The sequence below is a fragment of the Euprymna scolopes genome, chromosome 21 (assembly GCF_053919585.1).
Source record: "Euprymna scolopes isolate OS-2025 chromosome 21, ASM5391958v1, whole genome shotgun sequence".
NCBI lineage: Eukaryota > Metazoa > Mollusca > Cephalopoda > Sepiida > Sepiolidae > Euprymna > Euprymna scolopes.
The window spans coordinates 36,837,333-36,909,421 of NC_136502.1; the positions used below are offsets into that span (position 1 = coordinate 36,837,333).

General features: G+C 35.7%; 1 protein-coding gene across 1 annotated transcript; it reads right to left on the reverse strand.

Annotated features, from left to right (window-relative positions):
* Positions 1 to 21,275: 21,275 nt before the first annotated feature.
* LOC145242115 (uncharacterized) lies at positions 21,276 to 42,377 on the reverse strand. Its single transcript, XM_080105030.1, has 2 exons — positions 42,151 to 42,377; positions 21,276 to 23,643 (listed from the first exon to the last, which is right to left on the reverse strand). The coding sequence occupies exon 2, from the start codon at positions 23,548 to 23,550 to the stop codon at positions 21,325 to 21,327; it is 2,226 nt and encodes a 741-aa protein (XP_079961156.1). The 5' UTR covers positions 23,551 to 23,643; positions 42,151 to 42,377; the 3' UTR covers positions 21,276 to 21,324.
* Positions 42,378 to 72,089: the final 29,712 nt, after the last annotated feature.

A 72,089-nucleotide genomic window follows, 5' to 3' on the forward strand; every position in this document is an offset into this window, starting at 1 on the left:
TTCACCTCTTCCCAGCTATGAAGTTGTTTTTGAAAGGAAAGCGTTACCCAGATGATGCAGCCTTGATTTCTGAAGTCATGTCGTGGTTGGAGGATCAACCTGGAGTGTTCTACAAAAACGGTCTGCAGAGCTGCATCAAACGATGGGAGAAATGCATAACTCTGGGCGGTTCTTATGTAGAGAAGACTAATAACTGTGCCAAGTTTCGTTGCTCTACTGCTATGGAGTACTGTCAGGAAGGAAAAGGAGATCTAATAGATTCTATGTCGTCAACTAAGCTCCAACCCCTGTCTTATCACTACAATGTTGTATCTCTGTTCCTGTTTTACAAATATTTCAATGGTATGTGCTCTGATGAACTCGTTACACTTGTGCCCCCTCGACGTACAAATCCCGACAAACTCGCTTAGTAACAAAATATCACCCCTTCACTGTTCAGGTCCCTAAACCCTAATCAGGTGGGTCAGGGGCATTACTTATTGCACGCCCCTTGTATGCAACAACAGGAGCTTTAGGAAGATGTCCGTAGGAACACAAGCTGCAGGGAAGACATCAGCAAGTGTAGAGCTTAGAGATGCCATTGGTAGGTGTAAGGGATGCAAGGAGAACATCAGCTGGAACAGAAGATGCAGGAGAACAAGCTGTAGATATTGATGATGGATGGATCGGTTCACAGCTGCTGTAGTTGTTCTGACGATAGTGATGATGATGGAAGTCAGTGTTCATGTGCTGTAGAATGAGAAGGGAAGGCTGCTGTTGATGCTGTTGATGCTGTTGATGCTGTTGTTGTGATTGTAAAAATAATTTTCCATCCAACGGAGATTTTGTTGCTGAGCATAATTCATTGATTTTAAGTTAGTATTCTTTCTAGAAAAACATTAGATACTTACAGTATGGACCACATGAAGGTTGCCAACATCGTACATGAAAGTGTTTTTGTAGAATGAACTAGATTCGGACTTGGCATACTCAGGTTTTCAGTCTGTATTGTTAAACACTTAGCCACCATCATTTTCTGGCTGCTGCTGTAGAGTGTCATTGTCACAGTGGTAAAATGGTTCCATAATGTCTAGCAAAGATTTGTGGAGAATTCTGTGGTCAGCAAAAGCAGAGTAGACAGTTTCTAATCAGGATTGCGGTAAATGAGTGACTGAATGAAGAGACACATCTGCTATATATTGTTTTGCTATCTGCTGATGGTGCACTGTTTTGATAAAATTTGATTGGTTGATTTGATTGTCGATATGCATAGAAAGAAAGGAAGAAAATGTGTTAATTTCTGTCACACAGGTTAAGGTGTTCAAACATAAAACATAGGGCTTCATTATGAGTGTTGAGTCATAAACAGGGTTGGCATGACAAGATCCTCTTCCAAAATACTTGATCATGTAAATCAATAAAAATTTTGGGGATGAGTAATGAAACAGACGTATAGATGTCTTGAAAATCTGTCAATAAAAAAAAACGTTCAAAGTGAATTGTGTCTTGATAAAATCAGTGATGTAAGTTATTGTTCATTTATGCTCAAAGTTAGTAGCGCAAGTTAGTCTGCATTGTTGGAAAATTTGGAGTACTGTTGATAAAATCTGTGGTGTGAGTCTTCGCTTTGGTCGAAGTCTGTAGTGCACTTGCGTATGCACTGTTAAAAGGGCAAGTGTGCAAGTTAATCTGCACTGTGGTTGCTATGCATTGCATTGTCTGCAAGTCATAAAATAGGTTGTCAAAACAAGCTCCTTTCCCCCCAAAACTTGATCACAAAATAAAAGAAAACGCTCAAATTGAGTAGCAAGTGCTTCTGTACTTAATGAAATCAACGATGCAAGTTAATGTTCCCTGTGCCTGAAGTCAACCGTGCAAATTAGTTTGCACTGCTGGAAAATTTTGAGTGCAAATACATTGTTGATAAAATATGGTTGAAGTCTGTAGTGCACTTAAATATGCATTGTTGAAACTGCAAGTGTGCAGGTAGTTCTGCTGTGTTGTTGGTGTGCATTATCTGCAAGTGTACCTGCAAATTCGAAGGGGTAAGTCTAAATAGGTCTACATAGTGAGTGCAAGTGAGTTGGCACTGTTGTTAGTTGTGACATTTGGTTTAACGATAGAAATTCGATGGTGCACTATAGTAAAAGTCAGATGTGTACGTGGAAACACAAATACAAGTGGACCTGTACTGTTGTCAGAGTATGGGTCCTTACGTTGTGGAGTTAATCAGCAAACGTCCAGTTGTTGAGAAATTTAATAGTGCATATGCAGCTGTACACATTTGAAACTGTTAGTCGGATTTCTGGATACTTTTTGTACTAGATAGATGTGCAGGAATGCCAAGTTATAAACAGGATCATCATAACAAATTTTGCATAAAATGATTCACCCATTTTGAGCAATTCTAGCGTTTACATGTGGTTTTATAAACTTGCTACTCAGATTTAACGACCTTAAAAAGTTAGAATGGCCCAAAAATGTGTTTTTTTTACTTGGGAGTGTGGGATCACTCTTATCATTCTAGAATTAATAAGTGTTAGTTAGATTGTGAGACATGATGTCGATGGATGGCATAAGGAGTTCTCCAAAATAAAGTTCAAATATTCAATAAAAATGTGAGTTCTGGAAAAAGGCTTGTATCGTCTTAATACGTATTTGTTTTTTTTTTCAAGTGAAAAGTAATGATGCTAATCATATTATTTGGATTCATTGGACTACCATACTCATCTTGGATGTGATTTGCACAACATTTCGTTCGATGTAACCTCTGACCTTCTTCAGGTGTATCATGTCGAACTCGGGAATGTTTGTGTCAAACTCAGAAATTTGGACGGAATTTTGAACGGAACTCTTTATTTACTTCACAAGAGGTAGCATGCTCTTATTCCGTCAGCCATAAGTAATTTTCGATTGTATTTTTCAGTCGCCTACACTGAGAATTGAACCTTCAACTTTCAAGAGAATATCACTTTTACAATTGATTTTTCCAAGTAATCTAACCACTGCGCCACAGGTCCTTGCACAAACTAATTTGCACTATTGACTTCAGGCACAGGGAACATTAACTTGCATCATTGATTTCATTAAGTACAGAAGCACTTGCTACTCAATTTGAGCGTTTTTTTTTATAATATGATCAAGTTTTGGGTGAGAGGACCTTGTTATGACAGCCTAGTTTATGACTTGCAGACCATGCATACCAACAACAGTGCAATTTTCCAATCAAATCTTTTTTTTTTTCCCCATACACTATCTTTTCAAGATTGGATGCGATCGTTTTTCTTTCTTTGCTTATTTCAGTGTAATTTTACTTACATTCCCTTCCTTACATCAAGTTGACTACTTAGCTTAGCTTGGAATAGAACTCTTTGTGGATGAGTTAAGAATGAACAAGAGAGTAAATATTAATACAGTTCAAAAAATGAATAAAAGAGTAAATATTAATACAGTTCAAAAAATGAATAAAAGAGTAAATATTAATACAGTTCAAAAAATGATTGCTTTAGTTTATACCATTGCATGTTTTTTTTTTCTAAATCAAATCAGCCAAAAAACAGCCAGGTGCAACAAGCCATGTAGAAGATATCTTCTTTCATATACAATCTAAATGTTTGTCCATCGTCATTTTAATCCTGGCATTGTCATAAGTTCCTCTGGTAGACTGTTCCACAGAGCCAGAACATGATCAGAGAAGGCTGCTTCCTTCCATTGAGACAAAAATGATGATGATATATCTTTTGTGTCATAAAAGAGCCCGCTGTTAATTTCAGAAAGGATCACAGAATCAAGTACCGTACTCAGTGAACTGTATCGCGTGGGTAACCATTTCAAAATAAGGTATGACCGGACCATTTTGATTTGTTTGTAAGACATTGACAGTCAATAAAACTATCAGTGCCGAGACACCCATTTAGAACATGCCTTGTAAAATCTTAATTTTATGACAAGAGAAACTGAATAAGCACTAATCTTACGATCATTTTTTTTAATTTTGGAGATGAGAACAATAGTTCAAAGAATCCAAATAATATGAATAATCATTTCAGCTTTTAGGAAATCCAAAGTTTATCTTGTCTGGTTCATAAATCATCGACATACAGTACTGTTTTGTTGTATCACAACTCATCAGTGCCGCTAGACTAGCACCTCTCCAAAGCTGAGGATTGAATCTAGAACCATCGCGTTGACGGTCGGCAGTTTAGTGATGGGATTATTCCAAATTCCCCGATCCTGATACAATTACCAATTTCAAACTAAATTCCAAATTCCAATACAATTACCAATTCCGATTCTTTATAAATCTCTAAATATTGTAAAATCTTAATTTTATGACAAGAGAAACGGAATAAACACTAAGTTTACTATCATTTTTTTAATTTTGGAGATGAGAACATTAGTTCAAAGAATCCAAAAATCCGAAGTGTATCTTGTCTGATTCATATATATTAGTGATGGGATGATTCCAAATTTTTACCGATTCTGTCACAATTACTGATTCCGTACTAAATTCCCAATTCTGATACATTTACCAGTTCTGATTCTTTATAAATCTCTAAATATTTAACAGTAGTTTTCCTGCTTTCCAGCTGTCTATAATATGGTTGTCTTCAAGTCCAACCTAAACAAGTTTCTGATGAGCCGTTCCACTTACACTAACAAATTTACCGAACTTCCATTACTATCAATTACTATATTGCCCTTTTGACTACTGTTCACTTTTTAACCCTTATCCTTGAGTAGCCTCTCGGCCTTGATAAGTGGTGACGCCTATGTAAAAAAAAAAAGTAGAGTTATTTTCATTCTCGATTACTGTAAAAAACACATTAAATATGCGCACATCTTCTGAAATGTAAAAATACACTTGGGGGATGATCTATGGATTTTAGCTTTACTGGTAATTTAAAATCAATAAATATTCATTATTTTATTATTATTATTAGCAGTGGAAGATTTTGTCTTAAATAAAATCAGATAAAAATAAATAATTAAAGACATCAGAAAATTGCCACACATTTTCTGATTCCAATAACCCAAAAGTTCCTATTTTTCTGATGAATCGTCCCAACATTTATATATATATATATTAAATTTATTTATACAAACATTAATGGCTACATATGTGCATACATGTTTCTGTAATCACCCGCGTTGGGGGATTACGTCTTCAGGCCAAGAATTACCGTTGAGAACTGATATTTCAAACAAAAACATTTTCTTATTTCGTTTACAAAGTTAGAATGTAACCTGGGTGGGAGTTATAAGCGGGGGGGGGGAAAGTGAGGTCTTTGAAGATAATAAACATCTTCTTTTTTATTTCCCTTTCTTTTTATCTATCCCATCTTTTCGTTTTATGGCATAAGGTACTTGAGAATTTAGTATTTTTGTCTTGCAGTCCGTAAATTAAAAACATTTCTTATGGTCACTGAGTACTGACCGGTGTCTTTTAATCTACATCCATCCACACACATACATGTATACACACAAACACACACACACACACACACACAGACACATACACACACATTAATACAGATATTCAGAAGCGGATATATGCTGTTCGTTTTATTTTACTCACACACACGCACTGCAACTAGGCAATAACTATAACTACGCAAGAATAAAATTAAAATAAGGTAAATAAAACAAATAAATAAAACAAAACAAAGCAAAATAAAAACAAAACAAAACCATTTAACAAACAAAATAAAGATAAACATAAAACCTCAAAAGTTATCAAAACTCCACATGTATACATATATATTAATATACGTATAAATACCTACACCTTGCTACACCCGCACATATACACACACACACATACACACATACATAGGCATATAATGGTCATATACAGTTATAACATGTTTACATCTATACCTACATACGTAGTAATATCCATACGTGGAATCTCAAATCCAGACATCCATGTACACACTTGGGTACCATACATCATGACTGTCATTATATCAAAACTAATATTAATCCCACTAATAATCCTAATGATAATAATTCTTGTAATATTGATAATACTAATGACACCACCAATATCAATAATAATAACAATAATAAGACTGTACGATTGGGAACCCCAAAACCCGTGGACCCCAACCGGATACACGTCCCTACAAATCAACCAATATATATATATATATATATATATATATATATATATATATATATGCCTTTTTTACTTCAGTAGTGTGGTAACCCCTTTATATATGAAACAGCATGCCATTACAGTCCACACGGGTGTACATATACATATATAACATACATACATATACACTCAGACACCCATACATTCTTGTAATATATATTGCTACAACTATCATATATGAGACAGCCTATTTCAATAGTTCAGAAATATATATGCATATATATATATATACATATATACATACATACATACATACATATATACATCTACATCCATATACATACACATACATACACATACACACATATATACATACACAAACATTCACGCATACATAAATATACTTATACATACCTATTTACACAAAATACAGACATATATATATGTACACTGCCACCAAATGATACATTTAAAATAGAAATAGACATGAACTCATTTACTACATAATTCTCCTTTTCTATCAAACTCCACATGCATAGTTATATTACCCGCTCCCACCCGCTTGTTACCTTTTCCTAAGTTATACGTTTTTTTTACTACGTAAAAATTTATAGTGAATTCAGCTTGAAGTTCATAGGTCTATCCTCATATTAAGCAAGCACTCTTTCGATGGTTACACAGATATACATAAGATGTATAACGATACAATAATAATATATAATAACATATGACAGAAATTAGAGTATTTAGGTTATACAAACTGAGTATAAAAGCTTATATATTGTAGTACTTACCTTCATCTTTATTCATTTCCCCTTATTTCTTTATTCCCTTTTCCTTCATTCACCCTTCATTCCTTACTTTCTTTTATCTATTTATTCATTCATCCTTTTTTTTTTTTAAATTTTCCTACCCAGGTATATAAAGATCATATATCCATACATGCACACACCCAAAAATATCCACATGCATACATTATTACGAGATTCACCCAAACAATCTATTACTCGTTTGGTTCAAATATAGTTTCATACAGGTATTTATTTAGGTTAGTAATATTATAACTGCTTGATGAAGTAGAATATTAAGCGACTTATGTAATCCATACAGGTAGGATCATAGTTGCGACCTCACTTATCCTCTGGGGGGGGGAGGTTATTTGATGGGGGATAGTTGTACTCATAGTTTTTCTGGACTACTAATTTAGAGTTCTTTAAGTGCGTGTATTCTGGAATGTTTGCAGGATATAGCAGTTTCTTGTTTAATATTTAATAATTTATCCCTATCTTTAAACCTAGTTATCTCAAGTTTTTCTGATAAGCATAATGGACATGGTGAGTTCAATGAGTTGTAAGTATTGGCCCTTCTAATAATCTTCCATTCTATACTAGGTGTTTTATTTTCTCTAACTAATTTCCAGTAATATAACGATAAGGAAGTGTCCTTTTCATATGTTTGATCATTCATTGAGCGTGTATGTCCATAGAATCTATTTTTGAAAATCATTTGGGTACTACCTATGTAGAATCTTTCGTCCCTTGGGTTCTCTACTGGGAATATCCTAGCCTGGTATAACACTGATGAGGTCAGACATTAATTTTTTATTGGGTATTCCTCAGGCTTTTGGCAGTTCATTTATTCACAGCCGTGTTAGCACTAGTATTTACACCTTCTCTATTAGTCATCCTTAAGATTCTTCCATTATGCTTTTTTATAATCCTTTCTAAGTTATCACTACAGCTATAAGTTAATTTTAATGTATTTTTATTAAATATTTTATGTAATATATTATTTGGTGGGAAATGCTTGTTAATAAGTTGTAAAAATTTTGTACCAAGTTTTGTTTTCAACAGAATATTAAGGGGGGTGTGAACCAAATAATTTTCCTACTACGATTTCTAGACCCATTTGTGCTAGCGTTAGTTACTTTATATTTTATCTCTATGTCTTTATACCCACTATTTTTAAGTGCTGTATTATAAATAGCTTTGCAATCATTGAAAGTTACTTCATCAGATGAATTGTTACTTATTCTACTTTCAATAGATAACGGTATATGTTTAATAATGGATGATGGATAGCTAGACTGTGGGTGTATATAAATAGGATTAGCGTTATCCTTCATATATGGTTTATAAGTATTTACATTAAGATCTAAAGTAACGTCAAGGAAGTTAACCTGTTTTAAGTTAGCATTAACTTCTACTTTTAGGCCAAAATCTTTCATGTCCCTATGGATTGCTCTCCTAACCTGATCACATTTAACACTTGTAGCGTTCCTCACTATTATTAGCCCATCATCACGATATAAGCCTATGTCCCTTCCATCAATAATATCATCTTTTGTTAAATTATAAATGATATAAAGTCCAACGAGATCTGTTGCCTCTGCAGAGTCCAGCGATCCCATTGATACCCCGAAAAAGTCGTTTTGCCCATTTTTTGCCCATTGTTCTCCGTTATAGATAAGGACAGTTGTGCGCCATTTCGTAATGATTTCAAAATCCTCATCAGAGACATTGGTATAGATCTTAGCAAATTCAATTGCCTTTCCAAAAAGATCCTTTGTGATTGATGGGTAGTAATCCATTATGTCAAATTGCACGAAGGCATATTTTTTCTTGTAGGCAATGTTAAGAAACCATTCTACAGGATCCGCCGTATTTATCCATAGGTTCAGGTTGAATTGCCGTTTTAATTCTAGATTGATTCTCTTTAATATTCTTTTACTAATCTTTCCAATTTCGGGTCTGGTTGGGTTGATCAATCTTGTTGTTGTTTTTGTGTGGAAGCTAGGTTTATGATCCTTTAAAAGGATATATGCTTCGTTTCCTCTAAGCTTATTTACTCTATCACTGATTTGTAATTCATCAGTGATTTTCTTACTGTCCTTATTTATCAAATCAATTATGTTGCTATTTTTTACCTTGTGATAGTCTTTTTTCAAATTCTTCTGAACTAGGTCATTATATTTCTTCTTGTCTAATTTATAAAAGTTTCTGGTCTTATCCGCCTTAACAAGGATATGCTGTGATTTGTTGATCTCCCTTACAATATTGTCGAGTTTTTTTGGAAATGATTTTTAGTTTTGTGGAATTCTAAATTTCTAATTAGTGGATAGAGATCCTTCTCGAATAGCACTAATTGTGGGATTACTGGTGGTGATTTTATGCTTTTAAATCCATATCTTTCTTTTTTGGTGTTATCATCTTTATCAGTAGACCAGAAAAACTATGAGTACAACTATCCCCCATCAAATAACCCCCCACCCCCAAAGAGGATAAGTGAGGTCGCAAAAATAAATTGTATATATTACTGGAAATTAGTTAGAGAAAATAAAACACCTAGTATAGAATGGAAGATTATTAGAAGGGCCAATACTTACAACTCATTGAACTCACCATGTCCATTATGCTTATCAGAAAAACTTGAGATAACTAGGTTTAAAGATAGGGATAAATTATTAAATATTAAACAAGAAACTGCTATATCCTGCAAACATTCCAGAATACACGCACTTAAAGAACTCTAAATTAGTAGTCCAGAAAAACTATGAGTACAACTATCCCCCATCAAATAACCTCCCCCCCCCAGAGGATAAGTGAGGTCGCAACTATGATCCTACCTGTATGGATTACATAAGTCGCTTAATATTCTACTTCATCAAGCAGTTATATTACTAACCTAAATAAATACCTCTTTGAAACTATATTTGAACCAAACGAGTAATAGATTGTTTGGTTGAACCTCGTAATAATGTATGCATGTGGATATTTTTGGGCGTGTGCATGTATGGATATATGATCTTTATATACCTGGGTAGGAAAATTAAAAAAAAAAAAGGATGAATGAATAAATAGATAAAAGAAAGTAAGGAATGAAGGGTGAATGAAGGAAAAGGGAATAAAGAAATAAGGGGAAATGAATAAAGATGAAGGTAAGTACTACAATATATAAGCTTTTATACTCAGTTTGTATAACCTAAATACTCTAATTTCTGTCATATGTTATTATATATTATTATTGTATCGTTATACATCTTATGTATATCTGCGTGACCATCGAAAGAGTGCTTGCTTAATATGAGGATAGACCTATGAACTTCAAGCTGAATTCACTATAAATTTTTACGTAGTAAAAAAAACGTACAACTTAGGAAAAGGTAACAAGCGGGTGGGAGCGGGTAATATAACTATGCGTGTGGAGTTTGATAGAAAAGGAGAATTATGTAGTAAATGAGTTCATGTCTATTTCTATTTTAAATGTATCATTTGGTGGCAGTGTATACATATATATATGTCTGTATTTTGTGTAAATATGTATGTATAAGTGTATTTATGTATGCATGTATGTTCGTGTATGTATATATGTGTGTGTGTGTATGTATGTATATGGATGTAGATGTATATATGTATGTATGTATATATGTATATATATATATATGCATATATATTGCTGAACTATTGAAATAGGCTGTCTCATATATGATAGTTGTAGCAATATATATTACAAGAATGTATGGGTGTCTGAGTGTATATGTATGTATGTTATATATGTATATGTACACCCGTGTGGACTGTAATCGCATGCTGTTTCATATATAAAGGGGTTACCACACTACTGAAGTAAAAAAGGCACCTTATTATTATTGAAAAAGGTTTTTGCATTTGTGCATGTATTGCTGTGTTTTCCTGCGTTGTGAGTGAATGAGTTTCTGTGTGTCCCTGCGCGTGTGTGTATATGTGGGTGTATGCGTGGGCCTGTGTTCGTATCTATATGTGTCTCGTATACGTCTGTGGATATTTGGAGACACGAAGGGATGGGGATGTTGTCTGCGCCTGCGGATGGTCTTAATGTGTGTATGTATTGTGTGTATGCTGGTGTGCGTGTGCGTGTGGGTATATGTATGTGTGTATGTATGTGTATATACGTGTATATATGTATGTGTGCTTATATATATATAGATGTGTGTACGTGTGTATGTATATGTATGTAAGTATATATATATGTTGTGTGTATGTGTATGTGTGTATGTGTATATGTATGTGTATGTATATGTGTATATCTATATATATCTATATATATATATTGGTTGATTTGTGGGGACGTGTATCCGGTTGGGGTCCACGGGTTTTGGGGTTCCCAATCGTACAGTCTTATTATTGTTATTATTATTGATATTCATGGTGTCATTAGTATTATCAATTACAATTATTATTATTATTATTATTACAAGAATTATTATTATTAGGATTATTAGTGGGATTAATATTAGTTTTGATATAATAACAGTCATGATGTATGGTACCCAAGTGTGTACATGGATGTCTGGGTTTGAGGTTCCGCGTATGGATATTACTACGTATGTAGGTATAGATGTAAACATGTTATAACTGTATATGACCATTATATGTCTATGTATGTGTGTGTGTATATATGTGCGGGTGTAGCAAGGTGTAGGTATTTATACGTATATTAATATATATGTATACATGTGGAGTTTTGATAACTTTTGAGGTTTTATGTTTATCTTTATTTTGTTTGTTTATTGGTTTTGTTTTGTTTTTATTTTGCTTTGTTTTGTTTTATTTATTTGTTTTATTTACCTTATTTTAATTTTATTCTTGCGTAGTTATAGTTATTGCCTAGTTGCAGTGCGTGTGTGTGAGTAAAATAAAACGAACAGCATATATCCGCTTCTGAATATCTGTATTAACGTGTGTGTGTATGTGTGTGTGTGTATATGTCTGTGTATGTGTGTGTGTGTGTATACATGTATGTGTGTGGATGGGTGTAGATTAAAAGACACCGGTCAGTACTCAGTGACCATAAGAAATGTTTTTAATTTACGGACTGCAAGACAAAAATACTAAATTCTCAAGTACCTTATGCCATAAAAAAACCAAAAGATGGCATAGATAAAAAGAAAGGAAATAAAAAGAAGATGTTTATTATCTTCAAAGACCTCACTTTTCCTCCCCGCCCCCGCTTATAACTCCCACCCAGGTTACATTCTAACTTTGTAAACGAAATAAGAAAATGTTTTTGTTTGAAATATCAGTTCTCGACGGTAATTCTTGGCCTGAAGACGTAATCCCCCAATGCGGGTGATTACAGAAACATGTATGCACATATGTAGCCATTAATGTTTGTATAAATAAATTTAATATACCTGCTCTGTTCACTCATTGAGCACTCTTTGGTAGACACATGTTGCATTGGATGTACTTCTAGGAAACTAAACTCTACTGGCTATATATATATATATATATATATATATACATACATACAGTAGAACGCCGGGATACAGCATTAAAGATTAATAACAAAATAGAGTAGAATATATAATAAACATGTACATAATCAAATGACATTATAAATAACACTGTACAGGGCAAATACCATAACCAGGCGCTGGAAAAACATTGTATCCCACATCGTAACCTGAAAACAACGTCTTCTTGGGCCACCATATCCCAGGGTTCTACTATATGTATATATACAGTGTATCACAAAAGTGAGTACACCCCTCACATTTCTTCAAATATTTAAGTATATCTCTTCATGGGACAACACTGAAAAAATGATTTTTTGACACAATGAAAAGTAGTCTGCCTGCAGCATATATAACAGAGTTAATTTATTTTCCCTCAAAATATAGCCATTAAAAGCTAAATCCCTGGCAACAAAATGAGTATACCCCTTATAAAAAGTTGTCAATATTAACATACAACATGTCAACTCTCAATATTTTGTGTGGCCACCATCATTATCCAAAACTGCCTCCACTCTTCTGGGCATGGAGTTTACCAGAGCTTCACGTAGCCACTGGAATGCTCTTCCACTCTTCAATTACGACGTTGCGGAGCTGGCGGATATTTGAAACTTTGTGCACTTCCACCTTCTGCTTGAGGATGCCCCAAAGATGTTCTATTGGATTCAAGTCTGCTTGGCCAGTCCATCACCTTTACCCTCAGTCTCTTCAGTAAAGCAGTGGTTGTCTTGGATGAGTGTTTTGGGTCATTGTCATGCTGGAACATTGCTCCGCAACCCAGTTTCTGGAGGGAGGGCATCATGCTCTGCTGCAGTATTTGACAGTAGTTCATGTTTCTCTCAATGAAATGTAACTCTCCAATACCTGCAGCATTCATGCAACCCCAGACCAAGACATTCCCATCGCCATGCTTGACTGTAGGTATGGCACACTTATCTTTATATTCCTCAAATTGGTGTGTATGGCTGTCACCCTAGTAGGAAGCCTCTTCTGAAGGCAATACACCAGAAAGCTTGCAAACAGTTTGCTGAAGACAACATAGATTACTGGAACCATTCCTATGGTCTGATGAGACAAAGTTTAATTTGTTTGGTTCTGATAGCCTTAAGCTTGTGTGGCGGTGACCAGGTGAGAAGTACAAAGATAAGTGTGTCATGCCTACAGTCAAGCATAGTGCTGGGAATGTCATGGTCTAGGGCTGCATGAGTGCTTCAAAGATGTGAACAGTGATCCAAATACTTTAAAGAGGTGTTTTTTAAAGAACCTTTAAAGAGGTGTTTTTTAAAGAACCTAAAAATTGCTATAAATACATAAAACGATAGATCTGTGGCGACTCCAGTGAACATGTTTCACAGGTTTAATAATCAAATATCTTTCGTTTTTACAAGCTCAAAGCTAATTGGTGCAGGCATGCAACTTTCTTCCCAGCTTGCCCAATCATACGTCATGTCTCAGGTGAGTTGAGCACATGACAAAGTAAAGGAAAAGGTTGAACCCAAACATTTCGCTCTCTCCCGCACTTGAATCCAGAACTGACAGCAACGAGTGCAGCAGTGCCTCATCAGGTGCCTGTTGGCACAAAAAAGGAAACTAAAATCCATCGCAACTTAACACACACACACTCAAACATTCTTTCGATTTCTTTCTAATAATATAAAAAGCAATGAACACTCTTTAATAACTGTTAATTAAAAAAAATATAATTAAGCATAGAAGTTTTGATACAATATTTCAAACCCACGTGATCCCCCCCCCATACCATACTTGAGTCCCTGGAAGGGCATAGGCCATCCACAACTACAAGGGGTCCAGAAGGTACATACAGTACCTAGCCTTCCCAAATGGTCACCCATCTGGTACTGGCCAGGCCCAATGTTGCTTAATTTCAGTGATCTGGTGAGAACCGGTGTGTCAACGTGATTGTGCTATACAGACCCATGTGACACATGGTACTAAAACTGTCGACATCGGAACTCTTCGATATGTCACCTAAAGTCTTTCCTTTGCTCTATAAGAACTCTTAATATTCACGAACATTCTATTGCTGTAATCCTCTATTTCTAAACACACATAAAATATCTCTTGTATGACCATATGTCTCTGAAACCTTTATTTGTTTTGTCTTGTTCTTTTCGTTTAACATGTCTCTCATCTTGGTGGCATTATGAACATCCTAATAAAAATGGAGATTTTACAAATGGTGACCCCCCCCCCGCTCAAAAAAAACAAAAACAACCTCCATAGATCAGAAAAAAAAAAAAAACTGGAAACAACTAAAACAACATTAATATCATTGTGTCCATTCTTTATTTTGAACATGATTTTGAATGAGTTAAATCATCAAATATATATTTTTTAATTATTTTTTTTCAAGTATATACACATGTAATATTATAAGGTGATATGATATATTGCGTATGGATTTTCCAATTTTCCATGTTTACTTCAACAGAATTCAATATATACAAAAATTTTTTTTATGTGATAACTGTTGCTTGTACAGCAGCATTGCTTCCAACAAAGCCCTCATCAAATGATGACTCCCGGTTCAGGCATGGTTTCGGGGCCAAAACATCATTAACACTAGCCCAGAGCAGCCCAGCAGTATCTCAAGATACCACCAGACTTTGTTAGAATGTCATCATTCTGTGGGATTGCCATACCCATGCTGATGTAGATAGAGCCTTGTCTTGTATTTTCTTTATATATTTTTTCTTGTCTGGCAGAGAAAGACCAAGATTATACAAGAATGTGGTGGTTGATTTTGCAATATATCTCGGCATCCAACTTCAATAGGAAATACAATGGTTTTTCAGCCATTTCTGACATATTTTTCTTGTAGATCTTCATATCTTTCCAAGTTACACTGGTGTGTCCAGCAAAAGTAAAAAACCATTGAATTTCAACGAGATTGTTGATAGCGCTCAATTAAAACAGCAAGATATTATTTGATTACATTTAGATGTCTGTTTATCTAAATTGAATATATATATATAAGTTTAATGATTAGAGTTAAATTCTGTAGATTAAAATATATACAAATATATTTAAGTTAAGAATTTATCGTTTGAAACAAGGAATATATGGAGAAAAATTTCCTTGTTTCAAAGAATAAATTCTTAACTTGAATATATTTTTTATATATATTTTAATCTACAGAATTTAACTTTAATCATTAAACTTATATATTGCTCTATTTTCATATATTGAGCTTTACCTTTTTCCTTTTTGGCTAGGATTTTCCTGAAAGTATTACCTCAATATCTGACAGGAAAATTCACTTGATTTCTAATCTGTGACTTATCTCATTTATATATGTGTGTGTGTGTGTGTGTGTTATTTCATGTGCTCACATAAAACGTTATGCGGAGATATATTTTATGTATTGATTTTCAATATCTACTTCAAAAGATGCTCATATGTGAGTAGAGCTAGATAGTAAGTTATGAAAATATATTTATGGCAATTAAGCTACACAAAATCTTCCATACTTCATTCACCAAAGGAATTATAAGGAAATTTAGTCTGATGATTCCTTATGAGGTATGTCACATGGAAGATTCTGTGTAATTTAATTGCCATATATTTTCGTATTTTCATAACATATATATATATATATATATATATATATATATATATATATATATATATATGTATGAATAAAATATCAATACAAAAAATATATAAATGTTTATATCTTTTCTGTATTTATTTCCTGTGTGTTGATGTTAATAACATGGAAAATCACTTTCTTAGAGTCGGAACAAATCCAACCCCTAAGACAGCATATCTTGCACACATAAAGGACTCATTATACTTTCAGATAGAGTTTTATTGCAACAATAAATATTTAAATGATGAGTTCCTCTGAAATATTTATTGTTTATAAATACATATATATATATATATATATATATATATATATATATATATATATATATATATATGTATGTATTTATAAATATATATATATATATATATATATATATATGTATGTATTTATAAATATATATATATATATATATATGTATGTATTTATAAATATATATATATATATATATGTATGTATTTATAAATATATATATATATATATATGTATGTATTTATAAATATATATATATATATATATGTATGTATTTATAAATATATATATATATATATATATATGTATATATATATGTATGTATTTATATATATATATATATATATATATGTATATATTTATATTGAGGAGTAAAAAAAATAAGAATAAGATAGATTCTTTTAGAGAAGACTTATCAGGACAATGCAAAGCTCAACAAATTATTTGTGAGCTTATATAGAGTATCAAAAACATAAGAAAACGACAATATAAAAATATATACTACTGTATGTAGATTTATTTGTTTATTCAATAAGGATGATACATCAATTAAGCGTGTAGGATAAGTAAAACTCTTTATACCATGGTATTTCGAAGGTTAATACTTCTCATCAGAAGAGGAGAGAAGATGCTAGGTAACATAATAGGGTTGCGACATCTAGCGATAGTTTCATTACGAGCAAAATTATTGTGCGGTGAGTGATAAAATAGTGAGACTGTTTGGGGTGGGGAATGCGAGAACTAAATTGATCTCTGTGATATAGGAGGAATATAGCTTTTTTTTTTTTTTTACATGGAAGTCACCACTTATCAAGGCCCAGAGGCCACTCGGGGACAAGGGTTATTGCGTGTACAGTAATCAATGGAACAATATCGTAGTAATCGTTAGTAATGGAGATCTGATAAAGTGTCTTACTTAAGGGGGCGGTTTATCAGGAACTTGTTTATGTTGGACTTGAAGACATCCAAGTTGTAGTCAGGTGGGAAACAGGCAAACGGAAAAGAGTTCCACAGGCGTGCACTTCTAAGAAAGAAGCTTTGTTCATGGAATCTACATTTTGGATTTAGGCACAGATAAAGAGTGGGGAAAATTACTGACATTGGTTTCAGCTAGACGGGTGTTTTTCATGAAAGATTGGAGGGGGGGACCAGAGATTGGGGCTCAGACGAGCACTTCCCATGGAAATAACGATAAAACAATGACAGGCTCGCAACGTCCCTTCTGTGGGAGAGAGGTTGCAGGGAAGAGAAAAGAGCACCCCCCACTAGGCTACAAAGTCTATTTTGTACTCTGTCAAGGCAGGATATGCTGTTTTTAGCAGCTCTTGGCCAGATATGGCAGCAGTATTCCATCCTTGGACGTACTTGGCTTTTATATAGATAATGGAGGTAAGTGTATAGCATACCTGGCATGGTGGGTTTTATATATGTGTGCAATATACACAACTAAACTCTTGGGAAGGATATTGAATAAACATGTAAATCTATATACATTAGTATATATTTTTATATTGATGTTTTCTTATTTTTTTGATACTCTCTCTCTCTCTCTCTATATATATATATATATATATATATATATATATATATATATATATATATGTATATAATATTTTATTTAAAAACTGTACATTACAGTGTCTGTTTGGTGTGCCTGATTTTTACAGGTCTGAAGTAGAAACTGGATAGTAGAAACAGATCGACTCTCCAACACTACTGAGTAAACAAAGATTCAGAAAGGGGAAAAGCACAAATCGAGTTCAGTTCAAGTCAGGCGGTGCTTTCTTTTTGTGTTCCCTTATAACAGATATTTCGCGTTCATAAAAATCTGTCTTTCGTTATTATTTGTTTAAGGGTAGGTTAAAAATTTTTTTATATACTTATTTTATTTAAAAGGTGTCTTTATTAGTGTGCATGGTTTATTTAGATGTTTGCGTATTTAGATGTTGGTTTATTTAGATGTTTGCGTATTTAGATGTTGGTTTATTTAGATGTTTGCGTATTTAGATGTTGGTTTATTTAGATGTTTGCGTATTTAGATGTTGGTTTATTTAGATGTTTGCGTATTTAGATGTTGGTTTATTTAGATGTTTGCGTATTTAGATGTTGGTTTATTTAGATGTTTGCGTATTTAGATGTTGGTTTATTTAGATGTTTGCTTATAAAAGATTTTTTTATGTATTTCTTCTTTTTCTCTCATGATGTCTAATATATCTTGACTAGTTTAGGTATGTGTCGTCTAAACTCGATGTTTTCTGACAATTGGTCCCTTCCAAAATACCGACATGGGCCAAGGGCTTCGTTTTGGGAACAGGTTCAGGTTCTCATGTACTTGTTGTCTCCGTTTCTACTTTCGTTTTTTTTCTTTCTCATGTGCCCTATTCTAAATTTGTAGAAATGGGTTGACATCAGCGGACTTGATCTATTTTTATTTTGACCAAAACGGACAATGTTTTTTTTTTTGAAAGTTTAACCTATTTCATACTGATATAAATTATTGCACAGTAAAAAAAATAATTAAAACAAAAAAATAATTTTTCTTATTTCGAAATATAAGTAAAAGTTTAACGTTTTTACTTGATTACTAAATTTAAAAAATTATTCTAACAAAACTGAAATTTAATAAACAAAAATCTAAAATATAAACGGCTATATGTCTGACTGCCTATCTGTCTGTTGGTCTTTGTGTCTGTTTTCATATTTTCAAACTCTATCTCCTCCAAAACTAAAAGTCGCAGTGTGGCGCTAGGGGCCTCAAATGATTGGATTTTTTGCGGACCGTTCTTTTATGGTTCTTTAGCCGGTTAAAATTGTTTTCAAGGGGTCAAAAATGGGTAAAAACTGAAAGAAAATGGTTATACTTTTTATACATTCATCTTAGTTTATTTTTAATTTTTAATCAGTTCATATGCATGTCACGTTGGTACAGTGGTAACGTCACCAGCTTTGAATGCTGTAGATTCGGTTTCGATTCTAGCTGATGGCACCTAGATACTTTTTTTTACTTCTGAAATCACGATTCTATAATAATATATACGAAATCTGGACAAATTAAAATATCATATTTAAGCATATTTTATGCCCGGGCAAAGCTAGACCCCCCCTCCTCCGCCACTAGTATCATAAAAATTGAATTTAACTTGAAAATACTATGAAAAAAGTGCAGTAACGTTCTCATTTTTCTGATTTCAAATTATTTAATCAAGTAAAAATTCCATGCAATGGTCGATGAGAACCTTCAGATTTGCTAGAATAACCTTTTAAATTTAGTAATCAAGAAATTTTTACTTAAATATTAAATAGGAAAAATCATTTTTGTTTTAATTTAATTGTTTTTATTGTGCAATGATTGATATCAGTTTGAAATAGTTTAAACTTAAAGAAAACATTGTTTATGTCTGTTTTGGTTAAAAAAAAAAAGTCCACCAATACCGGACCACTGCTATGAATTGGGAATGAAAGTAGAAACAGGGAGACAACAAGTACATAAGAACCCAGGTTCAAATAGTGACCCCTATGCTTATCTAGATGGGCAATCCAGAAATTGGATACCTTGTACAGGGTGTCTCAAAAAATGTACTCACACTTTCAATGACAGTAAAACCTTTATTTATGAACGTATTGTGAAATGGAATAGCTTTGAATACAGAAAACAAATGTAACTGAAGAATCATATTTGTAAATTTTCAAATTGATGACCATTATTGTTCAGACAATGCTGATAACATGAATTAAGGGATCTGCAAGTGTCATGAAACAGGTCAGTAGAAGTACCATTATTTTGAGACACCTTACATAATAGGGAAGAGGAATAATAATATGCTCAAATAGATGTTACAAAGTTGTCACTGTGATGGTTGGACGTATGGTGTTTTTTTTTGGGGGGGGGCGGGGTTAGACAATTGGGCGAGAGATTAAAAGGGGAATGCTAAAAAAGGACCGCTGCCTCACTTGAACCAGTGATTTGTGCGTTTCACTTTCTTTTCTCAGAGTTTTCACCTATTGAATAGGGCTGAAGAATTGATCTGTTTCTATCCTAGATGCAGTATAACCCGATCGATGAAACCTTTGTACAGCCAACAGACACTGTAATGTATAGTTTAAAAAAAGATACTGGAGGGTAGCACTTGTAGAACCTGCAATTAAGCAATTTATTGCTTTTTTTTAAATAACTTGTTATGCATATGATATATATGCATATATATGTGATATATATGTATGTATACACACATATATATATTATATAATATATATATATTATATATATAATATACATATGTTATATATATATGATACATGTATATAATATATATATATATTATATAATATATATATTATATATATATAATATACATATGTTATATATATGATACATGTATATAATATATATATATATATATATATAATATAATACATATGTTATATACATACACATGTATATACATATACATATATATATATATATATATATATATATATATATATATATATATATATATATAATTTCAGGTTAATATTTTTCAGAGGTGGAACAATCAATGAATTTAACAAGGTTCATACAAAAATGCTCAATGCCGAAGTAGAGCAAGATATACTTTTACATTTATTTTAGACATATCATTACACATTCATGTTTCAGTCAGCCAGTTACAAGTAACGGACTCTACTTTTGTGTAAGCATTATTGCCTGAAAAGGTCTCTAATAACATTTAACTGGGAGAAACATGCTCATGAATGTGTAGCAACATATTAATGTTTATGTAAAACTAATAAAAAGTATATATATATATATATATATATATATATATATATATATATATATATATATATCACTCCTTGATCCACTGTCGATTCTATAATTATTTACTATAATAATTATTAAATACCTATTGAATATAATATATATATATATATATATATATATAATATATATATATATATATATATATATATATATTATAATATATATTAAATATAATGTATATATATTAAATATAATATAATATATATATATATATATATATATATATATATATATATATTAGAGAGAAAGACAGAAAGAAAGAGAGAGATAGAGAAAGAAAATTCATGAGGTTTTCAATTAAATTGTCATGGTTTGTTCTGTTTCATGCTACAGGAAAGTGGTGCAGTCATATTGTTCCATCCAGCCGCCGACATTGGAGCCATGGGGAACCCTCGGGACCATAGATAGTTGTTTTCCCAACTAGGCGGCATCTCTTGCAGATAGGCTGAATTTAACCACGATGACGAAAGCGCCGAAGAGGGTAGCCGCAAGCTAGGAGTCTGTGAATCACGCAGGCCTCGGTCTTCCCCCAAGTGAGCATGCAATGGATGGGCAGAGTGAGGATGGGAATGAAGCGGGTGGGACGAATGTTGAAAATGAGCCAGCGGCTGCTGGTCATGAGACTGGTGTTGGTGGTGGTGGCTGGCATCGACGTTTCGCAAGCTCGATTTGTGCTGACTGCTATGGTGGGAGGTGTGCGTGAATGCAGAGTCAGGACCACCCCCGCTGGTCATTCCAGAAACATTCCGCATCGACGAAGGCGGTGTCGGCACAATGATATCACAGTTGTACGATCTGTTTGGATTGTGATGATTATGGTTATTACTGCTACTACTACTACTACTATTGTTGATATGACTATTGTTATTATGATGCTGGTGGTGATGATGATGTTGGTGGTTGCTTTGATGATGATTGTTATTGTTGTTTGTAGTTTGGTTATGACTGTTAGCAGCAGATTCCGCAGCAGCAGCAGCTTGCTGTTTTGCAGCTGCTACGCCGTGAGTCCGTCTATGGTTGTCCAACGTTGTCCGCTGCCCGAAAGCCTTACCACAAATCTCACAATTAAATGGCTTCTCGCCAGAATGCGTTCGGAGATGGTTTTTTAGGTTGCCCTGTTGGCTAAACGCTTTAGAGCACACGTTGCAAGCAAAAGGTTTTTCACCAGTATGGATACGTTCGTGGTTGCGCATGTTAACGCGCTGGCTGAACGCCTTGCTGCAATACGAACACCTAAACATGTCGCCCGTATGAATACGCCTGTGGTTGTCAAGATTTGTCCGCTGGCTGAATGCCTTTGAGCAGACATCACACACAAAGGGACGCTCGCCAGTATGGACGCGTGTATGTATCTTGAGGTTGCCTTGCTGGCTGAATGCCTTTGAACACATCGGGCAGATAAATGGCTTTTCACCGGTATGCGTTCTCTCATGGTTCTTCAGCTCCGTCTGCTGGCAGAACGCCTTTGGACAAAACGAACATGCATATGGACGTTCGCCAGTATGGATCCGCTCATGGTTCCGTAAGTTTATCTGCTGTGTGAACTCTTTCGGACAATACGAACACCTAAACATGTTGCCCGTGTGTATACGCTTGTGGTTGTCCAGGTTGGTCCGCTGGGAGAAGGTCTTAGGACAGAACTCGCAATGGTAGGGTTTTAGGCCTGTATGGGTCCGTTCGTGGTTATCGAGATTCGTCTGTTGCGAAAATGATTTCTCGCAGAAGGAGCAATGATAGGGCCTCTCCCCAGTATGAGTTCGTCGATGGTTATCGAAATTTGCCCGTTGCGCAAACGTCTTCCCACAAAAGTTGCATGAAAACGGCTTGATCCCCGTATGAGTCAACTCGTGTGTCTTTAGATGTGCCCGCTGTCCAAACGCCTTCTTGCAATACTCGCAATAAAAATGTGTCTCCCCCGTGGGGGCTTTCTCATGGTTGGTCAGGTTTATGCGCCGAGAAAAACCCTTGCGGCACACCTCGCATTTGAATGGCTTGCGGCCGGCAAGGTTGCGCCTGTGACATTTGGTGTAGTGATCGGCAGGGTAGAGGAGGCCGGTTGATAGGCCTGTAAAACTAGCAGCAGTCATACTGCCACTGTTTCCTGTATTTGGTGACGCCTGCCCCGTATAAAATTCTGGACTGAGAAAATTATTGAAGAACTGATGAGGATGATGACTGCTACTCAAACCAAGTGGCATCCCGATTGGAGGATACATCGACTGGACCGAGTATACAATTTTCGCATCACTGGTATTAGCACCGTCATTGTTGGTATTGCTTCCCCCACGGTTTTGACTAATCGGAGTGCTTGAAGTACTCGATGCTAAAGTGTGATTACTTTCACTAGGTGAAATGGGGCTGGAACTTTGGGTTAAAGGTGCTGAACCACTAACGGAAGCCTGGGATTGAGTGTTGTGGAGATTTGTTCCCGTTGAAGATACAGGATTTTCTTTGTTGATATAATCACTGGGATTGGGAAATATGTTGCTGGTTGGGGGAGCGGGGCACTTTAAGGCTGTTGTAGGTTGCATAGTGCCCGTGATTCAAGACAGGATTGACAAAAAACCCTGAAGTATTTATGCAAGAGTAATTAATCCTGATAGGCCTACGCATTAAGGCAGCATCTGTAATTAGAAAAGGAAAAACATTAAACAAAGAATTCAATCCAGGAATTACATAAAGCCGGTTTTACTATTTAAGCACGACAAAAGGCTTCTGCTGTTTTTTGAATTTTTGGTAAAAGTCTTTGTAAAAAATAAATAAATTGTTTTTCAGACTTAGGAAGAATATTTTTTTAAAAAATCATAGTCAAACACAAAAGAAAAAATATTCCCTTAAATTAAAAAAAAAATATATATATATTTATTTACATTTTTAAAGTAGTAAATGTTTTTTAATAGTAAGTCTTTTTTTAAAAATTGTAACATTTTTTTAATAGTAATTGTTTTTATGGTAAGTGTTTTTTTTTAACAATGTTTTTTTAATAGTAAATGTTCTTTTTATAAAATCACAAATGCTTTTTTAATAGTAAGTGTTTTCTTAATATTAAGTCTCCTTTTTTTTAAATAACAAAATTTATTTAATAGTAAGTGTTATTTTTTAGTAAGTGTTCTTTTTTAAAATCTTAACTGTATTTTTTTAATAGTAAGTACTTTTTTTTAATAGTAAATGTTTTTTTAATGGTAAGTTTTCATTTTTTAATAGTGTTTCTTTCATCGTAGGTATTTTTTAATAGTGTTTCTTTAATCGCAGGTAATTTTTTTTAATTGTGTTATTTTTAATTGTAAATTTTCTTTTTTTAGTAAGAAATGTTAAAAAAAAAATGAAAATGAAAATGGCATGTAAATATGCTATCAAATTATTTAATTCCCCCAAAATCTCAGCCTGTTAGTCTAAAAAAAAAAACCCCCAAAAGCAAACAAAAACAAAACTTGTTTATTTTTTACATTGACAAGCAAACAAACAAACAGGAAATTAAAATCGTTTGCTTTTTGTTGTTTTTGACATAAGAATTCCAGGTTGCTCGAATGATGTGCCTAAATATTACAGGAATAGAAAATCAGCAGGAGCAATTGTTCTGCCTTGTTGTGCTTCAATTTATCATACATATACAGTAAAACCCCCAGTAATAACATTTTGTCACTACTAGCGTGGGGAAGGGGGGGGCTAGCTTTGCCCAGGCATAAAATATGCTTAAATATGGACAAATGTTAATGTCAGAATACCCTGGCTAAATCACCACTAAAAAAATCGTCTGCTCCTATAAAACTTAAAAATCGAATCAGAACTAAAAAAAAACCCAAATTAAATGAACTTGATTGATTTGGCCAGGGTATTCCGACATTGACGTTTGCCTAAAAATGATATTTTAATTTGTCTAGATTTCGTATATATTCTTATATAGTCATGATTTCAAAAGTAAAAAAAAAAAAAGTATTTGGTTGCCATCAACTAGAATCGAAACTGAAACTGTAGCATTCAAAGCTGGTGACGTTACCACTGTACCAACGTGACACGCATATGAACTGATTAAAAATTAAAAATCAAAAATAAACTAAGACGGATGTACAAAATGTATAATGATTTTTTTTGTTTTCAATTTTGACCCATTTTTTGACCTTTTAAAAACAATTTTACCCGGCTAAAGAACCATAAAAGAACGGTCCGTAAAAAATTTAATCATTTGAGGCCCCTAGCGCCACTCTGTGACTTTTAGTTTCGGAGGAGGTAGAATTTGAAAATATGGAGACAGACAGACAGACATATAGTCTTTTATATATAAGATGATCATCAAGATAATATTAAACAATACCATAAATATACAATCCATGGACTCGTTAAGAGAATTCACAATCCTTTTTGCACACACTAATCATATTTGGTAGGAATAAACTTCACTTTATATCTGACTTGTCTTGCAAGTTTAATTCATGAATGTCTAACAGTCTTTCTTTTATCATTGGTCAATGATATTCTCAAAATTGAAAAAAAGCATTGTGACGCAAAAAGCAATGCAATCGGTGACGTGTAATTTCCTTAAGAAACGTATCTGTAATTAAATAGCCCCCCCACCCCACCTTTTCTTCTTCTTTGCACCCACTCTCTCACAGACGTGATGCTGCTAGTCACAGTCTTTTCTATAAATATAATTATGGCGTGTGTTCTTCAGAATTGTCTGATCGATTCCTTGCTACCTTTGTTCCAGTACGTTTCACTTGTTATTCTAGTGGTCTTCCTCAAATCGCTGTCTTGATACCTCATTATGATATGGTTTCCTATTGCAGTAGTTTCTTTCCAAGAACTGCAGGCTTGTGGAATTCTCTTTCTGCTGACTGTTTACCTTTTCAAGACGAAGGCCAATAGGCATTTCCTGTCTTTGCAATAATCATCTTTTATTATTGTTAGCTTCTTACATCAAGTGGCTTCATGCCTTGTCTGAAGCGATTTCTATAAAAAAAGAGAATTTTATGTCTACAAAGCCAATGTAGAACGTTTTTGCATTTAGGAATAAAAGAAATATTTTATGTAATATGAGGAGGAGCAGCTTTGTGAAGATTATCGATCCACAATAAAATATTGCAGTCTGTTTCGCTCTCCACCACTTATAGACAGGAACCTGATCCGCCTCCCAATTATAGTAAACGTACGTAAATACATTCTAAGTGAACTTCCGTAGCGGTGAAATAACTCATCAAATAATTGACAGATCCCGATGTTGCAGGATTTTTGGAATTTATAAAACACTCATTAACTGAACACAGTATGATGACTTTTTTAAAAGTTTGTTTTATGCCATACTAGCCTGGGTGCTCGGCATTGCTCGGCGTTGCCCAGGTGTTTGGAGGTATGTGTTGAGCAAAAAAAAAAAAAGTGGTAGTAGGCAGGCAGGCTCGAACCAGTACTGTGAAGGAGAAAAATAACGTTAAAAAAAAACAAAAAAAATGTGATGCCTTTGCTGTTGCGCCCATCACCAAACTGGAAATAACAAATGCTTAAATTAAGGCTAGTCAATCATAAAGAGGGGGATGACTTTCGAAAATATTGGCAAAAAAAGCGACCCCTTCTCTGTAGAAAAGTGCCCAGTTGAGGGTGAAGGAATTAATGTTTTTAGCCAACTTTTTGATATTTGTTGTCCAAAGGGTCGAGCTTCAAATGACATTGATCTCGTGAAAATATGTTGCCTCTGTCGAAAGATTTAGGCAGAAATACAAACATACTTACATACATTTAAACAGACAGATGAGATTTATATTATAGATTAACTATAAATGGTATTATTTGGATTCATCGAACTACTGTTCTCATCTTGATCGTCATTTTCACAATCTTTTGATTGATGTAACCTCTGACCTTCTTCAAGTGTATCTTGTCAAACTCGGAAATGTTTCTGTCGAACTCAGGAATTTGGACGGAACTTCGAACGGTACCCTTTATTTACTTCAAAGGGGTAGCATGCTCTCGTTCCATCGGCCATGACTGGATAGAAGTCCTAAGTAATTTGCAATTGTATTATTTTTTTTTAAAGTAAACAAAGAGTTCCATTCGAAATTCCGTCCAAATTTCTGAGTGCAACAGAAACATTCCCAAGTTCGACAAGATACACCTGAAGAAGGTTGGAAGTTATATCAACTAAAACGTTGTGAAAATGAAACTCAAGATGAGAACAGTAGTCCAAAGAATCGAAATAATACAAATAACCATTCCTCATCTCAAAAATTCAGAAAAGTAACCATAAATGGGTTATTTAATGTCAAATCAAATTTTCAAATAGAATCCCATAGGTTATTTGTATTATTTGGATTTGTCATCTTGAGTATTATCTTCATGGCGTTTTGGTTGATGTAATCTCCGGCTTTCTTCAAGTGTATCTTGTCAAACTCAGGAATCTGCTTGAAATTTCGAACGGATCGGAATTTCGAATGGAACACTTTATTTAATCTACGAGAGTAGCATGCTTTCAATCTGTCAGCCATGATTAGGTAGAAGTCCTAAATAATTTGCAATTGTATATTTAAAACAGAATCCTATCAGATAAATAATTATTCTAGTTTTGTTTTAAAAATATATTTTTAATATATGTTAATGGGAAAAATATGCTTATTCAATCGTATTTCGCCCTTTATTTATACCAATCCTTAAATTTATGAAGCTCAATGTAACTACAGAGCATATTGGAAGATAGTCGTTTTGTCATTTATTTTTATTGTGGATAGTTAACTTTTATTGAAGAATCTTATTTCTATCAAATTAGTTTCTGGAATTATTTTAGAGATGAGTTATTTGTATGATTTTTAATTAATTATTTGTACTATTTTTTTCATCTTCAGAAGATGAGAATAATAGTCCAAATAATTAATTAAAAAAAAAAAGAATAATTTTATTTCTCTAATAGAGTTTAAGATGTTGCTCAGATTAATGTTTTTTATGCTGTTGTTTTTTTTTAACCAATTTATTTTAGAGTTATTTCATGCTGAATCCAGTCATTTTAATAATTTTTGTTTTTTGTTGGTTTTTATTTTCAAATATTTATTCATGGAATTCCTATTGAAATATTGAAAATTGTCTCATTCTCTGACAGAAGACAGAAAAGACTAAGTGCAACATCAGAACAGATATTACACTTTGCTCATAGTCAAAAATGTAATTTGTTATTATTCATTTAATATGAAAGTTATTTTGCTGATTACAGTTTCATGTTGTTCTTGAGGCAGCATCTATTTAATCCATAGATGGGATTCCGACAGGTATTATAACTCCAGACCAGAGTGGACCTGGGAGTAATCATAAATAAGAAGTAGCTCAACAATATTCAAAGCTACCAAATTGTTCGCAGGAGATATTTTATTTTTACAGTTTATTGTATCTATATTATACTTCCATTTGTCTGTCTGTTCCATTTTTCCGCAGAAACTACTGAGTCGATTTGGCTAAAATTTTGTATGGACCTTTGTTATGGCAAACTAAGTATTATGATATCCGGTTGATGTACAATTAGTGATTAATATGAATTAATAGGAATTAGCCACCACAATAGCACATTTACGTTTGGAATAAAGCACTTTTTCTAAGTCAACAGGCTATAACTTTTCCCCATTTTTAACAAGCTAAAAAGTCTAGTATTTTAATAGTCCTCAAGAATGATAAAATTGTTGTCATATTAAATCTTTCATGCAATCAGTATAAGAAAAAACAGTTGTCTAATGTGAGCGAAATCACCACATGCCAACAGGAAATGCTTAATGGTGTATGGCGTTTGATCGTTGAATATATTTTTTAATGGAAATCACTTGATACAAGGCATGAAGCCACTTGATGTAAGGAGCTAACAAGAACGAAGAATGATTATTGCAAAGATAGGAGATGCCGATTGACCTTAGTCTTGAAAAAAAATCCAACACTGTAGGTAGAAGGAAAACAGTGAGCAGGAAGAGAGTTCCATGACCTTGCATTTCTTAGAAAGAAGCTACTGGAATAGGACGCTGTATTATAATGAGGTATTAAAACGTCGAACTGATGGAGACCACTAGACCAACGAGTTAAATGAGCTAGAACAAAGGAAGCAGGGAATAGATCAGACAATTGTGAAGAACACATGCCATAATAGTATTTATAGAAAAGACTGAGACTAGCAACATCACGTCTTTGAGAGAGAGGTTGCAGTGGAGAAAAACGTGTGGGGCCAATCAAATTACAGATGCATTTCTGCAATTTATCAATAACCTTCAAATGGGACACAGATTCGCCAGCCCAAATATGACGACAGTACAGTAGAACTTCGGGATACGATATTAAAAATTAGTAACCAAATACGGTACAGTATATAATACACATGTATATAATCAAATAACATTATAAATAACACCGTAAGGTGGGGCAAATACCGTAACCAGAGGCTCGGAAAAACATTGTATTTCACATCGTAACCTGAAAAAAATGTATCCTAGGGTCACCGTATCCTGGGGTTCTACAGTAATCTATACATGGTCTAATAAGTCGAGTGTGGCCAATATAATAAATAAAATATCATTACCTGCTGCTTTCTAGATGTACTCAAATCTGGCTTCTATTCTCCTAAGTTTGACTAAATCAAGACTAAATTGGGCTTGCTATTATCATCGTCGCCTGATAATAATGGAGTAATCCTCTTTTCAGCCAGTCTACAGAGCCTTCCTTTATATATTCCTGAGATAGTTCATCCAGAAAATATTTAGCACATTACTGATTGGCCTATTCTTCCATTTTTTTTTTTTTTTTTACTTGGGAGTCACCACTTATCAAGGCCCAAAGGCCACTGGAGGATAAGGGTTAATGAATGTAAGGTGTTAGTGCAGTAATCGTTAATTGTGTAAATTTGATAGAATTTCATTATTTTGGGGGACGGTTCAACAAGAACTTGTTTACAATGGATTTAAAGACTACCATGTTGCATTCAACCAAGAAGCAGGCCAGCAGAACAGTGTTCCACAGACGGGCAAGAAGCTTTGTTCATGGAATCCGTGTTTAGATTTAGGCGCAGATAGAGAGTGAGTGAAATTGTATGTAGTGGTTGTAGCTAGTTGAATGTTTTTTGTGAAAGTTTGGCAAGAGGGAACCATTTATTGGAGTTTTCTGCAATGGAAGTCTTGGAGTATTTCTGGTAGCTCTTATGGGCTATTTCTGTCTGTATCCGTCGTTTTTGTAAGTCAGTCTTGTCTAAAATGTTTGGCCAATTTTGTGAAGGAGGTTGTTTTACTGGCTCTGGTTTCTTGAAGATTAATGTATTTATTGCTGTTTGTATTTATTATTACAGAGCCATTTCTTTTTTAATATTATATATATATATATATATATATATATATATATATATATATATATACTAGCAAAAGTACCCGTCGTTGACTGGGTTCAAAAACCGCCTACAGAAAATGGACTCTGATTTATGAAAGTCTGATAGGTTATGAAACGGAAGGGTTGTAAACAGATAGTTTCGAATTTGGGGGTATCAAAATCAAAGCAAAATATGATGAAAGTAAAAATAAAATAGATAAACTCCATAATTTATTATACCATCCCTATTTAAATTAAAACATACTTATCAAAGTATTATTATTTACATCTATATCAAAAACACTTGTAAACGTTTTTTTTTAATTTTTAAATTTTTTATTTTCATACTTTGTTGACCAGGTGCATACGCAGATCCCACAATTTTAATGAATCATCATTATGCCAGATCAAACATACCCATTTCTGTGTCTCGATACATCTTCTATCATTATATGTGATCAGTTTTCTATAATAGTCAACCATATAGGAGCCTATTCATGACCAGAAACACACACAGACGTTCAGCTTTATATTATAGATATATAGTCATCCACATACAGTACTGTTTCGTTGTATCACAACTCATCAGTGTGACTAGACAAGTACCCTACTCCAGCCGTGGATCGAACCTATAACTATAGAGTTGACAGTCAGCAGCTCTACCCACAAAGCTACGAATTGGTGCCTGCAAATGTCCCTCATCAAATACCTATTAAAGAAGCATTTGCCCATCGCTTCAGTGCTATATATATATATATATATATATATATATATATAATACTGATTTAAAATTTATAAAAAAATGACATAGGTGCTATTGGTTAGAATTGAAACCAAAAGATTTAGCGCTCCAGCTGAATTCCCTACCATTTAAGCTAACCCGACAGAGAGATAAGAAAGATTTAAAATTTAACAACTGCTAACGATGACTACAATTACTTCGGGACAAGATCAAAGTGTAGCATCTGTTCCGGCAGATACTGCAAGCTATGACTAGCTATGACTAGCAAAGACCAGATGTGGGGGCAACCCCACATGTCTGACCTTTAACCAGCTCCCATTTCCCACCTCTCGGGAGCTGGTCCCCTTTTCCCCTTCCCCCTCCCTTCACTCCTCACATTAAAAATCGGCCTTGTGCCTAATTTGCTCGGTGGGGGAGCAAATAAATACCATCTGTTCTTCAGATGCTGCAAGCTATGACTAGCTATGACTAGCAAAGACCAAATGTGGGGGCAACCCCACATCCCTGACCTTTAACCAGCTCCCATTTCCCACCTCTCGGGAGCTGGTCCCCTTTTTCCCTTCCCCCTCCCTTCACTCCTCACATTAAAAATTGGCCTTGTGCCTAATTTGCTCGGTGGGGGAGCAAATAAATACCATCTGTTCTTCAGATGCTGCACTTCTATTTCTTTTTCTCTTTCGGTGGAGGAGAACTCCTTCACGACTGAGACAGTTTTTATTTTTGTACCTTTTCTCCACGTTAAAAAACGACCCTGGTGTCTAACTCTGTCCCGTGGGGAGGTATAGTAAATAGGTACAATTGAATTCATAAAAAAAAATATGTCGGCAAGTTGAAAAGAGCACCTTGCATTTCAAGTTGCCAACATATTTCTGTATATGGTATTCATTCATTCAAACAAACATCTTATTCATTATAAACCATACTTGTGTATGATTACTGTTTTCTGCTAATTTTAGCGTTATGTGACCAGTAGTTTATCATTTAAACACATACATACATCTACTGTTTTATTTATTATACATAGATAATAATACTGAGAGGGCGTCTAACAGTATAATGAACTTTTTTTTTTCAGCTTTATCTTGAATGCCACATCTAAGACACAAGCCTTACCACTAAAGATGGATGTTTTTTGTATGTAAACCCACGTACTCCCCTACTTGATAACAACTGCTGAGCCCAACGCTGTGTGCATGGTTTTCTTCTCCCACACTTTCTCTTCTGGCCATGTCATCATCTCTCACACTGGTGACTGCCGAGGGGGTGCACAGTGCCTAACAATCATAAAAAAATAAAACAACCAAAAACACTGAGAAAACAAACTTCGACACATTTCATAAATATCGGTTGGGCTCTAGGTGCATGCGTGTTACGCCATCGCGGAAAACAACTTTCAATACGCTAACATCAACATCTTAGTTGTCTGTCGAGGCCTCTTTATCGTTAATTGACGTCAACTCATCTCAGCCTCCTAAAGTTCTCCCGATTTGATCCAAGCTGCAACCTGCCTTTAACTGACCCAAACTGGAAACCATCTTCAACTGTTTGTAAACCGTCTTCAACTTAAGACGGTCTGTAAATTATTGCAAATTATTGCAAAACTCACACACCTAAAACTATCCACAAGCTAACTCTAAATATATTAGCCTCTAAGTCTGGTCTTTAAGTCTGCTGCACACTGATTAACTATTCTATTCTATTTCAGACGGCCTTTGCATGCCTCATTGAACAACTCTCTCCCCATTGTCTTCCAACTAAATTCATTTTCTATACTTTTTTTGTTCTGATTATCAAATTATTACCACTTTTGGTGATAGGTTTTCCTCTTTTTATTTTTTTTTAATTTCCTAACACTTTATTATTTTTTATTTTTACAGAGGTATCACCACTTATCAAGGCCCAAAGGCCACTCGAGGATAAGGGTTGAAGAGTGTATAGTAGTCAATTGGACAATATAGTAATTGTTAGTAATGGAAATTCAGACTTAAAGGAAGGATGTTGATAGTATCACGTGTATAGCTGCATAGACAGCTTTATTGTTGTCCTTTGAGCCATCTGTAAAGAAGCTGAAGTGATCCATGGTTTCCTGAAGTTTGTCTTGGTATGTGAAAGGCTGAGTTCTTTCTTTAGGAAGCGCATTCAAGTCCAGGATTACTTCAGGTTATCAGATAATCCAAGAGATGTTGCAGATAGTTTCATGTATAGTTTTTAGTGGGATACTAGCAGGCTGCCCGGTGTTGCCCTGTCATAAAATATGCTTAAATATATTTTCATTTATGCACATTTCATATTTATTATTATAGAGCCAATTCTCTATTGATCATTATATTGTACCCAATATATAGTAGTGATTTCAAAACTTTTAAAAAGAAATATGACCTTGGTGACATCAGCCAAAATCAAAACAAAAACATTAGCTATCAGATAAGTAGTGTAATTAATCACTTATGTATTAGTTATGACATTGAATCCGGCGAGTCTTTACGGTAAAATTGTGCAAGTGTCTTATCTAGATTTAAATGTAATATATATATTATATATATATTATATATATATATAACAAGACAGTTAAATTTGCACATATACACCTATTGCACTCATGAAGGGAAGACTTTTACTATTCATGATTAAAAGTGAAATATGTAAAACATGTTTTAAAAAAAAAAAAAGAGAAGGGGGAAGAAGAAAAATAAAAGAGGGAGTCAACTGACCAGTTTTGCCCTTGCTTTTTCAAAGCTGAATCGAGGAATTTAAGAAGGAAAAATCAAAAATATGTACATTTTTAAAATAAAGTTATGTTGTGTTTTGTTATGGGTGAAGAAGAAAAAAAAACAAAAAAACAGGAAAGCGATTAAAATAAAGCAACGATATATTTTCAAAGATCCTAGAGGTCAATAACGCTCAAATCTAAGAGACATTCCCTCTGTTTACAGAGAAGACCTTCTCAACCAAACGTGAACAGTGTCCAAGATCTTTAAATAGAATATTGAGCAGCCATGACTCAGAATTGCAAATGAGAGTTTGGGCTGAAGTTCACTGCACATGACGGGTTTTTAATGAGATGGTCAGCTATTGAAGACCCATATGTGTTGGCAAGTATGTCCGTTGCTTGGTATGTCCAATTTCTGATTTTGCTAGGTACGTGCTGTTGGACTCTCTCATCCAATCTCAATGTTGTGTAACCCACATAGTTGGCATCGCAACTACATTTCCCTGTTTTTTTTTTTGTTTTTTTTTATACACACTTTTCATGGTAAATTTTTATGACTGCCCCGGCGTATTATAAACACCCCAGCCTCCTCCCCATGTTGAGAATGGTTTTCGGAATAAATAGCCCCAACCTCAAAAGCCGTTCTTAACATAGGGAGGTTGGGGGGGGGGGTATTCCAAAAGCCGTTCTTAACATGGGGTGGTTGGGGTGTTTATATTATGCTGGAGCAGGTCCTAAAAAAATACCCTTTTCACTGAAGATATTCTAAATGATCCTAATACCAGTCTTAGTCATTCATGTATTTTAAACTTCATAAAATTAATGCAAAAAATGTTCTGTTCGGGGAAAAAATTTTTAACCGTCCTAGGACAAGTATTTTTCCAGTTCAGTATATATTCGAGTATTATTATGATGAGAAAGGGTTGGACATTAAGAGTAAGATGCTGCTGATGACCTTCACTTGAACAGGACCAATTTGTTCAGTACATATTCAAGGGATCAATTAGATTTCAAGAACCCCAGAAAATAAGCAAAATGAAAAGAGAGGAATTTGGGTCTACACCAGTTGCTTTTCAATGCACGTGACATCTATAAACAAACAAATAATAAGCTAGAGTATTTTTGTTTTTTTGTCACAAGGTCGATTTTTAATATAGGAGAATTTTTTTTTTTTTTCGAAGTCCTTGAAACCTAATTGATCCCTTGAATATGTACTGAACTAATTGGTCCTATTTAAGTGAAGGTAATCATCATCAGCAGCTTACTCCTAATGTCCAACCCTTCCTCATCATAATACTCGGCTAATAGAACCCCGGGGAAAATCCAGGAGGAGTCAAAATCAGGATCTATCACCCACCAGACATCTCTGCCTTTGCGTGCAATAAGGAAGGCTGTGTTAGTTGTGGCATAGCAAATTCATGGAGTTAGAATAACAATGTTACTTTTGTGCATGTACAACCGTTATTCCTTTTTTTGTGTTCTAAGCCAAACCTTCCTCGACTTTGTATGCAACTGCTGGGCCTAGCTCCTCTGGATGTTGGGAATGAAAACACTCTTGAGAGGACAGAAAATGATGGATTACGTGAACAAAGTATGGAAATGGTTTATGAAAAGTATTAGTTGACACTAGATTTGAAGATGATCATTTGGCAGTCTGCAAGGAAGCATCCCCATAGTAATGTGTTCGATGAACAAGAACTTCTTGGAAAGAAACTGTTCATGGAAACTACAACGGGTGTTAGGTACATAAAGGAAGAAAGGGAAAGCATAGAAATCAAAGGGCCCCCTTCCCGGGGCTAACACTTGATCTCTATATGAGATATGCAAACATTCAAATACTACATTAATGTTTGCCTCTACCTCTCAAACACTAAAGAAATATAATTTTCCTTTTCCCAATTAATCATTTAAATATGTTATAGTATATCTTTCTTGTGATATCTTACTTTTACTGGATCACAGGACAAAATTTATCTAGTCTGGTGGAGTATCCAGCTTCGTGCTGTTACTTGTGGTAACATCACTTGGAGAAGGTGAACCATTCCTCGTTGAAGCTAGTGTGGATTGGCCATTTTTTTTTTTTTTTTTTTACATGGGGGTCACCACTTATCAAGGCCTGAAGGCCACTCAGGGATAAGGGTTATTGTGTGTACAGTAATCAATGAGATAGTATTGTAGTAATCATTAATATTGGAGGTTTGATAGAGTGTCTTACTTAAGAGGGCGGTTTGTCAGGAGTTTGTTTATGTTGGACTTGAAGACATCCAAGTTGTAGTCAGGTGGGAAACAGGCAAGCGGCAGAGAGTTCCACTGGCGTGCAGTTCTAAGAAAGAAGCTTTGCTCATGGAATCTACGTTTGGATTTAGGCACAGATAAAGAGTGGGGAAAATTATTGACAGTAGTTTCAGCCAGATGGGTGTTTCTCATGAAAGATTTGCAAGGGGGGACGAGAGATTGGAGCTCAGATGAGCACCTGCCATGGAAATAATGATAAAACAAAGACAGGCTCGCAACGTCTCTTCTGTGGGAGAGAGATTGCAGGGAAGAGAAAAGGGCATCCCCCACTAAACCACAAAGTCTTATTTTGTACTCTGTCAAGGCAGGATAGGCTGTTTTTAGCAGCTCCTGGCCAGATGTGGCAGCAGTACTCCATCCTTGGACGTACTTGGCTTTTATACAGAAAGAGAATTGCATCTGGAGCGGTAAAAGGATCCCACCATTTTCCCAGCATCCTTGGCAACAGACCTGATGTATGTGGCCATATTGAACAGATCTTATTTGAGCTGCAAATACTATGTGATTTTAAATGCTTGGTCAGGGTTTACTTTCAGAGAAAAGTATTCTTATGCCAGGTTTTCTTGACAAATCCATGTACAGAGAGAAACTCGAGGATAGTGTCTAGTAGGCTGGTCGTTTTGGTTGTTTTTGTTTTATGGCATATCAACCCTTTTCAGGTTATTTAATGCCGAATCCAAAGATTTTGAAGAAAAACTTTTAATAGAATATATTTGTTGTTTTCAAGTCGGTTTCTATTAAACCCATAGTTGGGACCCTAACAGGTACTACCACTCTGGGTCAGAGTGGACCTGGGAGCAGTGGCAATTAAAGGGTGGCTCCACACTCCCCAAAGCCCGCAAGCTGGAGCCTCATCACTGGATATAGTTTAAGGTCATATCCAGGACCGTCTAGTAGACATTCAAGTTTGGGTTATTTAATGCCAAATAAAATTGTCAAATGCAATTCTATAGGTAGAATAATTATTTAAAAGTTTTAGAATACATTGCTCTTAGAATATTTTGCTCTCAGAAATTGTTATTGTTAGAAACAAAATCACACAGAGGGTTACTCAAGAGAAGGCAAACGAAGCACCTCACCAGTGACATTGTTCTTTGAAAACATTACTCTTCGGTAATGATATATTTTTGTTCTCATTATGATTGATCTTCAGCTAATACCTTCTAATAGGTTAAAGGTTCCTTCAGTCTTGACAGACTATAGATACCCACCGTAAAGGTGCCAGTGCATGAAATTTTTGTGGCAAGAGGTGTGTAATCTCCAATCACACCTGTCCTGAGTCGACATTATTAAATATCAGTGGCAAGTGGAGAGTGTTTGAGTGGTCGGGTTTCGAATCTAGCTTGAGGTAGTTGCTTGTCTAGCCGCACTGATGAGCTGTGAAACAGCAAAACAGTATTGTATGTAGATGACTAGAATGCTCCCTATCTTGGGTTGAGCATATTGGGAAGTGATATACAAATTAGCATCAGCATATTAAGCAATGCTCTTTGTGTAAACAAATTGAGCTTAGGTATTTGGACAATGTCAAAACAGTGATAATTCACTGTCCGCATAGCAGCAGCCGAATAGCACAATGGTTAGAACTTGAGGTAGTTGCTTGTCTAACCACACTGATGACGGTGAAACAGCAAAACAGTACTGTATGTGGATGACTATATATATATATATATATATATATATATATATGTTTATTTTTGAAATATAGTTAATTTCAATGTATACCGTTTTCGCTTAATGGGTCCAGATTGTTATGTTAAAAACCTAATCACTGTTAATTTCGAGTTAAGCTTTACAACCCAATCCCCGGCAACTTCATATTGGTATTTTCTGGTAATTTATATAAGCAGGTGGAAGATTCCAAAGCAAAGACTGCCAGACGATTAATTCAGAATGCAGCCCCCCCCCCCCAGTTTCTGTTTAGCTTTTTTAAATAGAAAAACTTTCTTAACATGGGGAAAGGGAGGTATTTTACATTGACATAGTGTGTTATTTGCAGTTTAAAAATTGTTCCTTGATTTAATCAATTTCACACTTTCATTGAGATTTATCAAATTTTGACAGCTGATTGGATAATTGCTTCAGCATTTTCCAGCTGCTAACACAATTAAGTACCCAGGTGTGTTATCGGTAGAGATGACAACAGATAACTGCAAAAGATCGTGAATGGAGATCAAGATGAAGGTTGCGTCTAAAGACACGGTATTACTTATTGAGGCACGATATTACTATTTTTACAGTTGTATTTGAAAGTATTTCAAAGCCTTAAAAATAACAAATAGAAATTAATTTGAGCTTGACTCCATACTATATATACACACATAGTTATGTGAAGAAAAGCGCGCATATACATCAAGTTAAATCAGTATAGCAAAGTGTGACACAAGGTCAGAGATCGGTGGCACTTCGGACATACTTTCTTGGACGGATACAAAAACACATGACACTCGCCCATTTCTAGCGTAGCACCTAGAAACAGTTTAGTTCACTTGTACAATAGTGGCGCCGTCGACAATTACTGTTTTTAGCTATCTCAACTTATTTTAGACACGTTGGGGATATGTCTTCAGCAATCAATGCGACAGTGACTTTGTTGCTGTCAGGCTGAAGTATGGCCCTATTCAGTCTCAAAAGGTTTTTACTTTCTCTTTAAGAAGTTAGTTTATTGCTAATCACCTGAGGCATTCCAACCAGGGAAAACCGATGAGGCTACTCAGGCATTTTTTTTTTTTTTTTGTAAATGCGCTAATCCTAGCACCGGCTTTTCAAAATTAACACCTGACCGTGTGTCTAACCGCTTAGAAAGATAAATAAACTTCAGTTCTAGCCAGAAATTAAATCTGGCGAATTGACAGTTTAAAAGTTTCAAAATCAATTTTGAATTACCATGTAAATCTCTGTGGGCGTTATATATTTTTTAATTCAATGTACGACGGGATTCATTTCATAGTTTGAAACCTTCAATTAGAAATTGACTTTTAACGGTCCCTAACAATGTAACGGTCCCGAATAATCTATTTTGTAGCTAATTTTCCAGATCAAATTTTCGTATAAAAATATTAATGTTAAAAATTATAAAAGAAAACCTATGTCATTCCAGTACTTTTTTTACAATGGCATGTCGTCTTCAGGGTTTCTACAGGACACGTAAGTACATAATGTTTTCAACTGAAATGCGTCGGTTCAAAATATCACCAATCTACACAAGCACAATGAAAAAAAAAATATAAATGTTTATATATTTACGTACACATTCTTTATTTCTTTTAACAATTTAAATGTTCAGTTTGGCTTTTTTGTTTGTGAAAATTTGGCTACAATTATCAATTTGGCATTTTCTGGCCTATTAAAAAAAAAAAAAAGATTTGGCTTCAAATATTTTTATGGTCTGGAAACCCTGAGGACGACACGCTAAAGAAGCACCGCCATTCCTTAACCCTGCTACTAACCCTAGGTCCGGGTGGTAATACAAAAAATAAAATAAAATATACGCAATTTTTTTTTACAGATGTAACAGAGCTGTTAGTAATCAGTTTTGTCGGAAATGTTTGTTTCACGGCATATCAACCGTTTTCGTATTTTCTAATGTTTATTATACGATTTATTGAACAAAAGTTGACATTTTATGCAGATCTGTATTGAGGATAAAGTTAGGTTGATATTTACCTCAACATTATTATTGTGGAAACTTTGCCTTCGAGACAAGATCAAAGTGTAGTATCTGTTCTTCAATTTCTTGTTCTCTGTCAGTGGAGAGGAGAAATACTTCACGACTGAGACAATTTTTATTTTTGTTCCTTTTCTCCACGTTAAAAACGACCCTGGTGTCTAATTCTGTCCCGTGGGGAGGCATTGTTAATAGGAAATTAAAACAAGAGATCCGATATGATTCAATGTTTTTTTTTTTTTTTTTTTTTTTTTTTAATCAGCATGAACGGTCGATTCACATAAACGGGGGTGATCCATTTTGACAATCACGTATCCCAATATTGCATTTACAGCTATCTATACTATTTCCATGGTCCAGTTCTCAATAATAATGTTTGTGCAATTATGTTTGAATTTACTTGCCTCCCCATGAGGGCAGAATTAGACACAAGGTCACTTTAATGTGAGAGGAAAATCTACCCCCCCAATAAATAAAGGGGGTACTCTGAATTGGAACAAAAATAAAATAAAAATTGACTCAGTCTAGAAAGATTTTTCTTTTACTAACCGAGGACAGAACAGGTTATGCATAAAACCAGAACTTTGTTCCTAGCCAAAAAGCATTTGTTTAATTGTCAATTATGTTTTTGCAATGTTCGTAGACTTTTAAAAATATTATTATTTTGAAATATTGCAATTTTGTTGTAATATAAAATTAAAATAAAACTGAGGAGTTAGCACAAAAACAATTTAAATATGTTATAATTTTATTAAGGCGGACTAGCAACATGTCTTTTTAAATTGTAGTGTCAATCATGGCATAAATTGTAATATGATTAATTAAAAAGACTCCATTTCACAGATGCTTAAGTTGCTTAACACACGACCAAAATTTTTTTAAACGTGTTTGTTTTAAATTAAATCGCATTTTGAATTTGTAAATTTGATTTGAAACAAAATGATTTATACCGAGATGTAATCTGATTTTTTAAAATACAGAATTTTATTTTATTTATTTATTATTAAACTATATATAAGAAATGTCTAAAAGATATGGTTTATATTGAAGTTTTAAGCTTTAAGATGGCTGCCACTAAAACAACAACCATAACCAATTATAGTTTTATAATTAATAATCTAACCAAGACAATAGGTGCTTCTGCTTCTGCAGTTTACAGACTGATATGTTTTTAATAGGATTTTCAAGTTAGATTAAATTTGTACGGTATCTCCCGTTGTTATCAACGTTAGATGAAAGTACAGAATAATTAACAAATCTAATTTCTATATGTTAAGAATGTGTTTCTAAATAATAACTGGTCCATAAAATACAGAAGTACCAAGAAAGAAAAGAATAACTAGGTTTTATTATTATGGTATTGTGTGGTCATTCATTCGAACCAAATTGTAATAATATTAAAACTAATTTAATTAAGATAATATTGTTTCCCTGGCAGCCATCTTAAAGCTGGGCAAAGGTGATTAAAAAAGACGCGTCTTCATTTCTAAAATGTATAACAGTATTTTAGGAAGAACTATGTGATCAAGAAATGAAAAAAAAAACTAAACATTTTTTTTTAAAACAATTTCTTTATTTTTTCTTAAATCTTTACATCCATGTAAATCGTTTTATTTTCTAAATAAATAAATAAAATTTTCGTTTCTTTAATTTTTCGTTTAAATGTTTAACAGTAACACAAAATTAAAGTTCAACTGGACATTTTATTTTAAAATTTGTTTTTCAAGATTCATCTTCTCTACAAATTCGTGATAATGGCGGAGGGATGGATGGATCAGTGTCGTCTGTATATCCATCGCTTCACGGCCGACATGAAATTGCGACAACGAAGGAATGGATTCCAAAAATGGATGTTGTATATATTTTTCTTTTTTTTTTTTCAAAGTTTTTTTTTTTCATATTTCCCGGTATAATGGCTCTGCAGTACTTAGTCATAGTAATGGGACGTAACCTACTGTTACTCTTAAACTATTAGACGACATTTTATTTCAATGAATAAATAATAATTAAAACAAAAAAGTACAAGAACGTTATTCTTAACGTATCTTTTAGGAAGAAAAAATTTTTCAAGAAAAATTCCTTGTCAAGTGTAAAAGAATAACTTTCAATGAAATTATTTTTTTAATGTCTAATAAATACGCAAGAATAGCCTCCTCTTAGGAGGTTCGTTTCGCAGAGTGGCCGGAATAGCAGACCATAGGTCGCTGCTGCTGGTAGCAGCACCAAAGTGATAGCAGTTGTTCTTATGAAACAGCCATACACTTGGAAGGCTCTCTCTCTCTCTTCTCTGTCCGAAGGGAGCTTTTTTTTTTTTCCAAAAAAGAAAAACATCATTACAACAAGCAAGTCGGAGTAAAAAACATGTTCTAGCAGACACACAGACACAATTTTTCTTTCAAAATAATACAGACCTCATTATTCGGACATTTTTTTTTTCACGGCGAAAAAAAAAAACGACCGGTCTTCAACTGGATACACGAATGCCATAAAAAAGATGGATGTTTTCCATTTTGACCACATCCAGATTAAAATGTCCGTAAATCAGGTGTAAAAAGGTCCGACTTATATTATGCGCCATCATTCTTTACATTCTTTACTAAAACACAAACCTGACCTGCCGAGCTGGCTTGGTGCAGTTAGCAACGAAAAGGGAAATAATTCTCATGTTAGGCTTCATTTTTTTATTTTACCATTTTTTTTTTATACATTTTTGTGCAGGTTCTTTGGTGTTTTAAAACTGAACACCATTAGAGAGGTTGGCTGGTTTGACGGCATATCAACCTGTTTTGGGTTATGTAATGCCGCTGTAAATCCAGTCATTTTTGGTAAAAAAAAAAAAAAAAGATGGAGTAAATATTTTTAAAATATTATTTGACTTGATTATTTAAATTTGACACTATTTTGTACGTCACATCAACCCCTTTTGGGTTATTTTAAATCGAGTAATTTTTTGGTTCAATGGCCAAAAAATGGCCATGCTACACTTAAATCTACATCATGAATAAATATTTGAAAGATATTGTTTGTTTTTAATTCATTTTTATTTATTTTCTACGCCACATCAACCCTTTTTGGGTTATTGTATGCGGAATTATATTATTCGTCCAAGTTATCATGGTTCAAGTTAGGATCCACAATCTTCTTTTTGAGTGGATATTTGATTAGATTAGCGGTAAATTTATAGATTAATACCCTCAGCTACACCTCCTCCAATAAGATTCTACTTTTTTAGGCGATTACGCGTCAACACCCAAAATAACTTGGCGGAAAGAATTTTTTTTTTTTTTTTTAGTGAGGAATAAATCTTGCATCTAAATTTAATGTCAACTGACACCTTCCTTAACCATTTTCGAGCCATACTAGTGAGGACAGTTAACCAACTTTTTTTTTATGTGCTCGTTTTGTGCGTTTATTTTTGTGAAGGGTTAGTCGGACTTAGGGTTAGTATCCAAAAGAATTTAGTTAACTGCTCTAAAAAGTTACACTGACCCGGAAATGAGGGATCCTTTCACATTAGATTTATATCCGAAACTGATCACTCATTCTAAATTCTAAAATATTTTTTCTTTTCGCCAAGATTTTTAGGCTATTTCACACGTAATACTCTTAAAAAAATGCAGAATCTCAGTTTTTTGGCGGAATGGTATTGACAGTGTTAATCCATAAATTTACATATATAGTTGGTGTTTTTCTTTAAATATAACATCAGCCGTAGTTTAACAACAATAAATAAACAAACAAAACAACAACAGCAGAAGATTCTAATGTTTTTTTGGCGATTAAATATAAACAGTAGGAAAAATACCAGAAAAAAAAAATTAAGGAACTAATTAAAAGTTTTCACTCTCCTACATAAATTACCGTAAAATGAGCACCTGTTCCGTCTGCCTGCCTTCCACCGGACTACAACTTGGATGTCTTCAAGTCCAACGTAAACAAATTCCTAATGAACCGCCCCCTTAAGTAAACACTTCATCAAATCTCCACACTAACGTAATGTACTTGCAATAACCCTTATCCCTGAGTGGCTTCCAGGCCTTGATAAGTGGTGATCACTGTGTAAAAAAAAAAACCTACTTCCGGCCCATTTAGTGATAATATGCAAACATAGAACCACTTTTTTTTTAGATAGAGGTAGCGATGGGTTAACTAAGCTTATATTTTTATTCCATTTTTCCCCCCTACAATAAAATGAAGTGTGGAAACAATATTTAATGTTTTATGATATATATATATATATATATATATATATATATATATATATATATATATATATATATTGGTGCGTAGGGGTAATTTTTAGGTGCATTTTAGGAATAGGTATCGACTGCATACTATCACGGCTACCGAGAGAGAAATTGGGAATTGTGACGTAAGCAGTTTTGACTTTTTGGAGAAAGCTGAATTAAGTTTCAGTGTTTTTAATACAAATCGAAGTAAACCGACTTTGCAAACTTAAACTAAGTTTAGGGTTAGGTTAGGGTTAAAAAAAAAAAAGAAAAGCAGTTTGTATTGTGTAGACTATTTAGTGAAGTGTGGCTAATTTAAGAATAATCCCTCTCCCTCAAAAATCTGAAAGATTAAAAAATATTTAAATTACATCTCTCCCCCATTTATACATAAAACAAAATAACTAAACGGGATGAGTAAAAAAAAAAAAAAAAAGATGATGCCCCCACCCCAATTTTCCCATTCCAAAACTGAGAAATAATTTGGTTATATGTCTTGAGCTACCACTAACTGTGCAGGAAGTGTGTGCTCATTTTATGTTAAATTTATATAAAAAAAAAGCGATCTTCCACTTTAAAAATCATATTTTTTTAAAAAATATCTTTTTGTGGATAATTTTGAGGTTGTTTTCATGTAATCGCAACAAAAAGTTTTCAAGGGAGTAGACTATGCTGGATGGGACAATAAAGATTTAACATATATCCTTTTACAAAAATGTGTAATATAATTTAATGCCTCTCCCCCCCCCCGCGATGATGATGATGCTGCTGCTGGAGGAAGAACAAATTTATCATTCTCTTCATAATCACGGACTACTTCCTGAGGAACAGAAACGATGCCAAAAAGAAAAAAGAACATGACCTGATATACATAGACCAAAGAATCCTGAAGGAAGTAAAAAATTAGAAAAAACTTAGCCATGGCATGGATTGACTACAATAAAACATATGACAGGATCCTGCAAGCATTAATAACAATGCCTGATAATGTACAAAATACTAGGCAAAATTATAAATTTGATAGAAAATGCAATGAGAACATGGAGACTTGTATTGACAACTGATGGACAATACATAACTGAGATTATATCTTTCAAGGTGATTCCCCCTCACCACTACTGTTCATCATAGCCATGATGCCCCTTAACAATATACTAAGAAAATGTCCAGCCGGTTACAAGTTCATTAATGCAGATGAAAGAATGAACCACCTAATGTACATGGATGACCTAAAACTGTTTGCAAAAACCAAATATGAACTAGAGACGCTAACAAACACAACCAGAAGCTTCAGCCAGAATATCTGAATAGAATTTGGTATGGAAAAATGCACACTACTGATTATGAGAGGGAAAAAACTGGAAGCAATGGAGATGAGGGCACTATGTGAACATGATAGTTACATATGTTTGGGACTTCCGGAAGCAGACACCATCAAAACAGCAAAAATGAAAGAGAAAATTGAAAAAAGAATACCTCAGAAGAACAAGAAAGCTCTTTGAAATGAAACTTTATAGTTGAAACCTAATCAAAGGAATAAACATGTGGGAAGTGTCATTAGGAAGATACTCTGAACCGTTTATAGGTTGGATCAAGAAAGAATTGAGGTATCTCGACCAAAAAACAAGGAAACTCATGATTATGCACAATACACTACACCTAAAGGATGATACTGACCGACACTATGTGATGAAGAAAGAGGGCTGGCTTGTATAGAAGATTGTTTAAATAAGACAAAAAAAAAAAAAAAATTAGAAAAATACATAATGCAGAACACTGAAAGAATAATTACTGCAGCAAGAGACACTTAAAAAACGAAAAAGACAGAAAAAGAAGAGACGAGAGATAAAAGAAGAATTGGAAGAGAAACAACTAAACGGACGATTCATAAGGATTACAAAAGATGAGACTAACAAAAACGCTTGGACATGGCTACAAAAAGGAAACCCAGAGAAACTGAATCCCTAATAACAGTTACACAAGATAACAATTAGAACCAACCACATCAAAGCAAGGATCAACAAGACACAAGAAAACAGCAAATGCAGACTTTGTGGACAAAGAGACGAAACAATAAACCACATAATGAGCGAATGCAGTAAACTAGCACAAAAAGAATATAAAAATAGGCACGATTAAGTGGAGAAAGCAGTACACTTGGAATTATGCAGACAATTGCATCTTGAACACACTGACAAATTGTACAAACACAAACCTGTAAAAGTACTTGAAAATGAATGTCACAAAATCCTATGGGACATGATATACAAACAGATAAACCCTTTCAAGCAAGAAGATCGGATGTCATAATAGTTAACAAGAAGGCAAAGTCCTGCTAGATTGTAGATTTTACCATTCTTGCAGGCCACAAAATGAATATCAAGGAGACAGTGAAGTGGAGCAAATACACAAAACTGGCCAGAGAGCTCAAAGGGATCTGGAAGATGAAGAAAGTAAAAATAACACGACTAATAGTAGGAGCACTAGGAACAATACCGAAAAACTTTGAAAAAAGATTGGGAGAGATTGGAATCAGAGGGATGGCTGAGAAGATACAACGTATAACAATGTTTTCATTGGAAAACAGTTGAAATATTAAGGAAAACCCTTGAATGCGGAGACTAAGAAGCATGACCCGCAGGCGTTAGCTGGACATATAGAAACTGCTATAGAGCTAAAACACAAAGAAACACTACATAGAATCATAAAAACTGAAACTGCAGAAACGTAAGCTACCCAACCCAATCCCCCGTTTTTTTTTGTGTCACTATAAACTAGTGCCATACTAACTAAGTGAGAGTCAAAGCACTAGCCAGACCTCTGCTGGATAAAAGGACTGGGACCTTGGGGAGGCTTATTGCCATCCAAATTCTAGTAAAGACCAATGGTTGCTGCTAATGAGAAATCAATGGTAAGTGGCTGTTGTGATAATGCAAATTCATCTGTAAAGGTTATCGAAATGGGTGGAAAGTACTGGAAATCTGGGGAGACTTGTTGTTACTCAGACTCCAGAGTACACCTCAGAAATCTTTGATAGTGGCGTGTGTGAGACCTCCTAGTAATCGAGTAAATAGTAATAATAAACACAGAATAAGTAGAGGCATCAAATAAACATTGACATTGTCGTTTAATTTACCGTGAGAAACCATTTTTCAACATTGTTGCATTTTGCTTGCATATGTATAGATAGTTCCTGTTCGAATATTTCAAATGATTTAAATTGATTGTTAGTCTTAAATTGTATTTTTAATTGCAAATAATAAAAACATGTAATTTAGATTAAATTTCATTTAATCCCACCCTCAATGAAAAACAAAACAAAAAAAAACAATGGAAAAAAAGACGAGTATTCAACCAGAATGCATCAGTATAGGAACTCAAGGTAGGGAGATTACCACTTATAGTAGCTCCAGCTGGGAGTCCTTGATTTATAAGGGTGTGAGTTGGCGTTCACAAATTTATAATCGGGATCTATCAATTTTTAGGACCAAGCTTGCAGGTGCAGGAATCTCTAGAAGTCGAAAGTAGTAGAGTATCCATGGGACCGTTAAAGGTAAATTTAACGAGATGCCGATTAATAGCAAGATGTCACCAGATCACATCCTCACATACATGAAATAAAAATATAGAAATAACTCTGGAAAATAACGACACTTGACAAAGAACTTGAAATCATTGTTTTAGTAGGAAATAACACTTATTGACATGTTAGGAATATCAATTCAAATCATTCCAATGCAAGTGTTTTCTTGTCACGAGTATTCATTATGTAGGATTAGCTAAATGAGGATCTCGTGAGAATATCATGAAGTTTAAAATTACTAATTTTTATGAACAGAGTGTAGTTTTAAATGAATGCGATTACTTTTCTGAGTGAAAAACAGTCATTAAATGATGTAAACGAAATGTGTGTGTGTATGTGTGTGTGTGTGTGTGTTCATCATATAAGAAAACAATAGTTCGAAATAGCATTGTTTAAAAAAAGAATTAAATTCTCGTTCGTGTGGTAATTTTACATGATGAGAATTAAGGTACATGTGCATGACGCGCAAATTCAAGACAGGGGATTTTAACGCCTCCCAGTGGTGTTCTCAAACATTCCAGCTAGTTTGCTATATAACTGTGCATGGAAACGTAATATGGTCCCTTTGTTCCATGTATGCAGGTGGTCAAATTGCAACGTTGTGTGCTTACACGTTCCTGATACTCGCGGACGTTGAAAAGGGTCTTTGCTACAAAAATGCTCTTGCTGAAGATTTGTTCAGGCCATATGTAGCGGTCGCTACATGACTCTCTTCTTAAGCGAAAAGTCGATTTAAGAAGAAGGAATAAAATTATTACAAGCATTTCGCTAAGTGCAGGTAACAAAACGGAGTGGACACTTTATGTGCTGGATTTGGTGAAAGTTGTAGCACCAGGTAACACTGTCGTTAGGCGTGGCAGTAGTCAACGAATCTCCTGAGGTTTGCATCTGTACCACTTTGGTACTACAGTCTGTGTTGTCGAAAAATGTTTTCTTCAGTCGATCAACGCTGATCGAGTCATGTTTGCCATTCTTATCTATCACAAAATGTTCGGATATTTTTTAAGAACCTTGTAAGGACTGGAGTAAGTCGGCTGCAGGCGTGTAGGTACTTTGTCGTTGCTTACAAAGACATGTGTCCATTCGTGAATATCTTGAGAAAGGTGAATCATAGTTTTTTGAAACCTTGATTCGATGTGTAATGGTCTCGGCATGTACTTCTTCAAGCGAGACGTATAGCTAGTTGAGTCTAGTGTGCTTTTAATGGTGGTCGGTGCAATCATTTGTCCTGATAAGGTTAAAGGTGTTCCATACACAATCTCAGCAGCTCTAAGTCTAATGTCCATTTTAATGGTAGATCTGATACTGAGGAGTACCTATTTACTATGCCTCCCCACGGGACAGAGTTAGACACCAGGGTCGTTTTTTAACGTGGAGAAAAGGTACAAAAATAAAAATTGTCTCAGTCGTGAAGGATTTCTCCTCCACCGAAAGAGAACAAGAAATAGAAGTGCAGCGTCTGGAGAACAGATACTACACTTTGATCTGATACTGATACTGAGGAGTAAGAGAGGAAGGAATTCCATCTAATTATTAGGATCGGAATGTGCTTTTGAAGAAGCTTTCAGTTGACGATGGAAGAGTTCGACCAAGCCGTACAGAGACCGAGTGACAAGGTGTGGTCTGTATATGCTTGCATCCAAGTAAACGTGAAAGTCCATTGAAAAGATAGGAATCAAACTGTTTACCTCTGTTAGTGGTAATAATTTCTGGCACACCAAATCTTGATATCCACTGTGAAACAAGCGTTTTGGCAACAGTCTCGGCAGAGATGTCAGTGATGGGTAAGGCTTCAGGCCATCTAGAGAATCTGTCGATGCAAGTGAGCAGATATGTAAAGTTCTTCGAAGGTGGTAATGGATCCACTATGTTGATGTGAACATGTTCAAAACGAGCCTCAGGAATAGGGAACTTCGCTAGGGAGCTCTTGATATGTTGAGTGACTTTGGATTTCTGGCAAGGGATACAACTCTGTGATCAGTCACGTACATCCTTACGGTTCATATTAAACGTGACATAAGTAATTTCTGTGTTGCTTGGACACCTGGGTGTGATAAATTGTGTAGCCTCAAAAAAACTGCTCGTCTGTGTTGGAGAGGTATGTATGAACGTTCATGTCCATAGTGGAGCAGGTTATCTCATTATTCCATAAGAATCTTTCACTTAGTGATACAAGCACCAAGTGAAAGATTGTTTCAGCAATCTGCCCCACTACCAGTCGAAGTATCACACCAAATAGAATCGTTTGAGAAAGACAAGGGAATTTGTTAAAAGTTGAAATTGGGAAATCATTATAAGTTGCTTAATTCTTTGTCGTTATCCTGATCCTTAGCGCTCTGATAAAGATCCATATTGTTAACAGGCCGTGTTTTCGGTGCCTTTGATATATTCAATGTTCGATGTAAATTGTGAAATGTAATCCAAATCAAGGTTTTCCACACGTCTGAATACCCTATATACCAAATTTCAAGTCTGTAGAAAAATTTATTGAGTATATAGGTTGAAATTGTCCTTACACACACATATTCTCACTTTTATAGACATATAGATGATTTCTGCAGTTTGCATTAATTATTGATTTTTTTTTTTTTTTTTTTTTTTTTTTTTTTTTTTACAAAGGCATCACCACATTATCAAGGCCCAGAGGCCACTCAAGGATAAGGGTTAAAGAGTGTACAGTAGAAGTTGGTCAATATAGTAATCATTAGTAATGAAAATTTGGTAAATTTAATAACTTATATGGAACGGCTCATCAAGAACTTATTTACTTTAGACTTGAACAAAACCATATTGTAGTCAGCCGGAAAGCAGGAAAACGGAAGACAATTCCACAGGCGTGCAGTTCTAAGAAAGAAGCTTTGTTCATGGAATCTACGTTTAGGTTTAGGCACAGATAAAGAGTGGGGGAAATTATTGATAGTGTTTACAGCTAGACGAGTGTTTCTTGTGAAAGTTTGGCGAGGGGGGACCATAGATTGAAGCTCAGTTGAACACTTTCCATGAAAATAACGATACATCAGAGACAAACTCGCAACATCTCTTCTGTGAGATAGAGGTTGCAAGGAGGAGAAAAGGACATCTCCTACGAGGCTACGAAGTCTATTTTGAACTCTATCAAGGCAGGACAAGTTCTTTCTAGCAGCTCCTGCCCAGATGTGGCAACAGTATTCCATCCTTGGACGTACCTGGCTCTTATATAGATAGAGAATAGCATCAGCAGTGAGATATCTACTGGATCGATAGAAAGATCCCACCATTTTTCCAGCGGCCTTGGCAACAGATTTGATATACGTGTTCCATTTAAGATCAGGAGTAATGGTCAAGCCCAGAAGCTTGTCAAAACTTGAGGCCTCCTGAAGACGAGAGCCATTCATTTCAATTGATGACAAATGTGGATTAGAATGTTGATGATGTAAAGAGAGAAGCTTGGTTTTAGATGCATTAAAAGTAACCAGCCACTCCTTTCCCCATTGTACTACGTGCTCAAGATCAGAGGAGAGAGAATTGGAGAGAACTTGCTCGTTTACTGTCTTAGATGTGGTACCATAAATGGTAGTGTCGTCAGCATAAATGTCTACAAATGATGTAAGGATATGATTTGGAAGATCATTAATGTAGATCAGGAAAAGAGTTGGGCCCAGGATGGATCCCTGAGGGACACCGGCATTAATATTGTGAGCTTCTGATTTTTGCCCCTCAACTACTACTCTTATGAACCTATCAGAAAGAAATGATTTAATAATTGAGAAGACTTTTCCAGCTATACCATAGCTAGCGATCTTATGAAGTAAACCTTTATGCCATACCCTATCAAAGGCTTTAGATATGTCAAGAGCAATTGCCCTAGAAAGATTGCCACCGTCGAGAGATTTGCTAATCCTATGCGATATAACTGTAAGGACATCTGCTGTAGATCTAGCAGAACGGAAACCATATTGAGTGTCACTAAGAAGGTTATTTTTGTTGAGATGTTTGATTACTTCTGTATTTAATACAGATTCTAGCAACTTACTCATGACGCACAGGAGACTTATTGGCCTGTACTGAGAGGGGGATGAGCGATCACCTGAATTCTTAAATACAGGGCATACTGATGAGATTTTCCAGGGAGATGGGAAACTATTCTCCTTAAGACAACGTTTAAACAGTTTTGTAAGTATGGGCGCTAGTTCAGGTTGAAGTTTTTTGAGTACTATAATTGGAATACCATCAGGGCCAGTTGCTTTACTGGAATCAAGGTTTTTGATTAGCTTGGCAACATCACGTACAGATATACGTATATCACATAGCGTGTTTTCTGATACAAGAGGAAATATTGGGGGTTGGCGGTCTTGGTCGCAAAGGGTAGAATTAGCTGCAAAGTTCTTGACAAAGAGTTTGGCTTTGTCTGATGCTGACGAGATTACCTCAGATCCATTGATAATAGTTGGGATGGAGCACACGCTTCTGTTCAGGATTCTGTTTGCTATTTGCCAAAACTGGTGGGAACCAAGCCGCTGCTCAGCTACTTTGGACTTAACAGATTGAGCATACAACTCTCTTGCGTTCCTTATTACTTTCTTACAATGGTTGCTGGCAGTCCTGAAAACGGCTTTAGTTTCCATACATCTATTACGTTTGAAGCAGTGGAAAAAGTGATTTCTGTGCGCAATGGCAGCAGCACATTCTGGAGAGAACCATGGCTGGCTGTTAGGTTTTTGCTGAAACTTTTTAGAGGGTATGAAATGGTCAATACCTACAATTAACCATTCAGTTAGGTCTAATACTATAGAGGACACATCCTTTTTAAACATGGAATGCAGAGGTAGATCAGATATAAATGTACGGAAGCTATCCCAGTCAGCCTTAGTGTATCGATATACTGTACGATGAAGAGGTACGTCTGGGGACTTATTACATTTCATTTTTATCTTAATTGATACAACAGAGTGGTCGGAAGATCCAAGAGGCGACAGAACAGAAACTGAACATAGTTCAGGGCAAGTTGTGAGAAAAAGGTCTAGTAGGCTCGCATACTGGCCGTCATTATCGGGCACACGGGTAGGTTCCTGAACAATCTGAGTGAGGTCATAGGCAATGGAGAAATCATGACAGAACCTCCCCTCATCATCGGTCTTGTTTGAGTGGGTCAACCATTCGACGTTGTGAACATTGAAGTCTCCACATACGTGAATGTTAGCTGAAGGATAAGTAGAAAGGACTTGGTCAATTTTCTCAGATATGCTTTGAAAGATAGTAACTCCGCTGTTGTGGGGGCGATAGAGAGTAAATATAAATGCAGTAGTGTGAGCTAAAGCAACCCGGAAGCACATATAAGGTAAGTTAGGATCTTCCCTGGAGATGTCCCTCCCACATGGAAAGCTATCTTTAATATAGGCACATATTCCATGCCCATGGCGATCTTGGGGGTCAGATTTAGAAGTTAAGTTAGAGTATCCTGAAATTGCAAACTCATCAAGGGAAATAGCCTGTCCAATGCCAGTTTCACTTAAAAATAAAAGGTCTGGTTTAGTCTCCTGTAATTGGGTTTCAACCTCTGGAAGGTTAGAACGTAGACCCCTGATGTTGGAGAAGGAGACATGGTAGTAGGGGTCTACGTTGGAAGATTGCTTTAATCTGAGAGTAAGACAGTTAATTCTAGAGGTATCCTGAAGCTTAATACCTCAGCTGCAGCTGAGAGAAGCGGCATACTAACTATTCAACAGAGCACATACGAAGGAAGAACTCAACCACAGCATCTGACAACAAATGACCAACCAACAGTGTTAAAGGTATTGCCACCCAGACTTAGGGTCGTGCACGTTTTGTGCACTCTGAACATCAGAGAGGTGGTTTCCAGTGACCAGTGAGTATCTATTTATGTTTTGAAAGGGTCCATCACTAGACGCAGTAAAAGTGTAGCCACTGGGACTTAGGGTTAGTGCCCCTGTGTTTATAAGCTGGTGATGTCATGGTTACATATTTGGTCCTGTGACGCAGTATCGCGTGACGACCCCTGCCAGAGATGGTTACAACTGCAACAGGTATTACTGTAGCTAACCTGCCTGCAAAAATCAAACTTTGCTTTTTTCTATTACGTATGAACACCCTGAAGAATTTGATGGAAAGAAGAAACCAAAAAGGATAGAGTTTAGAATGGGAGATGAATTTCACATATGAACTTCACGTAAAATGATTCCCCATTTTCAGACCATTCTAATATTTCAGGACAGTTAACCCATCCTCATTTTTTTTATATGGGTGATAAATTCTGTGAGTTGTTTGAGAAGGTGGGAATTTACTTATTTTAATCGATTACATTGTAATTTTACGGCCTTGCAACTCAGATTTAATAGTTTGTGTTGCTATTTTGGCTTGATATCTACAAGGAAAAAATGTCTACACTGTACGCTACTCTTCTTTTTTCTTTTTTTTCAATATGTCATCCAATGTTGGAGTCGACAAAATTTTGCTGATGATTTGCTGAAATTGAGTTGGTTTACATTTTTATTTTATATGGAAATCACTCCAGACAAGACATAAAGCCACTTCACTATCTATTGTTACGTTCATGAGTTAATATCAGAATGAAGTTGACACAGAACTAAGTGTAATCGCAGCTTTATTAAGTGGCCATGCGAAGCCCTCCTCTTTTTATAGGACAATTATGTAGAAAGGGGAGAGAGCTGGGGAGGGCAGTGGTGGGGGTTTGGTTATACATAACATCTTTTCCCCGTCAAGGAGGGTGTTTGCTTATTTTGTTTTCTTCTTAGGTGGAAGTGAATAGGGACAGGGTTTTAAATGGCAACATGAGGGAGGGTGGATTGTTCCTTCATAGTAGTGTACAGATTTTCGAATAATATGTCTTGAATGCGTAGTAACTGTTGGCTATCATTCTTTCCATAAATGTTTTCTTCAGCCGACTTGTTTTCCTGTGCAATCCTTTCTCTTTATATTGTGGGTTTGTCAGGCTGTTTTTGGAACTGAGAGTGAGCATCAGCTTTGCATGTAGTCTGACGGTGTTCTGGGAAGGAATGTTTTGACTTAGGTATTTTGCGCAGGAATCGCCTGTTTCAATAATATAGTTGTCCGTCTCTTGTTTCTACATCATTGGTTTTCAGACTTGCTTCCCTTCACTTTCATATGTAGAGACTGGATAGCTGGACTCGAATATTGTCACCGATGTTGATGCCTTTCAGCTCTTTCTCTGTCTCATGGTGTCTAAGCCACCTCTCCGATTTCTCCGTGCTTCAGCAGTTGAGTGTAGGTAGAGGAGCTTAAGTTTTAATTCGACAGCTGGCACTGTTGACCTTGTCTTTCTACCAAAGAGTCTTTGTGCTGGGCTGGTGCATAGTCCTTTGGTTAGTGTGTTGCATAGGTTCAGCAACACTAAGAATGGATCTTTTCCTGACGTTTTGCATTTGCGAAAGAGGCATTTGGTGATTTTTACTGCTGTTTTGACAGCACCATTTGCTTGGCTGTTGCTTGGTGATATTGTTTTGTGTGTGAACAGCCAATTGTCTGAACATATATGATGAAAATTGAGGACCATTGTTAGATGTCAGTACCTCCGGAATTCTATGACGTGCAAAATGCACTTTCATGTATTCAATCATAACTTCTGATGTGGGTGTATCCAGTTTGTCGATTTTGAAGAAATTCCTATGTCTTTCCACTGTGGTCAGATAGCTGTTCCCTCCCCATGATAGGAAGTCTGCTGCAACTTGTTGCCAAGGTCTTTTTGGCACTGGTACTATAATTTGTGGTTCTGTTTGCTGGCGGTCTGCATAGGTTGCATAGGTGTGATAGGCTTCAATGCATTGTCTAATCTCTTTAGACATTCCTGACCAAAATATTAGGCCCCTCACTCTTTGCAGACATGTATTTATGCCTAGGTGGCCGGCATGTGCGTTTTGTTTAATTTCTGTCTGCATAACATCCGGTATGACTATTTTCTGTCCTTGCAGTATTAGTCCATCTTGTACAGTGAGTTCACCTCTGTAATCAAAGAACAGTTTGACCAAATTAGGGGGCTTTCCTTATCATCCGACCACCCTTTAGTGATTACTTCTGCCATATTCCCAAGTTGGAGTTCTCAACTGTCTTCTGGCGAATCTCTGAGAGCCTGTGGTCTTGTATTCGTTGTATTGTCAAATTATTCATTAACTTTATTTCTTCCAACTCTGGCTTGCTTGTTCATGCTTGTGACAGCATATCTGCCAATAGAATATCTTTCCCTGGCTTATATTGGAGTGTATAGTCGTATTGATGGGCCAATAGCACGAGGTTCTGTAACTGTTTTGGTGCCTTTGATAGTGGCTTTTTGCTAATTGAGACAAGGGGCTTGTGGTCAGTCAAAACTACCACTTCTCTTCCGTGGGTATAGTGATGAAATTTTTCTAGGCCATATACAACTGCCAGCATCTCCTTCTCAATTTTTGCATATCTTTGTCCGGCATCTGATAGGGATCTACTTGCAAATGAAACTGGTTTGTCAACCTGTGCTAGTGCTGTTCCTAACCCATACTCACATGCATCATTCTCGAAAGTCAGTTCCTTGTGGGTGGGGGTGGGGGTCATAGTATGTAAGGATTGGTGAGTTTGTGATTGCTTCTTTTACAGTGTTGAAAGGGTGCTTGGGAATCTGGCCATGTCCACACGGAACATCTTTTTTGGTTCTGCAGGGATTCCATCATTGTTGCAAGATTTGGAATAAATTTCCCAATGTAGTTTTTCATGCCTAGGAATCTGCAAAGAGAGCCAATGTTTCCTGGTGCTGGCATATCAGTGATATCCCTCACTTTTCTGGGTCGACTCCAATGCCATCTTTGGTGATGCGATGCCCCATGAAAGTGATCATGTTTAGTCCAGTCTCTAGTTTTTCTGGGTTAAGTTTTATTTCTATTGTTTGGCATTTCTGGAGTAGTTTGTGGAGTCATCTCTCATGTTTTTCTTGGTCTTTCCCGTAAATGACTAGGTCATCTACAGTAATGACAACTCCCTGAATGTCTTGGAATTGTTCATTCAGCTTTCTTTGGAATATCTCTGCTGAGGAGTTCAGGCCAAATAGTAACCAACGCCAATAGTATCGGACAAAGCATGTCTGAAAGATGGTCAGGTCACTAGATGCATCATCGAGTTCAACATGTCAATATCCTGATGAGAGGTTCACTTTTGTGAATATTTTTGCATCCCTCATATCAAGAATTGGTATGGTGTAGTGCTTTCACATGAGTGCTTGTTGAGTTTGTGAGGATCCAGGCATATTTTTTATTGTTCCATTTTTCTTTCTTTCTTGTGATGACAAGTTGGTTAAGCCATGGAGTTGGTTTTTCTACTGATTTAATTACTCCTAATTTGGTTAGTCAACAACTACATTTTCAGTTCAGAATGTATGGCTGTAGGTATTCTCCGATTAGGCATTAGGATTAGACTGGTTTTCCTCTATGTTGACTGCTGCAACACGATAGAAGTTCTGTTTTATCTCCACAATGCCCATTTATATACTCACCCACAGGCCAAGCAGTGGTTGGCAGTCATTTTCATCTTTGGAAATTACAAATTCTACTGAGTAGGTTTGTTGTACTTTGAGTTTTTTTTTTATTTTTCTTTAGCATACATCAAGTGGCTTCATCAGAGATTTGTTCCACATTGATAAGACCCCTTTATAGGGTTTAATCCTCTTGGCAAACTTTTCAGAGAGATGCCCCTGTATCAATCTAGAAAACAAATTCTTTTTTATTCAGAAGAATAAGGCATTTGGCCTCTTTTGTGTGTTTTGTCTTTGGATGTTTTATCTCATTCACCCCGTGGATGTATTCTTCATCCTCCTCTGATGATGGTGTGCCTAGTTGATGCACTCGTGGTGGAAGTGTGACACGCTTCTTGCTTTCTATTTGTTCATGTGTTCTGTCTCTTTTTTCACGTTGTTCTGTCTTTGTTGGGACACCTGGACTTGAAGTGTTCCATCTCGTTGCACAGTTTGCCATGGACTGGGCAGATGCATTTTGGCTTGTTAATTATTGAGCGGCCATCTTACAATGAGAAGTCCTCCTCTTATTATAGGAGAGTTATGTAGAAAAATGAGACGGAAAGGAAGGGCAATATTGGATGTTTTGTTATACATAAGGAGTTTAAAAAAAAACAAAAACAACTACTTTATGTTCAAAAAATAGCCAACGATAAGTGTTATATGGTTAGATTCCAGCCTAAAATTAATGTAAGCTCTCCATTTGTTGGACTCAAAGCGTTCCTTCTCATTGCAGGCATGGCACAGTTTGCCATGGGCTGGGCATATACATTTTGACATTCGTCAGAACAGATTATTTAGCCTTCAGTGACTTCTTGCTGAATAATTGGCTTAAGTGTTATACGGTCTTCTTTGAATGTTAGGGTTCAGGTTAGGTTTAAGGTTCAAGTTCGGGTTAAGGTTCGGGTTCGGGTTAGGGTTCCAGGCTCTCTCATCACATATTCGTTCAAATCCAATTAAAAGAAGTGTTTTCCTTGCTCTTGTATCATATTGGTTGCAACATAAGGGGTAGATTGTATAACAAAGCTGCACCTATATTTTTAGAATTGCCTAGAAATGGAGATCATTTTATGTTAAAAATTGATCTTCTATTCTAAATTCTAAAATAAGTTTATTTTTTTTCTTTCAAGTTTTTCAAGCTTGTAGCATCCGTTATATATGGCTGGAACAAATCTTCGGCAGAGATATTCACCATTTTCAACACGCACGAGTATGAAGTATGCGTAAAGACACAATGTTGTAATTTGCCTATCTGCACACATGCAATAAAGAGATTACGTTACGCTTTGCATGCAGTAATACAACAAATAGTCCGGAATGTTCTAGAACTCTCCTATATAAGCTTTTGTGCATGTAAATCAAACCAGTCTAGGATGGTGTTTTATGAATAACAACATCGCTGCTCGACTCCATCTTGTGGGATGTAAAATCATCAATATGACTGTGCACATCATACATCTAAATTTTCAGCATGGAAAGTATGATATTAAACGAGAATGAATTCGTTTCAACAAGTTATTTTGCACTGTTGTTTGCATACGTATTGAATACACACACACACACACGCACAAACACATGTCACTTTCTTTTCCCTCCAGAAATATGACCGTGTGTACTCTTTCGACATGAAAATCTAGAATCATGAACTTTTTGCCTTTTCTTCAAGACACACATTAGCAAAACCTGTCTCATGAACACTTGTTGCAAAAACCCTTAACATTCTGGTATACGAATTAATGTTTCTCTAACATGATCGTAACTGTTGTTTTATATAAATTCATTATGCGACCTCGGCGCTCCCCATGTGGTTCTCATAAAATTTCTCATTATGAGTTTCGTAAAAGAATAAAGAAAAAAACGTGGATTACTTTATTTAAAAAAAAAATAAATAACACGTGACACATTTCCCACAAAGTGATGACCCTTATGAGTTCGGAATCTGATGGACAACACGATGAAATATGATCTCACATTTCAGCCATGCACAAACTCTCTTCAAATCCGGAAACTGATGACTACTCAGGTGTGACGGAACTGCTCACTTCATTAACTGTTATTGAATAAATAACGATGCTGGAATTCAGCGAATCATAACTCCTGTCGTATATGGACTGTAATCGAAGAATTACCGAATGATATCGGTGGATCAGAACACTCATGCAGCACAAAAATGGAAAACGTCACAATGTCTTTGAATTCGACTATGCTTCCATTGGTTAAAATCCCGCCTTTTTAGATAGAAAACGCTATGCTTTGGTTTCTGAACTCAAAGAAAAAAACGAAAAACAAAGCTAATCTTTCTTTTCCTATCATCTGACACGACATCAGTAAATCAACCATGCATATCTATGGACCTCCTTATGAAATAACAACACTGGTCTCAGTAAAATTGCTGATTTTTGCAAATAATCGCTCAAAAATTGAAAATTAAACAACACAATTTCCCTACAAATCGAACTCCAATGACAGTCAATCAGCGCCAAAATACAGACCTCCTATAGATTATTGTTTCTGCAGCCAGCACGTTGGACAACCCACCAACCAACAGGATTTTACCTACATTGATTATCAATGCCTATTTAACATCAAATTTTCCATGGAGCTCACGATACAATGCAAACAAATGCTCTCCAAAGATACCGCCATTTCCGTGTGTACAGAATTTAATACCCCTCCCCTCCCTGGGCCAACCACGCTTGATGCCTTTGGAACAAGCTCATTATAGGCACATTGGATTTCTAAACAAGCCCGATACATTTACATGCATGCATAAGGGAGTTTCTTACAAGTACATCGCATTCTTACATAATGCCGATACATCACATGCATGCATAATGATGCCATTTAAGCCATCAATAACGCTGATCTCCAGCAAATTGCAGCAGACCACAGGAATGACGAGAAATTATCACCTACGACATTCTGCCTTCGCTCAACTCGACGGTATACTCTAAACAGATACGAACGTCCATAATGCACCTCACGAACACTCGTGGCTCATTTCTTTCGAAATTATGCAATTCATCAAACCCAGGCAACTCAAAATTGATGACGTCACTTTTCTTTCGGACTGCTATCAACTTGCAATATTTTATTCCTTTCTTATATCAACTTCTCGTCTAGGAGGAGAGTAATGTAGCATCCGCTATATACGGCTGGAACAAATCTTCGACAGAGACATTTTGCCTTTTTTTCAAGACACATATCAACAAAAACTGTCTAATGAACACTTGTTGCAAAAACATTTTGACGTTGAAATAATTTTAATTACTTTTTCTTAAATGGGTTAATAAATGTTGTTATTTTATCCCAGTACAGCGATCTCGATTTCTTTATCTTTATCGGATGTTGTTATTTTTCTGAAGTTATTCATGCTTTTTAAATTTAAATTTATATGGATGTGGGTGTGGCTCGATAGGACCCTTCTGTAAATCGAAGATCTCATTAAATTCATCTTTAACGGTCCTAGTGATAATCTACCACTTTCGACTTATAGATATCGCTGCACCTGCAACCATGCTCTCTAATATCGACGGATTACGATTGCAAATTGGTGAATGCTGACTCACAAGCCACAGTCCTATAAGCTGTTCACACATAATTGCCTAAAAACATCAAACAATTTAGGAGTAGCTAAGGGTGTTAATCTACAAATTTACCCATTATTTTTTCTTATTTGTTCTTATTTTTTCATACAAACTTGATTTTAGAGTTTTGTGCTTTTGGGGCAACTTCTTAGAATGTAACAACGACAAAGGTTTTTTTTTGGCAAGCCACTGGTGAATGTCCGCAGGGAAATATTATTCCGGATTAAACCTAGCCTTTGGCCACCTCGTGCTGTCGTGGTAGTTATTCCCTGTCGGAATCGTCGATACCTGCATTAGGGGCAGAGAGAGAGAGAGAGAGAGAGAGAGAGAGAGGGAAAGTCCGATCTGATTGGCGTCTCTTTTGTGGCGTGACAGCCCCAGGGAGCGATACAGCTCCCCATTGGGGTAGATTGAGACCCCCTAAACACTGAGTTAAGCCGGGTAATTATGCTGATAGTGTCTGTTAAGCATTCCTGGGTACCCGGGCAGCAGCGGGTAACCTAGCTGAAAGGATAAATTTATTGTGTTTTTGTAAAGCAGGCATATAATTTTATCGTTTGAGAAAAAATGACAAGAGATATTATTTGGAAAGTGAGAACGAAATATGATTTCGTTCTCGGCCCGACGAACCCCAGCTCAAGGATGTCTGGCTTTTTGAGTACAAGAGGTTAAAGTGTCAACCTTTCTGGGCGTGTAAATGAATTTGAGTTGTGGTCCCAGATTCGCGGGCCTATGAAGGTTTGCAGGTTTGCACACATGCAAACAACTGGGAGTTCCCCGAATTGATGTATCCAGCAGTGATTGGTCTGGGGAACAGCCTACCCTAACCCATCATCTTCCAATATAAGCAAATGCCCGGGCCAGAGAAGAGCAGATCGAAGCTGAATCTAGAGACAAGAACACTAACCCAAGTGAGCCGCTTTACCCCCTCCCGTCCACTGTCACCACCATGGAGAATGAAGAATAAGATCCCGGACTGTTTTCTGGTGTAAGCGAACTGAACAATTGTACATATGTAAAACACCTGCAAATTTTGTGAATTAACTTTTAGTAGACTAGAGACCAGCTGCGTTTGTTTTCTTTTAGCCTGCTAATTAATTTTCAGCGGATGCCGGCATCGGGAACCAACAATGAGGCCTGCGACGCAGAAGAATCTTGTAAAGAGCTCCCGGGAGAAGGACGATCACGACTATTGCAGTTTCAATGGGGTTAGAGGTGACCTGCGACCAGAGGTAAGGTAGAGTTTTTTCCTTCTAACAAGAAGCTGTCAGAGTTCCCTAGGGGAGAGAAAGGATCAATGCGCCGCACCCCTGATTGGTCAGTATGTGGCCGAATCATACAGGGGAGAGGCATTGATTTGCAAGAAAAAAGTTCCATTTATTTCTGCTACATGTTTTTTTTTGTCTTTGGCTAACAATACGACTGCCTCTCTTATTGACTCTTTCCCCACTAAAACAATAGTGTCCCAGTTTTTGATCCGGACTAAAATATCTCTTACTCGTATTACATATGGTTAATTCCTACATTTTTTTTTTTTTGTAAATCATGTTTTAGTAAAAGGATTAGCTGACTTTGCCAATTCACTATCGTTTGTTTACAATTTAAAATACCTAAGACATTAATTTAAAATAATAAACATTCATAAATTCGAAACAAAACCTGCCTCATATATTGATTCATTCATATAAATAGGTAGACATTGATATTTTGACAATTTTGATATAAATTTATTTATTTTTAAAAAAATTGTGAAAGAAATGTAAAAAAAGGTTCATAGAAAATCTTAATGAGATCGGCCCAGTAGTTTCAGAGAAAAAGTAAAATGTAAATACTAATCTGTATTAATCCCAAACTGTGCACCGAATGGATACCATAAGACTTAGTTTGCTGCACTTTATTGTAACAGAGGTCCATACAAAATATCGGCCTAGTACTTTCTGAGAAAAACTTGAACGGACAGATAGACAAACAAAGAGAAATATAATAAAGATACTGATATCATTTGGGGTAGACCACACAGCCAGTGTACTCGAAAATAATAAGACTTTTTATCATTGGATATCAAAACTTACTAACCAAGGGACTCACCATCAAAGGCGAACATAATTTTTGCAAAATCTTAAGTGGCTCACAATCATAATGTGGAACCAAAGATATTATTATTTCAAAAAGTTAGCCAATTTTTTTTAGTGGTCTAAACTTAAGCTTGATATTCTTCCCATTAAAAGCCTGTCATCTGCAGCATCAATGAAAGCACCACACTAAACATGCAGCATTTTGCATGTTCACACAGAAGATTTACAAGTTTGAAAAGACGCGTCTGGAGAGGTTACATTAGCCAGAACATAACCATCAAGATGAGACCAGTAATCAGAAGAACCCAAGTAAATACAAATCACACGGTCCTTGTGAAAAGAATCCTGAAACAAAAATAAAATAGCAAAAAAAAAAAAAAAAAAAAAATCCTAACCGTAACACACGGTGTCCGAAAACTAACTGAAGGATTTTGAACTTAAATGGATTCTTTATTTTTGATGATATCTTTTTGTAATTTTAACACAACGATTGTGTCAGAATATGAAGCCGTATATATGCAGGGGAAGGGGAGACAAAAGGATAGGGGAAGGTGTACATTGTTTTTAACTGACATCTGCCTTGTCCACGGCCCAACCCCGGCGAATTACTGTATTTCAGTATACAAAATATTCACGTTCGTGGTCTCTCTCTCTCTCTCTCTCTCTCTCTCTCTCTCTCTCTCTCTCTCTCTCACACACACACACACACACACACACACACACACACACACACACACACACACACACACACACACACACACACACACACGGTGTCCAAAAAGTAACTGAAGGATTTTGAACTTAAATAGATTCTTTATTTTTAATGACATCTTTCTGTAATTTTAACATTATCTGACTGATAAATAATGTCTTTTAAATGTTGCCCATTTTTAGCTACGCATATTTGTGCTCTTTCCAAAGCATTATTTATGGTAGATTACAGAATCTCTGGATTGTGATTTAACTCCCTTATTTCGTTCCTCATTGTTTTCCTTCAATTCTTGCAGGGTTTGGGGGTTTGATGTTTCGACGTCTGCCAGCTTGCAGAATGAAATAATGCAGTTAGATCGCAATCCAGAGATTCTGCAATCTGTCATGTTTTGGAAAGAGCACAAATATGCAAAGCTGAAAATGTGCAGCATTTAAAAGACATTATTTTTTGTAAATAAAGATTAGTTGAATTTTAATTCCCAATGTCTTAGTCAGATAATGTTAAAATTACACAAACATATCATCAAAAATAAAGAATCTGTTTAAGTTCAAAACCCTTCAGTTACTTTTTGGACACCCTGTACTTTTGCGGTTTAAAAAGTTGTCATAACCGAATATGGTAGTGAGGATGAGCTCCCTTTCCTTAAAAAATGCCCTCATAGTGTGCGTTTTAAAAAGTCTTTGATAACCCAGTCTAGTTTCTTGCCTTCTCGTGTGGCTTAGCTGCTAAGCTCATCGAAACTGTTTCTACTAAGTGGGAGAAGGAGCAAAGGCGATCCATCAATGCCTTAAAACTAGTGATGGGACGATTTCAATATTTTTCCCAATTCCAATACAATTACCGATTCCATACTAAATTCCCGATTCAGATACAATTACAGATTCTTTATAAATGGATTCAGGCAAGCCCGTTCAACAGCAGATATCTTAACTGTAGTTTCTGAACGTATATACCGTTCATTGGATAAAACAGGGGAGGGTAGAGCGGTGGACCTTGATATATCTAAGGCTTTTGACAGGGTATGGCACGATGGTCTTCTAAGGAAAATTAGATCATATGGAATCACTGGAAGAATTCATAACGTAATTAAATCCTTCTTAAGTAATAGAAAAATCAAAGTTGTCCTCGACGGACGTACATCCAAACAATATGACATAAATGCGGGAGTGCCTCAGGGATCTATCCTTGGACCTCTATTGTTCCTGATATTCATAAACGACCTCCCTGATAATATTGTTTCGGAGATGGGTATATTTGCCGATGACACCACTCTCTATAACAGATATGAGGGGAAAACAAATGAACACATATCCAAGAAAATGGCAGAAACACTAGAGGATGACCTCCAATCCGTAGTGGAATGGGGACAAAAATGGTTGGTCTCATTCAATGCTGCTAAGACTAAGCTTGTTTCCTTCAATAACTACAAGAAACCTTCTCTACCACCAATAGCAATGGCCAAGAACACATTGCCTGAAAGTACTTCTTTTAAACTCCTCAGCCTAACGTTTACAGGGAATATGAACTGGAATAGATACATTGAGAGCATTGCCAAGGCTGCTGCAAGGAAGGTTGGCTCCCTCTACCGTGCTAGAAAACTACTTACGCCTGCCAGTATCCTATACCTCTATAAGGCAACCATTCGCCCATGTATGGAGTACTGTTGTCACATCTGGGCTGGTGCATCTGCTGCTTGTCTCTCGCTCCTGGACAGGGTTCAAAAAAGAGTCGCAAACCTGATAGGTCCTGAACTGTCATCTAGGCTTCAACCTCTGTCCCATCGACGAGATGTTGCATCCCTCTGCCTGTTCTACAAATACTTTAATGGTGAATGCTCTGACGAACTGCAAACACTTGTACCTCCCCGACGTAACTACCCCCGACAAACCCGACAAGCTACTAAGTCTCATCCCTTTACAGTGGAGATCCCTAGGTGCAAGAAAGCCTTTTACTCAAATAGTTTCTTACCCAGAACTGCGGGTCTTTGGAACTCCCTTCCGGGATTCTGCTTTCCCAACTGCAATGATATGCAGAAGTTCAAGTGTAATGTTAACAAACATCTTTCTACTCTTCTCCCTTCATAATGACCCCGCTAATTAATTCCCTAATAGTAGCCCCCTGCTTCAAAGTGGCACTGTGCCTTGTTTGGGGTGAAAATTGAATAAAAAAAAAAAAAAAAAAAAAAAATTTCTAAATATTTAGCTATTAATTGATTAATAAGATCTTAAATGTGCATATATTTTCTCAAATGTAAAAACACGCTTGTGACGTGGATGAGCTTGAGATTTTAGTTTTGCTGGAAGTTTAAATCAATAAATATTTATTATTTTATTATTACTACAAGCAGTCGAAGATGTTTCTTAAACCCAAATCAAATAAAAAAGATAATTTAAGGAATCAGTTTTGGCATCGGAAAATAGGCGCAAATTTTTCCGATTCCGATACTCCAAAAAGCTGCAATTCTTCCGATTCCTGATTCTACTTCTGATTAATCGTCCTAACACTACTTAAAACCAGTCACTTTGGACAGGTGAGGTTCGTCAACTTTGGATGGTAGCCCACCTAGGATAAGGCAACTCTGATTCAAAACCTTCACTACCTTGCAGGATTACCCAATCAGGGAAAAGACTAAGAGCGTAAATCCCAACAGAAAATCCAGAAATGGAGTCCATAAGTTGGCTTGACTCTATATTGTCATCACCAGTAGCTCCTGTGACGCAGTCAGAGCTAAGCCATATCGACTCTGTCTTTTCATTGGATCCTCTAGCTTCGTGGAGAGGATGGAACTACTGTACAGACAACAGCTATCGTCCCATATCACCCTGCACAGGTTATGTGGCTGCACTTCACCAAAGCTACACCATTGTCTCCTGAGACGGACAGATACCATCGTAAACAATAATACTTCTGTGAAAAATTAATGCATAAAGGATTTAGCTTTCTTTTTTTTTTATACTAATGTTTCACAACTTACTAAGGCTAAAGGCCACTCGAGGATAACAATAAACGAATTTGTCAGTTAGATAATCACCAGTATTATGAAAGGATTGGGAAAGATGGGTGGAAAAAGACAAAAATTGATTACTCAAAAGGACGGCTTGACAAGTACTTGAACATGTTGTAGTTAGTTGGGAAGCATCCCCACGATATTGTGCTCCACAGATAAGGAGTTCTCAGAAAGAAACTCTGGGCATGTAAGTTCCGTTTAGTTTTGGGTACACAGAGGGAGAAATTAAAGTTCTTTGTGGTGGTTCTAGGTAGGCAAGTTTTGCTGTGAATTTTTTATGGGGGAGGTGGGGACATAGATAGAAGCTCAGCCTAGTACCTGCAACAAAAATAATGAGAGAGTAGAGAAAGACTAGTAACCGTCTCTTCAGTAAGAAAATGGCTGTAGAGAAGAAAAGAGATCACCCTCCACTCCCCACTAGATAGCGATGTCGATTTGAGACTTGATCAATGCAAAGAATTAGTACTCTGAGTGACACTTCCTCAGATGTGGTGGCAGTGCTCCTCCTGAGGATGTATCTAACACTTGGATAAATAAAGGATTGCATCAGGAGTGTGCGACTAATTGCGTTACTAGAATAATTTAACCTGCATTTAAAAAAAAATTACTTCAAGTGAACAATGAACAATTTATGTAATACTAGGCTGAGTGCCCGGCGTTGCCCAGATGTTTGAAGATGTGTGTTGAGCAAAACAAAAAAAGTGGTAGTAGGCAGGCAGGCTTGAACGTGTACTGCGAAGGAGGAAAAGAAAGTGAGAAAAAAAAAACAAAAAAAAACATGACGTCTTTGCTGTTGTGTCCATCGTCAAACTGGAAGTGATGTAGGTTTAAATTAAGGCTAGTCAATCGAAAAGGGGGGATGACTTTAAAAAATATCAGCGAAAAAAGCAACCCCTTCCTGTAGAAAAGTGTCCAGCTGAAGGTGAAGGAATTAATGGTTTTAGCCAATTTTTCAATATTTGTCATCAGAAGAGTCGAGCTTCAAAACAATACCAATCTCATGAAAATCCATTGTCTCTGTCGAAAGTTTTAGGCAGACATACATACATACATACATTTACACAGACAAGTGAGATTTATATTATAGACTAGCATGCTATTACTTCACAAAGTTGGCTATTTTAATTACTTGAAACACTAATTTAAAATAATAAAAGTAAACATACTTCAATAATAACGTGTGCAAAATTTATTTTTATTAGGAAAGAAAGGGAGACTTAATCTTAATAATAACTTATAATAATAAAGAATAATCACGTTTGCAAATTTATTTTATGAGCAAAGAAAGGGAAGCTAAATCCTAATAATAACTTATAATAATAAAGGCAAGAAGTGTAAGCCATGTTTAGTTTCAGAAGAGTTTCCGATGGTTTGTTGTTCTACACAAGTCCTGGGAGTTGATTGGTTTGCAGTAGACATTCTCGAGTTGGAATCCACAGAGCAAAAGATTCTTCCGTGTTGAGACGAAAAAAAAACATATGCGAAATTGCTACAGAAAGGTTTAATATTCATGGAACAATTCTGGTTTCTGATTGGTTGGTAGCAGAACGTGAATTAATTCGATTCGTCAATCTCTAGCAGCATCGTTTATAAATAGAATCTCCCGACTGTGCAGGATCATACCCCATTATACTCCGGTAGGATGGGATGTGTCTCCTAGCGGCTTTGGCTGCAGGGAGACAGGGTAGAAGTACTCATCAAGGATCCGTTCTTGATACTCAGCCCAACAGGTGAGGGGCCGGGAACTGGCCCAGCATCTGTCGGACTGAGGTATACCGCTTGGGTACTACCTAGGAGGTCCACCCTCCCAGGCCTTGCCACCGGGCTTTCCGGTAGGGCAAGTTTATTGCTTGTCGCCTGAGTCGTCCCTACTGGAGAATGCCGACAAGGATGTCGAGGCATTTTTTGTTGAGGCGAGAGTGTCCCTTCTTTAGGGGAGCTTGCCTGTTCTCCACCTTCTAGCCTTGTGCCACATTTTGCTGTAGTGGGCAGCAAATAAATATCTACCCCACTATACCACAAATATTGTAACAATCACGTTTTCAAATTTATTTTTATGAACAAAGAAAGGAAGGCTTAATCCTAATAATAACTTATAATAATAAAGAAAAGAATAATAATCACGTTTGCAAATTTATTTTTATGAGCAAAGAAAAGGGAGGCTTAATCTTAATAATAACTTATAATAATAAAAAATAAAGAATAATCACATTGGCGAATTTATTTTTATAAGCAAAGAAAGGAGGCTTAATCTTAATAATAACTTATAATAAAAAATAAAGGATAATGACGTTTGCAAATTTATTTTATGAGCAAAGAAAAGGGAGGCTTAATCTTAATAATCTATCTATATATCTATAAAAGTGAACGTGTCTGTCTGTCTGTCTGTGTGTCTGTCTGTCTGTGTACATTTCCCTACGCAATAACTCTGTCAAATTTTAGTCTATAGACTCGAAATTTGAAATACCGGGTACTGAGATTTGGGAAAATCGATGTGACGGGTGTCAGCCAGAAATTTGGCTGTTAAGGGGTCAAATTTCAACGATTTGACCTTTAAGAACTCTACCAAACCCCTCCGACAATTTTGGGTCTAGACACTTGAAATTTTAGATATAGGTTCCTTGAACCTGGATCTAACTTAATAAAGTGATTTGAGCTCGAAACAATAAATTTTAAGGGGTCATAATAGGGGTCAAAGTTTTAAAAAATTAACCATTTTTTTTGTTTTTTTGCACAGCATACACCTCCAAACACCCGAGCAACGCCGGGCACCCCTGCTAGTAACTTATAAAAATGAAGAAAACAAAGGGTAAGCACGTTTGTAAATTTATTTTCATGAGCAAAAAAAGAGAGGCTTAATCTTAACATATAATAACAAAAATAAAGGATAATCACGTTTGCGAATTTATTTTTATAAGCAAATATAACCCTAACACACTCTCTTTCCGAGGGCCGGGCCGCATCCGTCGCTATCTTGGTTCACGGGAGCATACTTGTGATGTACTTCTGGCCGTGTTCGTCGCTCCCAGCTCACAGGACCATAGATGCAACCCAGCAGGGCTACATTCTTACTTGTCTAGTGGTGCACCCCTCAAGGGTGACCAGACTCTCACTGGTCACTGGAAAATATCTCTCTGCTGCTCAGGACACGCGAAATGTGCATGACCCTAAGTCCATGTGGCAACATTGTCAATTTCGGCCGTCACTCTGGCTTTGTGCTGGATCCAGTCAATCTCCTTCATCATCTGGCGTCAGGGCATACCTGAAATAAACTGCATCTTCATTCAGGCTGGCAAATTGAGAAACAAGGAAAATCTCTGGGATATTTTTATATAACGAAACAAAGTAATTATTCATAAATCGTTTTACACTTGTTTAGTCGAGTTCTTTGATCCTAGCTTCATGATGCAGGTTGTATACTTAAGTTCCACTAATCAATTTCCCAGCTAAGAACAAGAGCTTTTTAACTTAGCTCTTATGAGGGTTTCGCCCCCCCCCAGGCGGGGTGAGAGCGATGTGGACGCCTCGATGCCAGCTAGTAAAAAAGGACTCTAACTCTAAAAAACCAATCATTTTTATCAAATCAGAAATTCCCCTTCCACCTTTCTGGAGTTATTCTTTCTTTTCTCTTAGAGCTTATCTCTACCAGACCTCAACCCCCACCTGCACTGAGGTTTTTTTTACTTATTACCAATTAGGTATGATTAGTCACCCAGGTCGAACATTGCCTGGCGGTGAACCCTACTTTTTGACCCCCATTCTTCATCTCGCTCAACAGAGATTTTAAAAACAACCTTTCCGTTGTTGATAGATATATAACAGCAAATGAGATAAAACCAATTATTATTTGTTTTCTCTTTTTCTGACAAAATCCCATAGACATTTGTTTTGTTTTGTCCCAATCAGACATTAACACCCCCCTCTTCTGCCCTCTCTTCCTCTATTTGAAAAACAAGACCATCTCGTTTGACATGTAGATAATTCCAAATCTGTCTCCCTTCTTCTCTTTCTCTATTTGAAAAGCAAGATCATCTGGTGTCGCCAGGGATCTCGTCATACAAAGAAAAGGGGGCTTAATCTTAATAATAACTTATAATAATAAAGGAAAGAAAGAATAATCACGTTTGAAAATTTATTTTTATGAGCAAAGAAAAGGGGGGGCTTGATCTTTATAATAACTGATAAAAATAAGGAAAAAAAGGCTAAGCACGTTTGCAAATTTATTTTCATGAGCAAAGAAAAGAGAGGCTTAATCTTTATAATAACTTATAATAATAAAGAAAGGAAAGAATAATTATCTTTGCAAATTTATTTTTATAAGCAAAGAAAAGGGGGCTTAATCTTAATAATAACTTATAATAATAAAGAAAAGAAAAAATAATTACCTTTACAAATTTATTTTTATAAGCAAAGAATAGGAGGCTTAATCTTAATCATGACTTATAATAATAAAGAAAAGAAAGAATAATTACCTTTGCAAATTTATTTTTATAAGTAAAGAAAAGAGAGGATTAATTTAATAATAAGTCTGTTTTGTACAGGTAAAAAAAAAATGTGTGTTGAGTGGTACTTTTTAAGATACAGCAACAGTACTCCACTTGAGGATATATCTGATTCTTTTATGAATAGAAGGTTGCAACAGTAGTGCCGTACTTTCTGCGATGCTAGTACTATCTTCAGTGGTTGTAACTAGACGAGTTTTGGGAGGGGCACCTACAAAAAAAAAAGTAATGTTAAAATAGAGAAAGACTAGCAATGTCCCATTTGTGAGAAGGCGTGCAACGTTTTCTGGTAACCAACATGTTTTAGCCTCAAAGCTAAAGCAAAGCATACAAAGAATAGGAAAGAACTTCAACTCGCTTTTTTTGTTGTACAACGATATTTATTTTCTCGTTGTTATGGCCGTGACGTCCCCCATGTCTTAAACGTGATCTCAGATGTCACCCTTTCCTCTAACATGATCTTGAACGTTCCTCACGTAATTGTCTTCTTGAACGTGCTCTCTCCTTTTTTTATAGTCTTCTTTTTCCTTACTGTGACGTCATTTTGCTCATGGCTCGGTATTTGCATATAGCCGTCCACGCTATGTTACAGAAGGCTGCAAGGAATAGAATAAACCACCCCCTCCCCACTAGACTGCAAAGTCAATTTTATACTCAGTGAAGGTAAAGTAAGAGTGCGTTGATGGTTACAGACATGGCAGCAGTGCTCCACCTGAGTATATATTTGATTCTTATATAAATAGGGGATTCCGTGTCCGGGATGCGGTACTTTCTGCGACATTAGTATGATCTATACCGTTTCACTAAACGATGGAAATGTACAGGCCTGTATGCACATGAAATTGTTCAATTGTGTTGGAACTAATCAATCATTTGCCATTCAAATGCGAATGAATACTTTTTTTATAACACCTATTTAATGACTACTCTCATCGGTTAATAATATAAAAATTCTATTAACCTTTCCATGACAAGTTTAAGCTTGCCGAGTATTATGGTTTTACCAGCTCGCGGTATCACTTCACAAGCTTCACTACTTGAAATAATTCAAACATTCATCCAAAACGATAAAAAGTAAACTGTTTGACTCGGTTCAATAATCACGTACGCAAAAATATTTTTTATGGGTGTGGTAGCCTTACAGACC

Coding starts and splice junctions, on each gene's coding strand:
- LOC145242115 (XM_080105030.1), bottom strand. CDS start 23,550: ATGCAACCTACAACAGCCTTAAAGTGCCCCGCTCCCCCAACCAGCAAC.